Genomic DNA, 72,089 nt, shown 5'->3' with positions numbered 1-72,089 from the left:
CAACATGGATTTTTTTTCCTCATTTGATCTACAGGAGAAAGGAAGGGTTTATCACCTCCCATAAGGAATTTGGAGCTTTTAAAATAAAATACAAGTCTGTTTAAATTTTTTGTGTTAGTGAATTCTTTTCAGTATGACAGAGAGAGAGGACTCATTAGTTAGTATTGTTTTGTACCAAAAAATAATAGCCATTTTTTTAATAAGTAATTTTGGAAATAGCCCCACTTTTGCATAAATCTCTGTCCTGCCTCATCCTGTTTTACAGAATTCCCTTTCTGTGCAGATTCTGGCAGAAGTCAGCTCGCTAATTCCCAAAGACTTCAGTTAGCCACATGATGGTTTTCATAGAGCTTCTAAAATATTTGACTCCATTAATTGACCAATAATATGTTTACATTTACAAATGGCTTGCTTAGAAAATTCCCAAAGAATAAGCAATGCATTGAAATAATTTTTCCAATAGATCCAGGCTCTTTTACTTCAGTTTTGGGAAGGTTCATGTAAAGGCAGTTCCTGCATGCATGTGCCTGCATGCTCAGATGTAGGGGACCACACCAACAGATGCTTTCAGGGAGCAGGAGGCAGAATTGAAATGTCTAAGTCTAAAACTACAATCCACAAAAACTTGCCTAGCCCTGCAGTAGTTAAAAAGACCCACAACAAGTGATCATTTCCCCTGTGAAGTTCACTAGGTACTTCCAGTGCTTGACAGCCTGGTGTGCTATTATCTCTCCAGAGCTGAACATTTTGGTACCTTTCTTATGACTGCAGTCCTTTGAGACTTGCAAACTGGCCAGTCCCACAATCATATGCCCAGAGGTCCAGTCCAGTCAGTGTTTCCTAGAAAAGTTGAATGTGTACTGACAGCACTCACTTCTGCACAAATCGCTGCCAGCCTTGGATGAATCCTGCATCTGGAAGGGAAGCAGAACTGTTACTTTTATCTAAAAATTTAGAGGTTTAAAGCATTTACCCAGGAAGCTGAAGCTCAAGGCTTTACTCCTCCTCAGCCAAAGGCAGTTCCAGCTCATATCTGCAAGGTCCCAGAGGAGCACTGGGAGGGAACATCCTCCTCTAAGTATGTCAGAACTGCTGTGGCTGAAAAACACCGAGTCAAAGGGGCAGGAATAGAGATAGTCACAAATGGATGATGCTGTCCATGTGTCTAGGAAGCACGGGCTTCAGACTGCACAGCACACTAAAGATCACCAAGAATATTAATATTTTTAGGCTATAACCCTGATGAGGAAACCCAACACATAACTACTGTCCTTCTGTTGTCTCAGCTACTGATCAACATTCTGCATTTTAGATGGGAGACTTCAACTAAACACTTCTCAGTTTGCAGGACACTTGCTAGAATTTCAGTTAAAAATTAAAAATTAATTCTTGGAAATAAATTTTCTCATGAACTCTAAGAACAAAAGTGAAATAACAGAGCCATGTAACCCAACATTTTTTCCATATAATCTATATTTTCTTGTTGTTAAACTCAGATAAGTATTAATTCTTTCATTATTTATTAAAAAAATTTATCAAAACAATGGGTACACTGGAACATTTTAAAGAGTGCAGTGACTTAATTCCATTCTTCCATATGAAGGACAGAAATTAATTATTTTTATATACAAGAGAAAGCAAAAATGTATAACCACAAATTGTTTTTCATCATAAGGACTTCACTGATGGCTTCTAAATCACTAATTGTACTTGCAAGTGAATTTCCTTCCACTACAATGGAAAGAGATTAGTTATAAAAATTTGGCATATTAATATAAATTATATCTGTGGTGCTTTCTAAAGTAAATTGAATATACTTTTGATGTTGTATTTAGAGTTGGAAGAGTGTTTCAACTTGCCCATTTCTGTAACAGACTGAGAAAGATATTAAAATATCTGTATAGTCACGAAGCTAAGGGAACAGTGATAGGCACTGTTTAGTTAAAATTAACCAAACTACATTTGTATGAAGACTTTCAAGCATTTTTGTCATCTCAGCTCATTTTGAAAATTAATTTTGTAAAATCATAGAATTGTTTAAATTGGAAAATGTCTTAATATTGTCAAGTCCAACCCTTAACCCAGCATTGACTAATCCAAGCACTAAACCATGTCCCTAAGTGCCACAAATACACATCTTTTAAATACCTCCAAGGATGGTGACTCCACCACTTCCCTGGGCAGTCTGTCCCTGAGTTTGATAACCCTTTCTATTAACAATCTTTTCCTAAGATCCAGTCTAAACCTCCCGTGGTGTAACTTAAGGCTGTTCCTTCCTGTCTTATCGCTGTGACGTGGCAGAAGAGCCAGACCCCCACTCAGCTACAACCTCCTTTCAGGGAGTGTTTGAGAGTGATAAGATGCTCCTGGAGCCTCCTTTTCTCCTGCTGAGCTCCCCCAGCTCCCTCAGCTGCTCTTCACAGGACTTGTGCTCCAGACCCATCACCAGCTCTGTTCCTCTCCTTTGTGGATACATTTGCAATTTCAGAAATCTTTTTCTGTTTTCTACCCATCTGTTTCAGTTAAATAGTTAACTTCCCTGGAAGAAGTATCTTTTCTATGAGATCTCATTCTGTATCCAAAAGCAGTTAGAGCAGTGTTTTTCCTCAGAAAAAAAACTTCACAGGGAAATAAGTTTGTGCTAATGAGCTTTATGAAGTAAAAAATTACTCCGAAATACCTAAGGGCCTTACTGAATGTTGGAATTCTTTGAAGGAGGAAGTTCATAAATCATACTGCCATATTATATGTCTATAATACATCTAATACATGTGGATTTAATTAGCAAGTATGTAAAACTTACATTGAGTACTGTAGTACTTAGTCCTACAACAATCAGTCTGAAAAGCTGTTTTTAAACTCAATACTTAGAAAGTATATAATCTGGATTTTCATCACTAAAATATAATTTCTACATGGACATCATATGTAATCTGTGGAAAAAATAGCAATATTCAGAAACTGAGTAATGTTGTAGCAGATCCAATTTCAAATTAAACTTTTCCTAGAAACTAGAAGATGTTAACTATGCATTTGATAAAAACTTAAATCATATTTTCCAGAGAGGGAAACAGAGGGAAAAGAAGCATATGGAGGTCACTCTGGGTGTGACGTCCATTACCACATAGGTCTAAGTCCCATTAGTCATTTCAGTGTATATATTTTTTTTAACATGTTGATACTTTGAGTGCTTGTGTACATTGTGGGAAAAGAAAGGGAAGAGAAAAAGGAAAAGGATGAAAGAAGGAAAGAGGAAAGGGAAGGAAAAGGAATAGTAAGGGAGGGTCTGCAGGAATGCACACTGGCTCTGGGAAGATGGAAAGATGGATGAACAGGATGTATGCAAATAAACTTCTTACAGTTCATGGGCCCTCAAAGGCACAGTTCTTAATGAGACAGGTGTTCCAACTCCTTGTTAGTTGCTCTTAGCTTATGCAGCATTGTTGGCTACTTTTGAAATGTGATCTTTGTAGTGATAATGTGATAACTAAGTGATGACCATCTCTTATTCCCAGTTTTCCCTATCTTCCCAGTAGAGAGGTGGAGCCCATTCCAAATCTGGGTAGAGAAATGATGCCTTCACTGGAAGATTTTAGAAGTATTCATGAAAAGAAGGTATCTGCTTTGCAGGACAGCTCACGGAGCAAGAAAAATGGCAGAAAGCACAGTGATGCAGCAGTGATGCTGAAATGGATGATATGGGAAAGAGCAGACTCACCAGAACTGGCTGCAGGGGTGCACATACTGTGACAAAAAGAACTGTGGGAGGATTTAAATAACCTTATCAAGGTGCACATGTACACCCCTGCCTTCACCTCTACATCTGTTGAGAAAAAATAAAAATATCTTTAAATTATATTCCACAGAAACATCACAAGTCTATAGCATGCTGTAGACAGACTGAACTTTGTCATCCCAGAGTGAGAGTCCTGGGCCTGGTCAGTAGATCCAGAGATGAGCTGGAAGAGGCCTGGGAAAAAAGTCCTGCAGTTCCTCCTGCTTTGGTCCAATTCATGGGGAGGAGGACACAACCATGAGACTTATACTGGCACAAGCGCCCCCAGGAACATTCTTGTTCCTCATTTTAGTTTCACATGTGGGAGTGCATTTGACACATGGAGATTGATAACAACACTGATCTGAAATAATGCTTTTGACTTTGACCTTCTCTCTCCTAAGTTGCTTTACCCATCTATTGTGCTTTATCATTGATTTACAACAAGAACCTTCTGTAGCAGAACACATTCATCTTCTTCCTGCATCTTTGTGCAGCACTAAGCAACTGTAATATTCATAATATCAGATTTTGGGTGGCCTGGGCACTCTTTTGGTTTCCATAAAAGGACAATTAAGCAACTTTTGTAGAGTCAAAATCTGGACACAACTAAAGTTGCTGCCCAAGGTAAGTGGGCCAATCATCATGAACAGTGTATTATCTGTACTTCCCTACAGGAAAGCAGCAGAGTATGAGTATGGGGTTTCAGGCATCACAGAGACATGAGAAGTAGCTGCAGGAGATAGTCTGGCCAACAGGATAGGCAGAGATTTGCTTCTGCCTGCTCATTGGAAGTAAACTAGATGACAGCAAAGATGATGCCTTGTTCATGATACCAAAGTTTCCTCCTAAAGAGGAAAAAACCCAAAATAGACCTGAAAGTTCCTGAAAGTTCTTGTTACACATTCATGGCACAAGGAATGGAAAGGCTCTGAGAGGGCCTGTAAGATTTAATGGATTAATTTGTAAATGTTTTGAGATCTTACCCTAATGTACAGAGGGAAGCTCAGAACATTTGTTCTGCATGTATTTGCAGCTCCATAAATAAAGACCACTATGCCAGGTCTTGAATTTCACACATTAATCCACAGGGACCTGCAATCCAGACAGATGGCTCTGAGGCAGCAAGGAAAATAATTCTTTGCTGGTTTGCAACTCTATTTGATTAGGTGGATTTCCACAGTATGAGCAACCTTAGAGCAAAAGAACAGGCACTTCTTTAGAAAACACCTACAAGCAAAACATAGATACAATCTCTGAGAAAAAAGGTAGTGTCTATCTGTGACCACCAGGAGGACTAAATCTGGGATGATTTGGATTCTGTTTCCCATAGTGAAAGAGTGGGAAAATGATCTTCCCTTGCTCTTGGGATAGAAATGGTATTAGATGAATCAGCCTGTTACAAGAACCTTTTGGACAGAATACAAGAAAATCTTCATATGATTTGAATTTGGTTAACTCACAAGTATTATTGTTTTATATTGTTGGCAAACATAGTATCATTAATAATAGGATCTGCCAAATGCTACTGCTTTATGGGACCTATGATGGTTGAATCTATGCCTCAGTAGCTTAGAAAATCACACACCTGTTAACAGAACTCATCCTGCCCAGCAGCAGGGAACTTGCCCATGAATGCAGGGCATCTTCAACTTCCACAACATCCAGGCCAGCCAGGGCTCTCAGCATTTTACAGGACTGATTTTTATATTCCTGTACTTTCCAGCAGACCCCTGGGGTATTGAAAAGAGCCAATAAAGAAAGCAAAACAATACAAAAGCCAACAAGCATGAAGGACCAGCATTTGCTGAAAATGCTGACCAACATTTGCAATGATTCTGTTAGTGTGCCCCTAAAATTTCCTGCATGCCCTGCTGTGTAAATGCAAAAAAAAAAAAAAAGAAAAAAAAAGAAAAAAAAAGAAAAAAAAGCTTTATTTCTCCAAATATTACGGAATATTTGCTTTGGCTTTACTCTATACACATCATCATTCTTCACATCCTACATTTCAGAGCAGGGTTTGAAAAGGACTAGCCTGGGGAATATTTCACTGACTTATTCTGAGATTTGAGTTTTTATCAGACAGAATTATTTAGGTTGGAAAAATTCTCTAAGATTATTGAGTCCAACCATCAACATATACTGCCTAGATCCTAAGGATCATGTGATTTTAGCAGGGTGCTTCCATTCTCTCTGTGAACATGGTGTGCAACATAGCTTACTGATCATTACCTGCTGCCAGCATCCTTATTCTTATCTACTGAGCCTGACAAGAGAATCATGTGAATTATTTTTCCCAGTCTGTGGCAGGCTTTGAGGTTATGACAGAGTAGCTTGAATTTCAAACTATGGATTGAAATCACTGCATCAGGCAGGGCTGAGAGCTTCTGGGCTCAGTAAGTTGTGATCCACCCCAACTGCAGGCCCTCTCCACCATCAAGGGGTTGGATGTTCAGATCCCATTTGTGGGCAGTAACTGAAGTCGTTCCAGTGCTTAACTTGGAAAACCAACTCATTACCATGCAGCCTGTGCCATGCATGCTGCTGCTTTCATAAGCTTTATTTTAAATTTGTCATTCTTGGCTATCAGCAAAAGAACAGAAGTGCGGCACGCAGAGCAGAGTAAACTCTGTACTCCAAGTTCTGGGCAAAGCTGCTCCAGTATGTTAAAAAAATCTAAGTACCATAGCCAGTCAAATCAAAAGCTTGTCTAGCCAAGTATCCTGTCTCTGACAGTGATTATTAGCAGATACTGAAACAAAAGTATCAGAATTAGGGTATATAGAGTCATTTTACGGCCTTCCAGCCTCTAAAAATCAACTGTGTAGAGATTTCCTGAGACTGAAATTACATCCAGGGCATAGTATCTAATAGTCAACAAAGCAGTTATCCTCCATCAATGTGTCAATCCCTTTTAGCATTTATTTATTTAATGTATTTTGCCACAGTGTAACTACAGGCCACACAAAAAGTTTTCTTTTTTGCCTATTTTTAGTTGTGCCTGACAATTTTATTGGGTGCCCCCAAAGATTTTATATTCTGAGAGACTGTGATCAGTCCTGGTTTGTTTTCCCTGCACCAGACAGAGTTTATGGAACTGTGCTTTATTCTGCCTCCATTATAATTTTTCCAAACTGAGAAACCCTATGATTTAGCAGAACAGAGATATGCCAAAAAGGAAAAGAGACTTGCAGCAGGAGCAGCTGTGGAGGAGTTTCTGGAGGCAGGACTTGCTCCCAACATCTTTTCAGCCACACTGTAAACCTGTGAAGCTGAAGAATGGATACTGTGTCCAGACAGCATCAGGCTCAAGTGTCAGAGCAAGAAAAGCCAAGGACTATCCCTTCTCTGCAACTCTGACACTTCTCCCCAGGACCACTAAGATAAGAAGGTGGATGGCAATTTTCATCTAAGGGTTGCATGAGAACTCATCTGCCACAAGGCAGTAAGAAAAAAAAAGGAGATGTCACCATCTTCTCTGATGTGACTGCCTGTGTTGGAGGTCTTAAGGAAGCTGGGCAGCTGAGTGGCTGGGGATGGGAGGAAATTTTCTGTGTAATTTCACAGGGAAGTCTTAAAACCCACCTGGGCAGGAATATCAGGTTGATGATACTTTTTATGAGCAAAGAAGACATTAACACTAAACACAGTATTTAGAGTCAGGGTGAGGTGAAGATTTTAATTGCTGGCAGGAAAGGAAGTAGATCTTAGGTTGTATGTGAATTTGGAGAAAGGGCTGCAATGGGAGTAAAAGAGAATGGGAGTACACAATGGGAGTAAAAATTCACCTTGGTCTAATAGAAAGGCTCAGAGAAAATAGAGGATGAGTCTCTGAAAAGAGAGAGTTCACAACTCTTAAAAAAAATGAGGACAAAAATAGAAAATACCAAGTTTCAAAAAGAAAGTCCAGGAAACTCTGAGTCCATGGCTGAAATTTTATGGTGCTACAGCCAGAGCAAAAGACATCAGGGAAAGGAGGGATGTAGAAAGATCCTGCATGCAAGGTGGGAATTGTTCCCAGTAATAATAGTAATAATATGAGCACAACTTGTCCCAAAGCAGAGAAAGGATAGGAAAGCAAGCATGAGATCAGCTTTCCTGACCCTTACCTTTACTGTCCTTGACAGATTGTATTATTGCTACAGATAAAATTCAGTCTTTATAGGAAAACCTCTTCTCCCTTCTCAGTTCAAGTCTGTTTCTGAGTTATAAACTCGTAAACTAACAACTTCAGCTTCAGTCCCTTTCACAAAGATCCATGTTATAATATAAGCCTGGAAGGTCATTAAACCCAGGGGTACATGGAGGAGATAAACAGCAACAAGCGCATTGCCAGAAATTAAAGCCTGTAAAAATACATGTAGTCTTGTTCTGACTGTGCAGAAAAGTAAGGTGCAAAAGGAAAAGATGTCCAAATGAAATTATGTAACACTTTGTATACAAGATGAGAGATGGGTCTTTTTCACCTTGTGGTTAGGACAAGCCAGGAGAGAGGTGATGCCAGAGTTACATATGCAGATGAAAAATCCAAGGAAACAAGTCAGCCAGAGTGTGAGGCAGCCACCCTGGTGCCCCTTCCCGCTGTTGTCAGAGCTGCCTCCAGAATGAGCAGAGCCAGGGCATGACGCCCCGGCTCTGCTGGCTGGGAACAGCCTGTTCTGCAGTGTCACACTAAAAACCCTGCCTGCACAACAATCCATCAGTGAGGTTTTTCTGACTCTTCATGGAAACGTCTCCCTCACTCACAGTTTTCAAACAAAAACCATCATCAATGCAGCCAGAGCACGTTTTCATTAATCAAGATGTTAATCATGGAATCACTAAGAGCTCTGCCAGACAAATAAACGTACTCAAGACATCCAGGACTAGTAAACTTTGCCCTTTTTGTGACTGTTTTTCCCATGATTCTTTGTCTAATTGGGTTCAACAGCAAGCCTCCCTATGATAACTTGCATCACTGTTTTTTATTTTTTACATAGAAAATAGTGCCTAGAGAGATGCTTGCCTTAACTTTAGAATAATGCCTGCTAAGAATTGAGTGCTTAATTTGACAAAAAATAATAAATGATACCCTGGAAATAGCATTGCAAAATGAACTGCAGCATTGTGACCTTTAGCCCTAAATCCTGTAAGTTTGACAAGGATGTCTTGTTAACAGAAGGAGAGTGAAAGCTGCTTTCTCACTCACAAGTTTTCTCACTGCTCCTCTGCCCTGCTCCTAGCCTGTGAACTCATCCCTATGAAAAGAACCTGTCTCCTTCATTCAGTGCCACTCCTTGATCTTTGATTGGAAATGGCTTAAATAAAAGTCCCAATCTGGGTATTCCTCTTGTCAATACTACTGCGGGTTGCCCTGCCCACCTCTACATGAGCAATGAGGATCTGTACAGCAGTACTATCAGCTTTGAGCTATGCTCTGTAAATCAACAAGGTTTGTAGAATATCTATTCTCCTGGTACAAGTAACTTGTGAACTGTATTCTTGATTTTTTGGAATAAGCTTTTTAGCATTTACCTCAAGGTCATGGTGCCTGAGACCACTGGATCCTGCAATGTAGTTAGCCATTGTATTTACAGAGATTATGGTCTCTTTACTTTAGCCATTTCCCCTGCTAAAACCACCCTCTCTACAATTTTTATACCAGAATCTTTGACTGCACTTTGCTATAGCAAGGAGGGGACAGAAGATCTGATCTCTTCTCTTATTGTTGCCCTCTGTTCAATACAGCTACTCAGTAAACATCTCTTGGCCTAGAGAGTCGCAGGTCTGGTTTCCTCACATCTCCCTGACAAGCCCCGGGGAGAGGAGAGCAAGTCTTGGTCAGAGGCTGCCTGAGCCAGCCATAAATACTGTGCTAGCTCCTGATCCCTGCCTTTATTAGAGTGTGTCTAGTGAAGATACAGAAAGTATTTAGAGATTTCATCTGGAAGGACCAGATGAAAACAATAATACTTATTTGATTTAAAAGTATAAAGACTTGGTTTCACTTCATATTGTAAAGGAATTGAGATGTGGAAAGCACAAGAGTTCAGACAGGCCCCAGAATAGATCCCAGCTCTGTCAGAAAAGTCCTCATGTGGATATTGTGATCTAACTCCTGCCTAGAGCAGCAGTGTCCTAAAAGCATTTAAAAAAATGTTGAAAAATTTTCCTGTGTCCCATCTGCTGTTTCCCAACTCAAAAGAGAGACCCTGAAGCTTAGGCCTGTTTTAGAGTTATCCTTCCTTTGTCCCCAGAGCTGCTTGTGAGCTGACTGCTTGTTCTCCCCTTCTCATCCATTTTTGTCCACTGTCTCACCCACAAATGTCAGCAATTCCTGCAGTTTCTAGAAATTCTTATTTCTCAGATAAGAATTATTCCATAGACAAATCCTGGACTGCATTACCCAGGATCAGGTTTTCATGCATATGACCTGCTTCAGGGCTATATGAATGAACACTGAGCAAGTATTTGACTTACGGAAGAAATGCACAAACCTGCTCAGATAAAGCAAGACTCACTCAATGATGTCTGTGCTATTTTAAGTTCAAGATATAAATTAATGGCCAGCTGAATATGACTAGTGTCAGCAGAACTGTCCCTGATGAGCCAGCTTCATTTTCTGCCTGGGATGTGGCCAGTCCTCCCATCCAGGCATTTTCTCACCAATGAGCAGAGCATTTTGTAGCATTCCTCTAAGGTTTTTCACAGATCTTCAAAACAAAATCCAGTCTTAGGAAGTTACTAAGTTGCGTATCACCTATTGGGTCCTAAATCTCCAGTAGTGGAGGGACGCAAAAGTAGAATGTCCAAAACTAATTCTATAGCTTTGAAGAACAGGTGTCCAACTCAGTTTTGTGGCCACCATGTGTTTGTGGGCTGCATGATTCAGATCTGGTTGGCTCTGGAGTCTTTAGGCCACTGAGATGGGTTGGAAAGAGCAGGATGTCAATATTCCTCAAGCAGGGCACAGGGCATCCGTAACAACACATCACTTCACTGGCTTGTCCAAATACCTGCAGACCCAAGAGACAAAAACTGGCCATGCCAATACTGTGCTCATCAGCTTCCAACTTCTAACTTTGTTGGCCCCTGTACTTGGAAACCAGTTGAGCATGAAGTTATGACAAATTCCTGATTTAATCTGTTGAAAATTAAGAAATGACAGAGTGGTTTTCTGGACTAACCACATTTGCCTGCTTTTGGTTTTTTCCTGTACAGTAAAATAAGAACAAATGGTAGGCAATTTTTAATTTGACATGTTCCTCCTATCTTTGCTGTTCACTACTATTATGTAGAACAGCTACAAAACAAGAAATCAAGACATTAACTAGGCAGGAGATGGTTCTTTGCAGTTGGAAATATCTTATCACATTGATTAGGGCAAGCAAGTCTAGTATCCAGCAAATCATGCACATGTTTTTCTTCTGCCTAATTTCTTGTGCCTGTTCAAAAAGTAGTGTGCTGCTAACTGTAGGCAATGCTCCCCACAAGATGTAGAATCAAACAAAAAAATAAACATAACCTCAAGCTGTTACCAGAACAATTTACAATTTACTCATCTTCCTTTCTCAGATATTCTTCTTGTTTATTCCAGAGCTTTCTGGATTAAGAAAAAAATATGTAGAGAGAAATATTGCTCAAAGGTTACTTTAAGCAGGTCAACAAATGAAAAGGATAGAAATGTAGTGTCTGCTTGTGCTTTCTGTTGCTGCATGTAAAACCATTCTGAAATGTTCAATTAACTGTTAAAACCACATTTAGCAGACTTAACTCTCCATCACTGCCCATACTCTTCACCTCTGCCATCCTAATTTAAGGCAGCACAAAAATCCCCCTGCTGAAGAGCCAAGACCTGTGGTTTCAAAAATCCAGGGGAGTCTTCACTTTAAATTGTGGTTTTAGGGGTGGACCTTCAGCTGAGACTGTCTCTATAGAGGTTCCCTCTGGTACCCTGACAAGTCTATCCTCTAAGTTTGCTCACCTCATTTTTCTGCCAGTAATGTGATAAGAACAATAAATAATAAGGCTATTATTACAGTTTGCTGAATTAGCTTTTTATCATTGAAATTAAAAGCTTAACTTATAGTCACAAATGGCTTAAAGATTTAGCCAAAGTAATACCTCAAAATTGCTCCTTCCTTAAACCGATGAGGTAATTCATAAGATATTGTCTTTTGGGAGCTAGAATAAATATTATGAAAGTCAAAAGATGTCAAATCTTCTAGGCAATGGAATAGCCTAAATTAATTCTAGTAATGAATTCTGATACAATGATTTCTAACACGTCTCTTTGGAGTGATAAACAATCTGACTTTCAAAATCCAATATTCAATACATTTATGAGTAACCACATGGTAAAATGACAGCCAGTTTGTTTCAGTCCTGGAGTCTGCCTCAGCATAGCTGCTTGTGGTAAACTTTTCAGTTCTTTTGTAGCAGGCTTGCTGGAAGATTGCCAGTTACAGAAATCTCTGGCAGTTGTGAAGTGCAGCTGTGGTGATCTACTTAATTTTCCGTAAAATTAATTTGCATCAAGCAATCTCTAGAATATACTGAATAAAACACATACAGGTCCATATTTCAAAAGCACTATGGTGATCTCACCTGCACCATATGAATCATTTTCATACATTTTTATTGCCATGACAGATAACGTAACGCCAGTGATTATGGTTTTTAACTGCTTCAGAGTTCACATGAACTTTTTGACCAGGTAGCCAAAAAGAGAAAAAAAGAAAATTAATCCTATGTAATTTTTGTGCAGATTCAAAGCCTATAAGTCAAAATGGGTAACTGGCATGTATCAGCTCTTTTAGTGATACAAATCCATCTCACTCAGTACACACAAATAAACTATAAAAATATTTTAAAATTATTAATTCAGTGAAGTCGTTGAAGTTTGCAAATGTTCAGGGCAAAGGAAAAAATAGAAAAAAAATTCCTTTTTTTGTCACCTTCTATATCTTCTTCCAATCTTGAGTTCATAGTACGAGCATGAAATTAGCTACAGAAGAAACTGGCCACTTCCACCTATTTATTTCCATTTATTTTAAGCATTATTTAAGCATTTAAGCATTTAAATGCTGATTTAAGCATTAATTCATATGTTTCTCTCTTTATTTGATCAAGCATATACTTTGACCAGCATAGAGATTTAATTAAAATTGCAATTTCTTCTGTGATATACATATACCAGCAAAAACCCTAACACAAGCACAAACTGTATCAGTATTAAAGTGTCTTTGCCAATACTGTCAGCTCTCTATTATCCAGACTAATGGGAGGCTGGAAATAGCTCCCCATACAAGGGATCTCTGTCCCTGCTCCCTCCTCTGGCTGGACATACCTTGCATGGCCCCACAGCTGTGCTTCTGGCAAGTTCTACCTACTGGGAGTCAAAGTGCACCTCTCCTGCAGCCAGGGCCAGCTGCTGCCACTCTCTGCTCAGCCCTGTCCTTGTAGTGCTGAAGTTGCACTCAACTCAAGCTCAAGCTGGCCCTGAGCGTGGCTGCTCACATGCTTTTGCATCCATGATGTTAATGAGACCAGTTAATTAAAAATTTTGTTTACGAGAAGTTGGTTTATTTACCTGGGGAACTGTTACAACTTGCATCTACACAAGGAAGGTGTTCTGATGCAGTAGAGCAGTGTGAAGATTGAAGTAAATAATTTGAAGTCCTGAATACCATCCTTGTTTATTTTGTCTGAATATGTTGCATTGATCTGATTCACCTGTGAGTGTTTGGTTCATTCTGTCTTCATCTGTTAAGGCTTTGATCTAGTCTATACTGCTTGTCCTGCCCAGTACATGTATAAAAAGTTTGAAAAAGTTTAAGCTGACCAAAAGTTTACTCAACTATGGCTACTGAGAAAAAGAGGGAATGCCAAAACTTGGTAATTCACTTTGGCTTCCCCTTTTAGTGCTACTCAGCTGATCTTTCTATCCATCTCAGCTATCTCTAGCTACAAATACAGAACAGTTGTTTTATAGTGTATGACTTTTTCGGACTTGGTAGATTATCTGGATTCACAACATCTGGTTTACATGTGATGGTGCTCAAAAAGAAGCAGGATAGTTTGATGGGGTTGTGTTTCTGTCAATATGTTCTTTGCAAAAAGGATGAATATTTTTTGTTCTAAAGAAATATTTTGATGACCTGTGGTATCTCAGAGGGAGTTCAAGGAAACTGTTAATACATATTTTTAATAGACAGCAGCTTTCCAGGACCTGCATCTGTTCAAACATACCATTTAGTCTGTGGAGATAGCTAACACAGACCACTGTGCACCAGCAGGGGCTGGGAGTCCTCAGTGAAATGTGTCTACTGTATTTGTAATCCAGTGTTAAGGATTACAGGTGAGCTATGATATCAGAAGTTCAAGAACTGGACTCATGAAAATTTAAGATAACTAACTCCCTCACATTCTTACTATTTATATTCATGTTATATTAATAGGGGATCAATTTAGTTGCAAAAAGAAAAGTGCCACAGGGTATTTTTCATGGCCTTCTGCTGCTGCACCCAGAATCAAGTGAGTTAAGTAACTGTGAGAGGAGAGACCTTGAGTGATCTCCCAGACCTTGTTTGGAGAGTTGTTATTGCTATGGTTTGTTGTGTTATGAGAGGAAAAAATAAGACAAAGAGTACAAGGACAGGTAATCAGTTAATTCAGATATATACAAAGGGTCCACCCTTTTAAAAATAACATCTTTTAGTTAGATTTCAAGTGCATGTCAATTAATTTTCCATATAATTAGAAGCTCACCAGCACTGAAATTTTAACTGATAATGTGGACAATGAGAAAACAATTATCAGTGACATGAGATACTTTATCATTGACATTAGCCACGAAGGTGCCAGTATATCCATGGTGTCCCAAAAAGCCTTCTTTTACCCCTCTTCTGTAAGTACAGTATGGGTAGAGGTGAAATCTAGCATATTTCCTGTTTTTAGATCAGGATTTGTGAATACAGTAGCTCTGACCAAGCTCAGACACCAGCTGTATCTCCTTTCTGAAAATCTGTGTGAAAACCAGGGACTAAGCAGACCAAAATACTGTTTAACTTAACCACAGGATTAAATTATGTAGAGGAAAAAGGCATGTTAAAACCCCCAGCATGCATTCTACATCCCTTTGTGGCTGTCCCAGCCCTCTCAGACACCCAGTTATATGACCAAAATGAGCATTATTCCCACAACTTTACAGCTGCTCTTGTAGGAGTTCCCTTTTTAAGCTGCTGCACTCCTTTTGATCTGTTAGGCGTAGGCTTTTTCCTGTCTTGCCAATGTTTTTTAAAGTTCCCAGACACATTGCAAAGAAGCAGTCTGGTGTCAGCTTTTCAGTTTTGTCCCCCATATGTCTTTTGTCCCTTTTATAGCTTTTATGAGACTGTGACAAGAAATTTATTGTGAACGTGCTACAGCAACCAGGTAGGCCCTCAGTACTTATCACCTCAAAACCACATCTTCCTTGCCTTCTCAGGGCTAGTAAATGAGAATTTTCCCCACAAAATGCATCTGTTTCAGATATCATTTTGTCACGTGCATTGCTCATTCAAATCTGGGCACATGAAGGCATAAGCTCAACCTTCACAGGCTCTATCCCACTGTCTCCTGAGCAAGAAGGTCATCAGCAGAAGCAAAGCTGGGATCTCTGTCTGTGCACAGCAGACAGAGTAGCACTGCAGACAGCTACACGTCAACAGATGATGAAGTGTTATTATGCAAATTTCTTCATTAAACTAACATTTCCTTTCTGCTCTGGCTCAAGTCTGTGTGTGTTCTACTCAATTATGTCTCAGCTTCCCAACCCATTTCACACATAATTAAGATAAATATTGTTGCACTTAATTAATAAAGCATGGCATTTAATTTAAACAATCTCAAATTCAACTACCATATAAAACTGGCTAAAAGAACTGCTGTAAAGATGGTGACATTCAGACCTGAATATTTCTTAATTATGCACTAGTCAGACATTTAGATGCTTCTTATTATAAAACGGAGAAATTTGATGTGACAGACCTTTCCAAAACATATTCTTATTTTGCAAACTTACTATGATTTTGCTTATCAACAAATACCAGTGGGGAAATTTATACTGCCATCAAGCACGTGTAGTATACAAATTGTTGTTTAACGCCATTCATTTAACCATCAGTGTTTCTCACTTTTTACTAAAGTATGCAAACTGTGTTTTTAATAACAACACTCTGGATGGTGTGTAAAAGGTTAATATAATATGGTTAATACTATATACTTATACTAATTAGAAACTAGTGGCAGGTTGGTGTTATGACCAGCAACTCCTAATCAAATGGAATATATATGCATGCAGTGTTCTCTGCACACAACTCCTGGTTGAGTTTTCTTCATTCAGTGCTAGTTGTACTGTACTGTATTGCTGTCTCAGAGAGCAATCTTTAATTTAACATTTTTATAATTGCTTTTAGGAATTTAAATTTAAAGATGGATTTTTTTTCCAGGGGTCTCTTTACCTCAGTTTCCAGATTGTAATTGGCAAATCCTTATCATAGTTTCTACTGCCTTGATCAGTTTGGTAGTCACACTAATGGTCTGTAGTTGGAGCTATTTGTAGCAGGATGTCATAAAGGAACACAATCTGGATAATTATGCAGTGTGTTTATGGCCTGGGGAGAGTGATGATTATCTGTGTGATCTCCCGAATATGTGTTCCACTTGTAAGCCAATTCAGTCTTATCTTCAACAGGATAGAGGATTAAAGTTTTCTGAACTCTTGTGGACTAAAAAACCCTGACATCTGCATGGGGGAAAGAGACTTATCAATACTGTAGTGGGAGTCTCCTGTTTGATATCAGAGAATTTGCATGATGAATTTTTATGAATACTGCAGACCTTAAGGCATTAGAAAACAGGTAAAAAGTGTAATCATAAGACACAAATTAAGTGGATGTGAAGCTTCATTAGTTTCACTGATCATGGAACAAGTTCTTGCATTGCCAATAAAACACTTGGTTAAAGTCTGTGAATTAATGCCAGATCCCTCTTTACAGGTTGGAATATCCTGATATAAGGAATTTTTCAATTTCTCTGATTTCTCTGATTTTAAGCACTCATGCCAATTCAATTACTTGTGGATCAGTCAGTTACCTCTGGAAAAAGTATCTCTGGTTGGTCAATGTAGCTGTACTTAATAATGTAATTTTGGATTATTGTACAATTCAAGAAAAAAAAATAGAGGGAAAACTACAAACCATTTTGCATACTAAGGTAACATCAAAGCAGGATTTGTCTGCAAATGTCAGACTTCAAAAAGGCTACACCTACAATAGTGAAGGTTTTCCATTTACACAGAATTCCTGTTAGAGATCAATTCCAAGCTACAGAAACCCGATTAAGGCTTCTTGTTTTACAGTTTACTCAGCCCCAGTTCTCATCCAAAGAATACACTTGAATGAGAACTGCAAGACTGAGCTGGACATTCAGATGTTTAGTTTGACTGCATTTGACTTCATTCCAAGTGTTTCCCCATTCCTGGCTCCTACACATACAACTTTTATATTATGTCATAAATACTGTCATCAAACAAAATATGCTATGCTGTATATCAGTCAGCTGGAAAAAGATTATCAGCATAAATGGCAGAACGTTGTATGAAGAACTGGAGCAAGGGAAAATCGGTAGCAAATATGGCTGATCATCTACTTAGTAGAATATTTTTCAGCTTTTTGTTTAGACTCTCATCAGAGGCTACTTCAACCCCAAAGGAAAATAAAGCAATTTCAGTAAGAATTAGGCAACAAATGATTCAGCATAGCTGAAGGCACTCATTCTTTTTTGATAACAAAGAAGGCATGACAAAGAGATGTGAGCATCCCTTGCACGGATTTCTCTCTTTGTGTCTATATATTTTCCCCAAGATAACCTCAATTAGCTTGAGTCCAACTTAATTCCTTTTTTTTTTTTTTGATGAGTGCCCGAGATTGGGCAAAGCTCTCAATAGAAGCAGTTCTGCTCAGCAAAACAAAGGAGTCTGAATTGCTGTAATCTGCCTGCCAGGGAGGACAATGGCCAGGAAAATGCAGCACCTGAATGTTATCATCTGCTAATAAGAGGGTTCACATGCTTTAGAAACACTGGCAATACACTTTACTTAAATGCTTCTTCTAAAGCTTGCATGGTGTCATTTTTACTGCTCTTGCCACCTTGGCTTGCCAGTGCAGGGATGCCAGACCTTGATAAAAATCATAGGGTGATTCTGCTGTGCAGACAAAGCCTTTATAATGCATGGTCTGAGAAGAGCTGAGGGGTGATGCTAACCTCCAAGTGATTGTAATGTACCATTTCAGTCCCATCTAAGCCCAAAAGAGTAGTCTCTTGTCCTAGAAGAAATTTCATACCCTGTGTTGTTTAACCTTGTTCTTCTTCCCATGGAAGGCTGTAAATAGGCTCTTTATTCCACCTACAAGCCTTAGAAAACTTTTTCATAAGGCTATCTCTGCCAAAGACATAGTGATCTCATTGTTGTGGCTAACTGAACAGATCATTCTTGCAATGACACTTCCACTTCAGAGCCCTACAGTAGCCATAGAACAGGCTTTAGCAGAAGACACTTCAGTTTATATATCCATATTTAATTTGTTTATTTTGCCAATATACTGCAAAGACATTTTCTTTGTGACACGGTGATGATTTGTCAGCAGCAGCTTGGTCTGCGTGGTTTTTTTACAATGACAGTCATTGTGTTCATATATTTTGAAGAGAAACTGTGGAACCATCACTGAGATTTGTGTACTATGGGAAAAGAAGTTCCCTGAGCTTGCAAGTTCCTAACCCAGGGTCAGGAAGCCTCGAAGCCACAATGTCCCCAAGCTGAGGGCTGAAATCCCATACAGTAGTACTAGCCCAAGCCTGTATTTGAGGAAGCCAATCTGTGCATAAAGTTGCACTGGAGTCATGCACCTTGACCATGAGCCAAGTGAGTTGTCAAGAAACCAAATAATTTTCTGATGGCATCTGATTTCCTGGCAGGAAGGGTTTCCTCAGAACCCTGCATGGGTCCTGTCTGTTTGCCAAGACCCACCCATGTCACAAAACATTTTGATTTCAACAAATCAGTGGTTTTCAAAAAGCCAGGAAAAAAAAAAAAGAAAGAAAAACATAAAAAAACAGTTGTTTAAAGAAAAAGTTCTCAACCAATTCAAATTATTTCACTTAGTTTTCCCAAAGCTATAAATCAGTGTAATTGCTGTGTTTCAAAACAAGACCCTCCAGTTGCGTTAGGTAGTTTGGAAGAGTTTTACACACCAAGTCCTGAGATGACTGAGAGCTCTGCATTGTACCAATGTCCTGATCAAACCACAGCAGTGTACCTGCATGTAGCCTCCTGTTCCCCTGTGAGGGTCCTCCCACAGTCCCCAGCATAAAGTCTGTGTGCCTGTTCCCCCGGAGGATGAATGGCTACAAATTTTTGCTTACCACAGAGCCCTTCATTCAGAAGAGAAATTTCAGCCTCTGGTACATGGAATATGTTCACTGCCCTGCCACCTTTGAGTGTAATTTAAACAGGACAGGTAGCAAACAGGAAAGGCTTCCTGGTATGTCTGGTGGTCATTAACCAACAGAAGACACACTGTCCAGCCAGGGTCACTGGGTATCTCATCTGTCTCCTTGCCTGAGCTATGTTACTGTCCCAACTACTTAATTAGGTAAAAATAATCCCAATTTAAAGCATTGGTAAAGCCAGCCTAGAGGAGTCTTAACCAGCTTTTGGCCAATTGCCTTTCCCAGTGATTCCTCACATTTATTCTCAAAATGAGCCTCTTGGGATTGATACCCCTGCTGAGTGATTGACCAAAAGGTCTTATGCAGAGTAAATGAGAGACCCTAGCACCTGAAAAGATACATACCACAAATGATCATGCAAACTTCAATCTCCAAAAGCATTTGTGTGTCTTTGAGACAGAGAAAGCAGGGTTGCTGTGCAAGATTTATATCTAAATGACCTTCTGTAGTTGTGATTGCTTTACACTGGCATGCTTTGCCTGTGTCCAGGAGCACAGTTGGCTGCTCATTCAGAGCAAGCCCCTCCTTCCAAGTGGTGTGGATTTCCAACAGCTTCAGGCCCAAGGGCAGTTGATCCTCTCCTCTGCACCATGCATGTTGTCATCCTCCCTGTGCTGTGCTGAAAGATATATAGCAGAAAACAGGTGAAAGTCCCTGCATTTCACTTTATAGTTTAATCAGATTGTCTGTGACAGAATACCAGGAACATACTGTTCTTTTACTCAGGCAATACAAATCCTACAGCCAGTCCTTTCTCACCTGCACTGTCCCACTCTGGAGCCCATGCCAGGATACCTCTCTGATGCTCCTTGTATGCATGTATGCTGGCACCTCAGCAGCAATGAGGAGGGTGAATTACAGGAACTTTGGAGCTCACAGAAGGGCATCAGTATTTCAAGAGGGAGTAATACATTCTTAATCAAAGCAACTGGCTGGGGCAGGGCATAAAGTGAGAGAAAGGCAGGAAGGGGACCACCAAAATACATGGGAATGGAGATGTGACAACATAGGTATTACTGTACTATACTGTATTATAGCTTTCCAACAGTTCACCAGTCATATTTTTATAGCAAAACAACAGTTTGTTGAATTATGAACTACCCCTGCAGACAGGCCTTTAATGCTTCAACGAAAAGCAGGAACTGGAGTTGATCAAACAAAGCCAGGGCCTTGTGTACCTGTATTTTGCTGCTTCTGGAAGTCTCAGCATCATTAAACTGATCCATTTAAATAGGTTTCCTCCATGTAATAGGACTAGACCTGCAGTTTCTGCAAAATTCCTGAGTGCTCAGATTTGAGCTGGAAAGTTTCTCTTCATTCAGTATAATTCAACAGACTGCTCTTAAGAATACCAGGGAGCCTGGCAGCACTACCTTAGCACTAGCAAGTACAGTTATCCTGAGTAACCACCCTGAAAGAAGAAAATACATTTTTTATGATGACTGTTTCTAATAATGTCCAGGTTTCTTTGTTCAGATTTTTTCCATCTTTCACAATCAGTGGGACACTTAGACTGTGCGAGGCACTGGGATTGCAAGCAGACAGGCACTGCACAAACACCAGGTAGCAAAGCCCTGGAGCAGCAGAGGTAATCCATGAGCTGGTTTGAAGACAAACTCCCTGCTGTATCTCTAGCCTACTTTCAACCTCAAAAGAATGTGGGGATGTTTACAGACTCAGCATGCCAAAAGCCAGCGCAGCTGGAATTTCAGTTCAGCTGGCAAAGTGCTCCCACCGAGAGCCAAAGTGGCCAAGGTCCTTCTCCCTGCAGCCACTCTGTCCCTTCACGCCGTTCCTCAGCTCCATGTGTGCAGCAGTTTCGTGGGCACAGCAGAACCAGCACGTCTCAGGGGGAAGCGAAAGATGGAAGACAAAGCTGGGACAACCAAAACCCGGACGTGCAGCTGGAGAGAAAAGCCTGGCTGTGCCTGGATGGCTCCTTTGGGGGTTTCCTGAGGAGGAGGAGGCGAGCCCAAGCCCTGAGCTTCTGTGCCCTCTGCTGGCAAACAAAGGAGTGGAGACAGGAGAGGTGACTCCTGTGCCACCTGCATCAGCACAGGGCTGGCACAGCCACGCCCGTCCTCTCAGAAGAGGCCCCACGGGACTCCCAGTGGGTAGCAAAGATGGCATGGAAGGTGAAATGCCTCCACTCCCTCCTCTGGCAGAGAGTGTGTGACAGTGTCCTCTCCAAGCAACATATGTCCCCAGTGGAACTGATGAGGGAGGAAAAAAATCCACTTGGGAGACTTGGAGGCCCCTTCTCCACAGTCCATTCTCCTGCCAAAAGCATAACACTGAGCTAATGCCTTGTAACTTTGTTTTGATTTCCCGAGCAGTCTTAAGTTACCTAATATCTGGCTGGCTTCCCTTAATGGCTTTCCAGCAAAGTAATTCTTAAACAGTATTCATCAGATACCAGCTATCATGAAGTTAGTTATCATTAAACTCCTGTTCATATTATCAAACACCTTGATGACAATCTTGCCTTTATTTCTTTTTTTTTTTTTTTTTTCTCCTTTTCCCTCCCTGCCTGCACCGATTATTCTCTTTAACTTATATAGACAGGACATACACACACATATAAGCTTTTGTTTACAAATACACATGTACATGTCTAGAGAATCATAGAGTGGTTTAGATTGGAATAGACCTTTAAGACATCAAATCCAACCATTGTGTAGACATAGATGTAGATGTAGATATGTAGATGTCTGTGAAGGAACCAAAGAAGTTCCACAAACCTCTGGGCCAGCCCCTCTTTCTTAGATTGCTTCTCAGCCACTTGTAGAGGTGAAAGATAGGATCTGAGACACTATCCACTTTGCTCCTTTCTGAGAGAGCATAAGACTGTTTTAATGCTTATTCAGCAGTAGTCATGTAGTAATGATGTTGTGGCTAAGACACAGCTGCTCCCAGAACTCTTTGACAAGTGGAAAAATGTGAGTAACCTGTCCTTAAGCTGGTGTCATGCCCACTGCTGTGTGCATTCAGCCAACACAGTGAAAGGACCAGGGTAGGCAGTTCAGCATTGTTTCACTATCCTCCTTGTCCTCTTAATTATTTGAATCTCTAGGGGAACTAAGAAGAATTATGTTTATGCTTAAGCTATGAAAGAGCAAGGGACTGCTTAAAATCTAATATTCCTGTATTTCCTTGTGCTGATTATATAAGTTGTGATGACAAGTCACTAAAGATTTCAGTGCATTTCCACAAGATACCTTTTCAGATGCTAGAATTAAATCAGTGCCCCACTCTCTGAATTTATTTCAGAAGGCATCAGTAATCTCAGTGATTGCTTTTTATCAGAGGATTTTAGAGTAGAGCAACAGTGCTACAGGGCAGCTCTAGCTCTGCATGGGTCACCAAAGTTCCTTGTTCTCCACTCAAATCTGAAACACATATTTAGAGCTCAGACTGGAATGAGATGCTTCCAGCCTACCCAACTGCACATGAGCAGAGACCATGTCAGTCAAAGCTTACCCTGTCCTGGCAGTGTCTTTTCTGTTTAATTAGGAACCACAGTGATAGGACAAGGAGTAAGGGGTACAAACTGAAAGAGACAAAAATTAGGTTAGATATTAGGAACATTTTTTTTACTGTGAGGGTGGTGAGGCACTGGAACAGGTTGCCCAGAGATGCTGTGCATGCCCCAACCCCGTCAATGTTCAAAACTAGGTTGGATGGGGCTCTGAGCCCATGGTAGGGGCTTGGGTCTGGATGACCTGTAAGTTCTATTCCAACCCCTGAACATTCTATCATTCTAAGACAGAACTGTTTGACAAGCATTCTGGCATAAACTCATAAAACCCTGCAATAGATTAGGTGGAGGAAGAAATCTGTCTTAAGGATGCTTTGCTACCTCATTTATAGGTATATATACCCTTTATTTGAGTGGGGCATAAAAAGTAGAAAGAAAACTGTATTTTTTTAAGAGAGTACCAGTTTTCCTGTGACTGTGTGAAATGAGCCATTAATAAAATTTTGCTTAGCACATCTGAATAATTTTATCTCTGCAAACTTTGAATAAACTGGTCACTTGCTATTGATTTTTGTAACAAGGATGTCTTAAGCCTCTTTCAAAGAACTGCTTATGTTCCAAATATGATTAAATCAGGGGACTGTATTTCAAGCAGTGATATCCAGCTTATGGTGCAAATTCTTTTGATCTTGTTATTGTAGTATATTTATGCATTTAAGGCCACAGTAGGTATGTTCGGAGTACCTATCCAAATAGGGAAAGCAGTCTCTCAGTAGATGTGTAAATTATTGTCAGATTGTCATGCAATGAGAAAAGCATCCTAGCTGTTTTGTTATGGTATAAACAAGGCATTAGATTTACCTGCAAGAATGAAACACCACAAGCATGCTTAAGATAAGTTTATAAATCAGATAAATTTTCATCAGTTTTAACATGAGTAAGAACTTGCTCAAACATTAACGTAACTGAGATTTTGGCATCTGTTAACTTTCTTTTGCTGTTTCAAAAACCCTGCAAGAAGTGGAAGCAGAGCTTGCTGTCTGGAAAAGCAATTAGCCTGGCCTGTGAGCGGTATAGCAGAATGAAACTGTAAATGAGATGGCTTTAGGGCCTGAGAAAAAGAGGACATGGACAGTCAATGATCAGCTGCCTATGGAAAAAGAATTTGGTTTAATACCACCTTAATCAGGGCATTTATCTGTCAGGCAGATAATACTGGATAAGCATCTTGTAGTAGGATTCATCCAATCAGTGGTTTGGGAGCTGGGGGAGTAAAAAGTTCTAAATAATCAATTCTCATAAAGAAATCTACTGTTTTACTGATGGAATTCTGTCAGCAGAAGGACCAGACCTGTTCTTAGCTGAAAGACTTCATGCCCAGCTTCTAAAGCAGTTGTGACTCAGGCAGTCCTCAGTCTGTGTCCAGAGCCCCACTCTGCCAACTGCTTACTCAAGCAGGACCCCCTTGAGCTGGGCCTGCCACCACAGCTCAAGGGCATTTAGTTGACTGAAAATGCAGCTGCCTGCTGTCTGGGGCACAACCAGCTAAAAGCTCTCAGAAATCTCTTGGCTTCAGGACCTAGTTTGTTTTGCTATATGGAAAGAATATGGCCAGCAGGACCAGGGCAGTGATTGTCCCCAGTGCTGGTGAGGCTGCACCTTGACCCTTGGGTTCAGTTCAGGGCCCCTACAAAATGTGCATTGAGGGCTGGAGCAGGTCCAGAGAAGGGCAGTGGAGCTGGTGGAGAGTCTGGAGCACAAGTCAGATGAGGAGCAGCTGAGGGAGCTGGGGGTGTTTAGCCTGGAGGAAAGGAAGCTCCCTTCTTGGTCTCTATGACTCCCTGGAAGGAGGCTGTAGCCAGGTGGAGGTCAGCTTCTTCTTCCATGGAAAAAGAAGAAACAGCCTCAGGTTGTGCCAGGAGAGGTTTAGGTTGGATATTAAGAAAAAATTTCATCATGTGAAGGGTTGTCAATCTTTGGAACAGGTTGCATGGGGAAATGGTGAAGTCACTGTTCCAGGAGGTGTTTAAAAGACATACAGATGTGGCACTTGGGGACATGGTTTAGTGATGGACTTGGCAGTGATGGGTTAATGGTGAGATTTGCTGCTCTTGAAGGTGTTTTCCAAAAACAGAAGTGATTTTGTGATCCTATGATTCCAAACGTTTTCTAGATGTATATTTGAATCTTCTCTGGCTTATCTGCCTACTTTTTTCTGCTCTGGATCAGCAGTAGAACTGGTCTGTTTTAATGGAAAAGTGAGAAAAGGCAACAGTCACTGGCTGAAAGTGTTCATGTGTACTTTCATTGTTGAAAGAATGGGTAAAATGAACAATTAATGCAGACAGCCACTCCCTGTCCTTTGCAGACACTATAATTACAGCCTTTTCTCACTGTCAGCTTCAAAAGGATAAGAATGCTCCTGACTACTCCCTACAACTCCTGATGGACCCTAGTGGGATCTCAGTGATACTCATAATCCACAATTAAAAAAAAAATTACTGTCTCACATATAAGTGATATATACAGAGCGATTTAAATATAGAAATGGAGAAGTAGCACAGCAGTCACCCTACACTTCAACATCAGCCAGAAAATATCAGGTTTTTGCATCTTGGGTTTAGTTGTGAATTCAAATATCAAGGCCTAATTTTTCTTTCATGCCTCTGTAATTCAGAAGTAACATGAGAGGAGAATTTTACCACTGAAACTAAGATGAAAGTTGGATGTTAATTGCTACAACTTTCAATTTTAAAAGAAAATATTTTAATTGTGATGCAATGCAGTGAGTATTAAAGAAGCTAACATTACTGTTTATTTTACACGATGCCCAGTCCTTTTCTTTTTCAATTCCAAGGCAAAGCCCCCATCGACTTCATTATGAGCACAGTGTGACATGCCTCAGATAACATGGGAAAGTGTAATGGATCTGTGAGTGCTGGATATCAAATTATAGCACTTGCACAAAGATAAAGCCTACCTCTATGATCACACAGAGGTAAAGGAAGGAAACTTACGGTTAAATCAAGGATACTTCACTGGGAAAATGTCAGTGCAATTCTATGTATTCCTTTAAAAAGGGAGTTATCACCATTATTTTGCACTCACTAATATGTAGCTTATCATAACTTTAGGCTATTAAGCAGATTAATTTGCTGCAAAACACACACCCTCATGACTAATGGCACAGCACAAACCTTCTGGGATCCAAAAGCCATTTACATCCACACCTACACCAACACTACACTACACCTACCCCTACACTAAATCCTGACTCTTGGTGGCCTTGCTGCCAGAGGCCAAGTCCTGGAATAGCAAGGGCATGTGGTTTCAGTGCTCCAAAACTATCCATTATGGTTAGCCTAGAACTTTCCAGGGTCTCATAGTATTCTGATAAGATCAAAGCCCTATTAATCTTCTTGAGTATGCAAATGACATGATGGACTTGTTCATTCTGCATTATAAATTTCATTTTATTTATTATATTTTATTTTTTTTTATTCAGCAAGAAAAGTCTTAGAAATATAAGAAATATTTGGTTATTTTTAACATCTGTAAACCAGGACTTCATGAGTTGGATTCTCCAGCAGATGGGATACAATTTTCAGCAGAGGCTAAATTATTTAAAAGTCAAAGATCCGTTTTCAAAGAGACAGGTGCTTAAATATCACTGAAAGTCAAATGAAAATAATTTTGTGAGTCCAATCCAAAAAATGGCATTTCACTCTGTGTGAACACATTACATACTCATCCTGGAGAATGTATTTTATTGTCAATTTAATGAATCCAGCCTCTGGACTTCGGTCTGGACATGTTCACATATTAAAAAAACAGAGGAGAACAAATTCTTCCTCCCATGGGAACTAGTGGTGACATGGTACACTTCATTGCAGGCATTCAGAACAGATAACAGTGTTTCATCCTAGGCTGAAGCTAGGGCACAGGTCTTTCACTGACATGAATAGGGAGAGTTCCTCTGCAATATGGAGTGGGTGAGGCCTGGCACAATTGCTGTACAAGGTCCATACCTCTGCCATCAGTTTGTGGAGGAAGGTCTGATGACACTCCCCCTGAACATCAGAGCACCCACAGCAGAAAAGCAATCAAACCACAAAAACTTTCTCAAGGAGAGCTGTGCTGAAGGGCTCTGCTGTGCTGAAGGGCTCTCTGAAGGGTGGTTTCTCCTGAATCAGCAGAGCCTTCAGATGGGGCTCTTTGGAAAAAACTATCACACAGAATCACTAGGTTGGAAGAGATCTTTAAGATCATCAAGTCCAACCTATGCCCTAACACCTCAACTGCATGAGAAAGGACATGTAGGAACATCCTGCCACCACCCCACTGGAAGAAATTATATCCCCACTGATTACAGGTTTGCTCACTGCTCTGCCATACCTATGGAAAGCCACCCCCCTCTCAGCCAGTGCTGGCTGTGTGCACCGGGAGGAGCTGGAGGGAGCTGATTACCAGAGCAGCATCAGAGCAGGTGTGCTGGGAAATGAGCCGGGAGGGATTAAACCCAAGCTTAGATCACTGTGACTGCATTTGTTTTAATTTCCTGGAAAGGCAGTGTTCAGCCTTAGGGAGGCACTGGGAAGGATGGACAACTACTGTGCTTGTCAAAGGAACACAAAGAAGAAAAAAAGCAGGAACTTTTTGAGACATAGAACAAATAATGCTTCATTTCATAAAGATTTCTGTCTTGTTGTGGATCTCTATCACTGTGTAACAAAGGGTGACCCATTTTTGGTTGTTCTTCTATTTACACCTAAGCCTCTGAAGGACACAGAAGTTATGAAGGTGCCAATTTCCCTAATTTGGGACTTTCCCTTCCTCTACTAGAAAAGATCAAAGGAGATAATGTGGGCTGTTTATTGTGGTGTCCTGCTTTCACTGTTTGACCTGAAGTGGGGTACAGCCTTTATCCCTCCCAAACTGGAGTTTGTTCTGATTAGATGTCACTACATTTATTTCTTTAACTTGACAACATCAGTATGTGACCGTGGGGAGCTTACTTCCAATGTGTTAACAATCCTGTAATGTTTAGATTAAAGGCTATAAAATACATAAATTACTTCCCCTTTGTTTGAATCCTACATTCATGTGAGCAACTGAAACAATTGCATGAATATTTGCATTTCCCCCTTCTCTCATGGTGGCACCACCCCTTGAATTCTCATCATTTCTTCACAATCTCAAGACAGAAATTCCAATGCTGAAGAACTCCAAAAAGCTGCAGTCCTGCATCCCCCAGCACCATCATGGAGCCTTTTTCAGGAGCGCCAGTGTCACAGGTCTGTTGTAGCTGGTGTCACAGGTCTATCGTGGCCGGTGTCACAGGTCTGTCGTGGTTGGTGTCACAGGTCTGTCAGAGCCAGTGTCACAGTTCTGTCATGGCTGGTGTCACTGGTCTGTCACAGGTCTATCATAGCCAGTGTCACAGGTCTGTCACAGGTCTGTCACAACTGGTGTCACAGTTCTGTCACAGCCGGTGTCACAGTTCTGTTGTGGTTGGTGTCACAGGTCTGTTGGAGCCAGTGTCACAGTTCTGTCATGGCTGGTGTTCCTGGTCTTTCACAGCCAGTGTCACAGGTCTGTTGTGGCTGGTGTCACAGGTCTGTCACAATTCTGTCGTGGTTGGTGTCACAGGTCTGTCGCAGCCAGTGTCACAGGTCTGTCGTGGCCGGTGTCACAGGTCTGTCACAGGTCTGTCGTGGTTGGTGTCACAGTTCTGTCCTGGCCGGTGTCACAGCTCTGTCCTGGCCAGTGTCACAGGTCGGTCTCAGCTCTGTCCTGGCTGGTGTCACAGTTCTGTCCTGGCCGGTGTCACAGCTCTGTCCTGGCCGGGGTCACAGGTTGGTCTCAGCTCTGTCCTGGCTGGTGTCTCAGCTCTGTCCTGGCCGGTGTCACAGCTCTGTCCTGGCCGGTGTCACAGCTCTGTCTCAGCTCTGTCCTGGCCGGTGTCACAGTTCTGTCCTAGCCGGTGTCACAGCTCTGTCTCAGCTCTGTCCTGGCCGGTGTCACAGCTCTGTCCTGGCCGGTGTCACAGCTCTGTCTCAGCTCTGTCCTGGCCGGTGTCACAGTTCTGTCCTAGCCGGTGTCACAGCTCTGTCTCAGCTCTGTCCTGGCCGGTGTCACAGTTCTGTCCTGGCCGGTGTCACAGCTCTGTCCTGGCCGGTGTCTCAGCTCTGTCACAGCTCTGTCCTGGCCGGTGTCACAGCTCTGTCACAGTTCTGTCCTGGCCGGTGTCACAGCTCTGTCTCAGCTCTGTCCTGGCCGGTGTCACAGCTCTGTCCTGGCTGGTGTCTCAGCTCTGTCCTGGCCGGTGTCACAGCTCTGTCCTGGCCGGTGTCACAGCTCTGTCTCAGCTCTGTCCTGGCCGGTGTCACAGCTCTGTCACAGTTCTGTCCTGGCCGGTGTCACAGCTCTGTCTCAGCTCTGTCACAGCCGGCTGCCCGCGCTGTGCCCGACGCCGCGGGAGGGGCCGGGCCGTGCGGGTGGCAGGTGGCCGCCTGCCAGGCGAGGCACAGTGTGGTGGCTACTGCCAAGCCAGCTGGGCTCTCGCTCTTCCAGCTGGTACAAAAGTTGCCAGGCAGCCTCCACTCCAACAATTTAAAAGCATTTGGGACTATAATCTATGCCATGTGTTTCTCTGTTTTTACTACATAGTAGAAAATAATTTATTCAGATATGCTAAATTATACTTTTATGTTCCACAAACACTTCATTGTGAAACTCAGTTTTGGCATTAACTAGAAAATGCGGTACTTTGCTCATTGTGTATATTATTATAATGATTCTCTTTTGTTTAATCTAAATATTGTAGCTCATTTATCTTCTGGGATGTCACAATCGGCTCTAGACTGCATAGTTCTGTTGCTATCACCTAAATAATTAATACTTAAACATTTTATAAATATTTGTTGATAACTAATATTTTTATGTATGACATCTACACTATTTTGTCCAAAAGAATGCCTCATATTCTTTCCTTTTTAGTGCATATTGAGAACCTATAGAATACTGATCATTGCCTTTCTGAACAAGAAATGCTGAAGAAATATTCTTCTGAGTAATTCAGTATCACTCAGTTCTTGAAAGAATTTAAAATGGCTCCTTTTTCATAAATGAGACATTGTCAGCAAATTAAAAATGGGAATAGAACCCAGGATATTCAGTTAGAGATTCAGAGATCTCTACCACTTGAGCTCAATGAGAATTTTCTACTGTTAGAACTGCTTTGGAGCTTCTAAGCTTTTTTTAGTTCAAAATCAGACATGAGATGGTAACTAGATATGTCAATACATGCCTTTATTTCTAAATCTCTACTTGAAGAAAAGAAACTGCTTCAGTCTGCACAATTCAAAAGGTATCATTTTCATTTCCCTCTGCATCTTTAAGTTACACTTTGCTCTATATAGGTTTTTTGATGCAAGTTCAGAAAACAAAAGTGAGTGAGCAAATGAAGTTTTATTCTCTGTTGTGCATTGTTTTCTGGAAATGCCTTTCTTCCATTGGACCTACCACATGACCACCTAAGTATCTTTCTTCTTTCTGGGGAAAAAACCATGCAACCCACCAAAAAAAGAAAAATAAAACCACAACCCCCCCCAAAAAAAAAACCCCAAAAAACACACCCAAAAGCCACAAACACATAACAAAAAAAAAAAACCAAAAAAAACAACCAACAACAAAAAATCTAAAATATTTTATGTTCTTGTCCTTTTCTGTCTTATGTCACGTTCTGCAACCAGTCCACAACATAAATAATTATCACAAAAGTCCACACAGTCACAAATAAATAATCTCAGAAAACCTATTTACAACCCAGTGGAATATGATTTTCAAATTCCTCTCAAGGAAAAAAAAAAATCTGGTTTTATCTTTCCTGTCATTTTATTTTAATTGAAGTTTTTCACATTCTTTATATTGGCTTCCAAATGCCTCACCCTTTTTCCCTTTTTCCATCAGGGGGGTAGTTCCTAGAAATGTGTGAAATCTTTCATTTGAACTACAAAAGCCTGGAAGCAGACTTGCTGTGAATTCATCCTACATTTGCAAATTGTCAGTGAATCGTTAAACTCGTGTCTGCTGGGCTGTCTGCAAGGTTGTGCCTGCTGTCACTGTGCAGGTGCTGCTGGCTCTTGTCCTGGGGGACTTCCTCTTGTTCTGGGGCCTGTCCAGGGAAAATATGGTGCACCTCTTAAGAGGCCATTCACAGTCTTGTGGTTTTCAGACACCTGTGCATTGTGCTGGAAGAGAAATCTCATGCAAACCTTTGTGATTCCCCGGAAACTTTAATGTGTTTCCTTTCCTGGCAGCTTAAGCAATACCCAGGTGTGGGTTATCTCCCAGCCTCCTGGGGTCTGTGTACACAAGTGTCTGATTGAAAAGCTACTTCAAAACAAAAGCAATTTTGGAACTGTGTTAGAGCTGACTTGACATACCAAAGTCTGACCTGAAGGAGTGAGAGCCAAGCATAGATTCTCTTCTGCAGGTACAGGGATATCCACCCAGCAGACATCCCAGACTGGAGACAATAACATCTGAAACCACCACAGTGGGATTTGGCCACCAACACTGCAGAAGACACCTTGCCCCTGCAGTGAAGCTGTGAAGTTGTGTGGAAGTGGAACGCAACAGGAAAAACTAATTGTGTTTGTGGATAACATGGGAAATACTCTATGTAGAAGATCTTCATCTTATAAAGGCTTGTGAGCCTCCAGACCTGATCACAGCCGTAGTCACCATCCCATAGCAATAAGCTGAGGCAGCAGTGGCTACTCCATTGCCTGCATTATTCATGTGACCTATCTGGACAACCTCAACAATCCTTGGAATTCAATACTTATTAAATACTTGAAATAATAAAAATTCTCTAATATTAATAAATCATAGAATAATATTATTCCTGTAATTCTTACCATAGTCTGTGTTTAAAACTTCTAATCATCTGTTGAGACATCTGAGAGATTTGACATTAGCTCCAACAGATCTTGCTGAGGCTGTTGGAAGGAATATCTCTGTCAGAGTAAGGATCAGAACATCTGGATATCAGCCAGGGATCAGAACATCTGGATATCTAAATCAAAGCACCTACACTCCTGTTGTCATCAACAGACATGGAGGGCTTAATTCAGTTGCTTAGGCACAATCACCAGATGCCATTTGAGAAGTCCCCAGTGTACCCACCTCCCCTCTGGCTGCCCCCTGAGCAGTGTGAGGGTTGTAGGCCCTGGGTTACATCTGCTGGTCTCCAAGTTGTGTCTGTGGTTTTTTCTGGGAACTTGGCATCGCAAATGTTTGATAATTGTGTGTGGGTGGCTGGATGAATCCCAGCCAATACACCAGAGAGCCTGGAGAGCAGATGGGAAGAATGAAGTAGATTTATTGACAAAGCTATGACACAAGGAGGAGATGGGACACACCTCAGTGACAGCAGCTCCACTGACTGGAGTAAGGAAGCCTCATCTCCTCTGCCCACCTCTACCCCTAGTAATCCCAGAGTGTTATTTTTGAGTTTAATTCTTCTTGAATTAGTTTAACTAGGGTTAAAGGAAGCCATGGCTGTGAAGAGACACCATAAATTATGAATGGATTAGTAGCATCCCTGCTTGAGCTGTTGCCTATGCCTCCCAATGGGCCAGTAAACTTGTGTGTAAGAATATTACCACATAAAATGGAAGGGCTTAGTTGGTAGATGGAATTCAAATTAAGGGCAATACGTTGGTTATTTTTGCAGCAAAGACAAGTTCTAAATATATAAAGGCTGATTTAATTTTAAACTAGATTTGAAAATGCTTAAATGAAAGGAGTTAATTTTCTCTTTAGGTAAAATTCACATAAGCTTTTAATTCTTATCTCTAAACTTCCATAGTTTTGTTATTATTCACTATTCACTTACTCTTCTCAATAGCAGCTTCATTGCTGGTAAGTTCAAGCAGATGTTTCTGTTTCATTCTGAAAATGGCTACAGATCAGAGAGCTTCTTTAGAACATGCATTTGTTTTAAAATTATTGTGCTTTTACAGTGACTTACATTTGGGTTCTTGTCCTGAAAATGTTTTATTTCAGATTTTGTGCCAATCTACCACAGGTAATCAAATAGCTTTTAAACACACAGATGACAATTCAGTTGTCCCTCACAGCTCTGCAGAATTTCTGTCTTTGAAAGTAAGTAATGTCCTCAGGTATGAGGTGAAACAGTCTCTGAACAGAGGAACTCATGTGCTTTACAGTGAAATCACAGTCCTGATATAACATACATGCAGTAAACTGCATCCTAACAGTCCAGTTATTTTGATTAATACCCGATCTTGCAAAACTTATGGACAGGATTTTTTCCTAAGTCCATTTCCCATAACTACTTCAAAGCTTTGTTTCAGAAATACCTGTGGGTTCCTGCTACATCAAGGCTGCAGTGATAAAGTGGCCATGCTGTGGTTTTTATTAAATGCTAGGATGTGACATTTTATTTACAGCTCTCTGACCCAGTAAAATATCCATGCAAACACTGGGCTGCTTGATACAGAGACAACTTGCAGTACATTTGAGCTGTACCATTATTAAAAGCATTTCTCTAGACATTCCCTTTCTTTCTTGAATAGTTCTTGGCATTTCTGGAATATTTATGTATATCCATGAAGGCAGTTACTTGTCTACTAAGTGGAGTCTGTAAGTAAGTCACGAATTTCTCTAGAAATATTTGCCTTTTGTGAAAACTTGTTAGCTCTTCCACACAAGTGCCCCTGAGGGACTAGAAAGTTTGAGCACAGCATTGTAAAGCACATCCTATAGAATGTATGTAAGCACAACTGCAGTGCAGCAGATTGAATAACCATCTAAAGAAACTCAGGGAGCACTGTGCTTTAGTCAAGGAATGCTAGTCAGGAGGCTGCTTTGCAAGATCTTTGCAGATGTGTTCTCAGCTACCAAACCTGTGCTAAATCAGCTGCTGAACAGACTTATATTAGTTAATAGATAAGTCTTTTTTTGATTAAGTAAATGATCTTAATAAATTCAAGGCTACATGGAGAAAATACACTGATTTATTGGTCCAATACAGCTTACTCTGAAAGCAAAAGGAGTTTCACATTTGACTTCAAAGGAAGAAAATCTGTACTCTAAAACTTTAAACAGTGTAATAAGCACTAGTAAAACATAATACTTACTAAAGCAGCTTGAATTGTGCTCCCAAAAGGTACACATTTACTTTCTTTTATACTATTTGTTCAACTTAATACTAATGAAAATGAAATATGATTGGTCACTGAGGTCACACCTGAGTACTGAGAGTTAAACAATCTACCAGAAATAATACTATGAAATATATTTGCAATAAATAAATGCTAATAGAACTAACCTGATTACCCAGCTACAAATCGGTGAAAACCAAATACACAAACATGCTTCCCAATAAAATTAAAGAATGCATACTGAGTTCTAAGTTTTAATATTCGTGTACACTACAGAGCCATACATGCATTTACAGATTCTGTAAAATTTACATTAATATCAATTGAACTGGAAATAGGTCAAGATTGCTTTGTTGGACTGAATGCTTCACAAATTGCCTATTTACAATAGCTCACTTAGCTCTGCTAAGTGGTTTCACAACAGAAGACCATTTTTTCTTTCTCTTGCCTTTGTGTTCTTAGTTATTCATGGTTGTTGCAGCACAGAACAATGGAAGTCTATCACAGCAAAGACTAAATGAAGCCTAAGGTGAAGGTGTCCTGATTTATCTCTGTAGGAGTCAAATCACATTCCTCTTTTTAAGACTACTAGAGACAGATCTTGCATGTTCACAATGCACTTTCCCATTGAAGTCTGGCATATCAACACCATTCTTTTGCTGTTTACAAGGAAATTGAGCAAAGGAAAATGATTTTCATTTCAGCCTCCAGCCAGCTGTGCTGCCAGACAATGAAGCATGATGCTGAGTGCAGAACAGCAGCTTGTCCGATAGACAGTAAGTAATTAAGTGTTTTCAGTCTGGAAAAGGTTTTATGTTGTCCTTGGCCTTTAGACAATTATATTTCTTTCCCTAAGTTGCATTCGTGTGAGAAAAAACTAAACCAAATCAAAACCCAGTATTCACCCTATTCGTATTTACTTTGAAAAGATTATGCTCTCCCAGCTCTGTAGAGCAGTGACCCTCCAGGTGTAGACCAGATAATGGATGTTTCATTTCATTTCTTTCTCATCTGCCTTTGTGAGAGAAAATCCAGATATCGCCTTTAGCAATGCTGCTGGATATTGACCCTGAAAGCATATCCCAAATTACACAAGTATATTATTCCTGCATATTTCTTGAATACAAACAGGAAGAATAGACTTTGCCTTTCATTTCTTATTAATAAGATAGAAATATCACACATTTGCAGAGCCTTAGGAAAGACCTTAAAATACATAAAGATACAACTGTAAAAAGTTGTTGAAGAGGTATTATTTCCTTTTATTTCCAGTTTTAGCTAACAAAAAGTATAAAGCAAATAATACAATTAGAAGTGAGCACAGTACTTACAGAAGGCTATATATAAAAGATTCTCAATTTACATGAAGCAATTTTCTATATATTTATGAAGTAAAAACTCCTTAGGAAAGAGAAATTCCTGATACTGAAATCTAAGTACACTGACTTGAAATGTCTTTATTAAATCCTAATACACTGTCAGATGAGATACTTTCACAGTTCTGTCACCAAGGAATCCCTTGATTTTGGATTTACTACCCCTTCTAAATGGGGCATCACTCATTTCCTCATTTTGCAGATTCAGAAATGAAGGGCTGATGTGACCTTTGCAGTTCATTGAAAGTCTGGGACAGTGGAGAAAACAGAACTCTTATTTGGACTAGACTCAAAATAAGCATCCTTTATGAAGTCTTCCTTTTTTTTGAAAAAAAAACCAAACCAAACCAAAACAAAACAAAACCAAACCAAAACTATGAAGAAAATGTTTAGAAATTATCACTCATGAGAGTATACTAACATGGAACCAAAAGAAACCTTGAGAGTTCTCTTGAAGCTGGAGTCCTTGTTGAGAGAATATGGGAAGTACTAGTGAAGGAAAAAAACTGATGGAATGCTAAATTACTGTGGAGGCTTTCATGTGGGATGATTGTGCCTCTGCACGTGTGGATGAAAACAAATTCAAGTTACGGTTTTAGAAAAAAAGATCAAATGTTTATTCTATTGCAATTTGTCCAAGAGGTATAATTAAAACAGCTGTATCATTGGATTTATTGCAACAAAAATGTAGGAAAACTCAGATTATAAATTGTCTTGGTTTGTGTCTTACATTGCTTTTATGCTATGAACATCCTGTTCTCTGCTTAATCCTACAATCCTGCTTACCAGAAATGCCATTATTTGAGTCAGGGTCATGTTCAACTCTAAGTGATGTTTATATAACAGATCCATCTGGCTTCCCCAAGGCCACACAGCTCAGCAGGACTAAGGTGATTGGGACATATTCACTAGGAGTGATTTGTTCTGTTTTGTCCAACTGAACTCTGTGGCCTTACACAATCTCCAGAAATTTGGGTCCTGTACAACTCAGTGGCCGTATCACACTTTCAGTAATTCGTGTTTCAGAACAAATGTACTATTATTCTTCCTATTCATATATGGTGACAAATATTTGTTTCCATGCCACCTTATGTTCAAAATTGAATCTTCAATGTATGTGGCACTGCATATGTATAGGCTGCACTTTATAAGCTGAGTTGTCCTAAGATTACTTGCTCTGGCCATATTATCTTGAGCAACATCAAACCTGAAAGAAATTGTGAACAAATTAACTTTTCTCAGGTGAGGTAGACTGGATGGAAAACCCTAACTGAGGCCAAAGGAAAGAAGTGGTACAACAGATTTAAAGGCCTGACAGCAGGGCAACAGGAAAATTTGCTACTAAATAATGATGATAAAGAAAGAAGATAGAACTGAACACTCAGTGAAGAGTAATCTACAGGATGAAAAACAGAGAACATGAACATTTTAATCCTCAAAATATGATATTTTCAGCCAGTTTTTATCCAGAGGTCACACATCCTTAGCCCTGGGAGAAAACTAAGACATCTTGGAGATAATCAAGGAGGAAAGTGAAAGGAAGGAAGTGTTGAAAGTAGAGGAAAATAATGTATTCATAAGTGGCAAGAGTAATAAAAAATACAGTCTGGTTAGAAACAGCTGATGGGATACCTGAACAGCAAGAAGTAAGAGGGTTCCATGAGAAACGTAAAAGAAATAGCTGAGACAGATCAATATTGCTACCAGGTCCCAGATGTAATGCTGAGGAAAAGAAGTTAAAGAATAAGGAAAATTTGAAGTCAAGGACATGCAGTTGAATTACATTTTGCTTTGGTCAGCATTCCCTTATTCATTTGGGGAATAAACCATCTGAAGGAGAACTACAGACAACCTAGTGTCTGTGAGTTTTACTATCCAAGCATTTAAATACAAGGGACAAATACCAGTGAAAAATACAGATGAATCAAAAAATAAATGCAAATGCTGCCAAGGTCAGAGAGTTAGTCATAGCTAGGTGGGAGTTCCATAGATGAACCAGAGAGAAAAGGGATGATGGTATGGATGGGTGGGAAGCTGCCAGAAGAAAGTCTGGAAGGGAGTGTGTGAAAGAGTGAGTACAGACAGACAAGGGAAAGAGGCACTGCTGTGGGCAGTGCCCAGATAGATGGGTCCAGCTTCAGAGCCATAAACACTGCTCTGTAAAGGCAAGGGCAAGAGCAAGAATTGGAGCATCATGGTTAAAGCAGATTGGAAAGGACATCAAAGGAGGTAAGTGATGCTTAAAGAACTGGATTATTCAGTGAGTATAGGGGATGAGATGAGGGAAATAAAGGTAAATCAGCATCCAGAATTAACTAAGCTGACACAATGGAACAGTGGAAAGGAAGAAGTGAGGCCAGAAGTATGGTAGAATGACAGAGGGACACCACTCCATGGTAAATGAAGGAAAGAAGGTGATTCAGACAGCAGATACAGGAAGTTAAATGTTTTACTGCAGTTTGATCTTGGACATGTCTATGAGAACAGCAATAGTTACTAGCTGGACTTTGAGGAGTGGAAGCTGTTACATACATAAAGGAGGGGAAGCAAATGAGAAGTTCATAATCAGGGTAAAATAAATGCCTCAAAGACAGATTAAAACAAGTTGTGTAGAGCTGTAGTTGAGAAAAAAAGGGAACATATGAGCTAAGGCAAACCACAGGTCAGGAATAAAACTCATCCATCTGAAGACTATAAAAGCAGTCAGAAGAAACTACCATAGACTTTCAAGTCTGCAAAACCATTCTTCCGTTCTGTTTGTTGTCTGAATTGCCAGGGTCTGGAATGATCAAGATCATTTTTTATTGTTGTAGTGAATCTTGCAAAATGAAATTTGAATGTATAAATTATTGAAATACTGCTTGCTCAGAATGGCTCATTAACATCACAAAACAAATAAGTAGATAACATTGTTAATTTGATTCAAAGCCTTTGAATATACATCATCCATAAACTCTGACTTCAGTGACTATAAACAACTCTGTGAGTGTCCCCATAATTCACAACAAAAAAGCTTTTATGACTCCTACACTTGGGAACTATGCATTTTTACTTCTTCATCATGACTGCTCATGAACTGAAATTCAAATGTTAACCCATGAATTATTTATTGAAAAATATTCTAAAGTACTCATTAAAATCTTAGGTGGCATTAAAGCTAACTCCACACTTCTTTCTGTTTGCTTCATATTGCTAACCTAACAGATTTACTGAAGAGAAGCATCAAGAAATTCAGTGAATGTTACATGAATAACAAAAGAAATCACAAAAAGCAAATTCTGAAACTGGAATTTCAAATTTCAACCAGTATCCTTCCAGGTAACCTCTGAGTCCATCCCAAATGACTTAGAGCTTTAAAAGACATCCATAGTATCAGGCAATAAGTTCTAAAACTTCGTTGAGTCAGGGTCTTAAATCATTCCTGATGATGAACTGCACTGGCACTTCTCCAAGAAAAAAACAAAACATGGTTTTAGTCCTCATTTCTTTATTCTGTTCATCTCTTTTGAACTTGGGTGGAGGGTACAATCTGTGTATTGGGAGGAAAGGTGTCAAAGCAATAGCATGATAGCAGGGAATTTCTTGGAAGATATGGGAATAAATAAAACATAAGGACAAAGAAGGGGAATTTACATTTTTTTCACAACAAAGTCAACAGCTGTTATGTCATGAGTCTATACTTGTCCACACTTTGTGTTCTTTTTGCTCCACCTCGCATTTGTCTTTCTCAGTGCATGCTGTACATTTTCTGGGCAAATCACTGCCTTTCCCTTTGTTTGGAGAGAAACACATCCTTTTTTGGCACTGGGGCAAGCTCAATAATGAAGAACGTGATTCTAACTGATGAAGGATATGGATTTATCTCTCAATGTCACAAATTATTTACTACGATTCAGAGTCACAAATTCCTTTCATCCAAGACTTTTTGTCTGAAGGTGCTGCAACAGTTACCATATATTGTCGATATGACTGAAATTTAGGGTTGAGACGTAACTGGGGCCAAGATTTTGAAGCACTAAGCAACTTTCCTAAAGCCAATCCTTTAAAATATCACATGTTGGATATCTAAAACTGGGTATTTGTCAATTTTTAATATTATTTAAGTTTTAATTATAATAATGATAAATGTTGCAATAGTATCTAATACTTATATATTATCTATAAACCTAAAGTTTTTCCCAAATTATGTTTCCCAAATGGGCCATCAGAGTTGGAATTAGTTAGATTCTGATATTCTGTAGTCAGTTCTGATGTTGTTGAATAAGGAGCTTTTCAAAAACAGTTACAGTTTTTGTTACACTTGAAATGTTTGGATGTTCAAGCAGCTACAGCTGTCTGATGTTTGTTAGACATAAAGGCAGAAGGGAATGTTGCTTCAATATTTAACTCAAAAAGCTACAGTGAGTTTGAGATTATGATAGGGTTGTGATAGTGAGTGTTCAAACCCCCAGCAGCAGGGACCCATGGCAGCCAGCAAATACCTGGTCCACAGCTTCCTGAGGACTGCCAGCTGCAAGCCCAAAGACAGCAGTCATGTCTCAGAAATGTGCAGTACAATGATGCCCATGAAGGAGTGGCAGTTCTACCAGCTCTCTCTCAATACTGCATGCTGCACTGCAAGTTTCCTGAAAATATTACTGATCCAAAGCACTTGATGCCTTTGACCTTTTTCATATATTTGACTGAAGACAGGGATAAATAATTCAGTATGCTCTATTCAATTTCCTGGGGAAATTTGTTCCACACCCAAAACCATTCTTCAATTTGAGGTTCTTTCTATATGTTCAAATCAGCATAGAAGTACTGGTCGGATCAGGTCCACCATTTAGAGTAAAAGGAAATACCTGAATAACCTATAAAACTCACTCTTCCTCAGGATGTGCAGAACTGAAAGCAATTTCCTTCATTAAGGAAAAGAAGGGGATTATCAAGAGGCTCCATAGCACAGAAAACATTTATTTTCAGGGTCTTTCTTGCAGTATTTGGAGAAATATTTAAAGGAAACATTTAAAATATATCTGACGACTGTCATCAGGAAATTTGTCTTTATTCCATATTCTTAAATTGCTGAAAAGACTTGATCCTCAATAAAATTGGAAGATATTTTCCTTTATGCTGTCACATTTCCAAATGTCTGGAATCTACACTGACTTCTGCCTGAATGTATCAGCCAAGGGTTTACAGAAGACCAAGTAAAGTACTGTTCTGATCCCAAGCATGCCAAGTCCACAATAATGGAAGCAATGGATTTTTTCTGGGATAGCTTTGCCAGCATATAGAAAAATCTTTCTGGCTCTCACTCACTCTTTTGGTGTTTAGTAGTTGCAGGCTCCCAGTCAATGCCTTCTTGCAGTTGTCTGTCAGGAGCTCTAAGAGCTGTAATGACTTATATCCAAAAGAGTATCAACATTACCAGATCTTCTGTCCTGTCTGGAAACTGAAGTTGTCACTATAAGCTGCACATGTCAATGGCATCCATCTTAAAGATTTTCACACAAATTGGACATACATGCTAACATTAAATGCCAGATCTATGAAGAATCAAAAGAAACTTCTCAAAACCTAAATAATTTGTTGTTATGTATCAACCAAAATGGCAGCGAGTTACATCGAGGGGACCAAGATCAATCACACAACTGGCAAAAAATAGTTATTCTACCCTCATACCAGCTACTACACACTTATCAGGTAAAAAAAGTATTGTTATATAATATTGCCTCCCTCACTTAAACATTTACAAAATATTTATAATATAAACTGTTATTTTCAAACATGCTGGAGAGGCAGAGGTCCTCTTTTCTTGTGTGAACAGTGTTTCATTCATATTTTCCTTCAGAAGGAAACAAGTGTGGAAAGCAGTGAAAGCTATGATGGAATTTGTTCATCATAGCTTTCTACAGCATTGTCCCTACAGTAGGTTTAAATCAAGTGTTGATTGATTTATCTGCTTTTCACCTTGCAAGCTAGGAGATGTCAACACCAGTGGAAAGTATCATACTATGATGATGTTTGTATATCATTTGTCTGTGCCATGACATTTATTTCTCCTGGTGACTGAAACTGAAATTCAAACATTACAAATTAATTTAAGTGAAACCATGTATATCTCCTCTGTATATTCCAGAACTTATTAGGTACAAGACTGAAACATTAACATTCCCTACTAGTGAAATATTAGAAGCATTAAAGAACCAACAAATGGGGGAGTTTCAGTTTCATGGTAGTGGCAGACACTGATTCAGGGGAACAAAATCACAGTGCACTGGAGAGATGTGGGGTGCAGAAACAAGACTCTTCTTCCTTCTCTCAGACCCCGTCCCAGCTTCTGACTGAACTTTAATTTCAGAGACAGGCAGACCTGTCTATAGCTGGACAACTGTGCTTCAGCTCTCCATCTCTCCTCTGTTCCAAGCCTAGTGAGTCAATGGAAGAGGTTCCAGGAGGGGAACTGCAAACTGAGGACAAGGGAGATCTTTCCTACAGTGCTCCCACAGCCTGAAAGGGACAGAGATGCCTAATCCTGGAGCACTATGCAGAAAGGAGGGCTCATTTCTTCTTCTGCAGAAGACTCCACCAACAAAAGAGTATTTGTGAAGCTTCCCCAATAGTCAGGTAAATAAGGTACCAAAAACAAGACAAAAGAAACTAACAATTTCTTTGTTTTATTCAGTGGCAGCAAGGCTGCTCTTTTTGAATCCATGAGCTAGAGTGACTCAAAGTTCATTTGTGACTGAGTGTACCAAGCAGTGTGATGTGGGGGCTTTTCCACAGAGCCTGTAGATCTGGGAGCTGGAAGGGGTGTGCAGAGTGGATGTGAGTGAGCCTTGGCAGCGTCTGTCAGCCCCACAGGAACCCCCGTGAACTCCCACCCCTGGCCTTCACAGAGCTTTTATTGCTCACCAAGGGCCAAACCTCACCTTCCTTACAGTCATTGGGAGCTTTGCCATCACCTTTCTTGAAATAAGCCTTGAACTGAGCAGAGCAAACAATGGAAAACCAGAAGCCAAGCCCCAGGCTGCAGAGCCCATGGCAAGTTTCCATATCTTTAACTGGCACCCAGTGCTGGTCTCCTGAAAGAAAGTCACTGTACCTGCTCTTCGTAGGCAAAGCACAGCTTTTACACTCATAAACAGATATAGAAAGAAATATATTTATGCATATTATGGTTTCTCTTTGTAGTGAGGATAAAAATCTGTGCATGATGACAGTGTCTACACATTTCCGAAATCTAATGCCTATCCTAAACGTCAAGTCTTTATTATCATTGCCGGTTTTAAATGAGCATAAAATTTCTTGACTGGTCTGTCACCTTCAAAGAGCCCATGTTGAAAAAAAAAAAAAATTAAAAAAAAAAAAAGAAAGAAAGAAAAATGTAAAAAAATCCAAAATCAAAAAACCTCCAACAAAAGCCACAAACAAACAAAAAAACCCAGAAAGGAAGCAAGCTAAAAGAAAAAAAAGTACAGAAATACTGATTCAGTCTACAAGTTATCCAAAGCTCAGATGTCAGAATTTTTTAAGGTGTTAGGATATCTGTGAATATCAAGATTTATATAAAACAAACTAAACATATTACCTAAAATATTAAGAGCAAGAAAACTGTTCTACAAGTTCCATTCCAACCACTAATCTTCTATTTTCTAAAATGTTTCATGTTCTCAGTGCATACGGTATACAAATATAGCACACAAATATATGTCAATGCTTTATCAAAGAGTAAAGCTAAATTCTAGTGTATTTAGGACCTCATGATTCAGTTCTAGACTAACATGAGAGATTGAGTCAGTCAGATCAATGTGAAAAATGAACTCAGTATTATCACACTTAATCAAGTGGTAGAAGATATAACTTTATGGAGAGGAAAAAATTGTTGGACAGTTACCCTTTATAATGGCTTTCTTATATTTTAATAGACACTAATTGTTAAATCTAAAGGAAACCAATTTACATTTTGATCAGGAATTCAAATTGAGGTAGGGAAAATTGCACATACATCCAGCGGTTTGTTGCCATGTTTTGAGCAGCATTCTAGTCCAACCTGCCTGCAGCTCCAGGTCTTTGCCTATGGCTCACTACAAACCAGTGTTACCCTCTGGAGTGTGTGCAGCCCCTCGTGCTGGGTACATGGGGGGCTCCCCTGAGTGCCAGGTGCTGCTGGGTGGGGGCTGCACCATCCCAGGGCAGCGCTGAGGACACACAGTGGGTGCCACTCGTCTCCAGCTGGCTGCCACCACTGCCAAGGCTGGCTAACTCAGGCCCCTCACAGAGCACAGAAGGATTACTCACTGCCTTAGGCAAATCTTGTAAACTCTTTCCACCTCAGCTCTTTCTGCAAGCATGACTTTGTGGTTTATAAATGTTATGATGGCCTCCATCCACATGCTTTCTTTACATGATTCTTACAACATGTTGGCATTACTTCACAGCTTACCTTTTTGCGTGCAGTTTTTAAGAAAGCCAGAGCACCTCTTTGTTTATTAGAGCATTTATTGTAATGTGGTCAGGTCAGAAAGCCTGCCATTCCTCTCTGCAGCAGAGCTGCATGCTTTAGACCTGAGGTTATGGAGCTATTTGCACTTCCAACAATTGGTTGCTTCAAACTGTGTTGCAATACATGAAACATGCCACATCAGGGATTTTTCTTTTTTCATTTTGTCCTCAATTTCTCTCTTCAGTCCTTCCCTACCTCTCCCAGAAAGCAACAAGTCATTTGGCAAGATGAGAAGTTAGTTTTCAGTCTTTGGCTTTCATGGTTTATGAAGAAATTCTCTGCCTAGATTCATTCACAGAAAGAGCGTATTTACTGCGAATTTGAAATTTCCCTCATCAGTGGATAATCAGCTGTGATAACTCTTTTGACCTTGCACATACAACTTTACCTCAGGTAACAAAACATTTGACCCATTTTTCTGGACAGCACAACAGCAGATGTGCCTTTGGGTACTGTATTCCATGTCTAACTCAGGTTACGGCCTCCTAATAATTTAGTTATTCTATTGAAGCTCTAGGAATACAGCTAATTAAAGGAAGGGAAGGTGACAATGAAATTCCCCATGCTGACAATACCACTTTGAACTGTGAGTTCTTGTTTGCTTTGCTTCATGGTTTCCAGCAGTAGTGTTTAAGCAGACTACTTACTGGGCATGGCATTTCAAATTATGGAAAAGAGAAAGCAAATTCTCTAGGGCTGAATCATCGTATCTGGAAATTAAGCAATGTCCAATTTACACAAACAGCATTCATAAATTTGAATTACACACTGTGTAAAGAGACACTCACCCAGTATATACTGGTAGAAGCAGATGAATGGAGTAAGGCGGGGTTCCAAATGGAAAGCTGGAACCTACAGGAAAAGAAGTGGTGCATTTGTTGTTTCTGTTTTGTTTCTTTTCTTTTTGTAACAGAAATGAACACAAGACCTTTATGTGCAATAATTATTTTAGCGAGTGAATTGCCAGAGGGACAGATCACACAGACTTTGCCCACACAAGAATTCCCACTAAAGAGAAATGTTGAATCAGACAAAAATCATGTCTTGGTTGCACAAGGCACGGTACCTGTCAGGTGATTTAAAATACATAGCAACCACAGGGGTTTTTTGTGGAGCACCAAATCCTAACCAGAAGTCAGCTGCTGGGAATGATAGGTGTCCTCTGCTGCTCCTTTCCTCTTACAGGGAAATGTACTCACTAAGCCTGGCTTCTTCCAAGAAAATGTAATAATGAACCCAGCCCTTTTTCTTTTTGTTTGCATAAAGACATAAATCCCATGTATTCCATATTTCTATACTTCAGAGTACCATGCTGGATAACACAATAGAGTATTTGTACAGATTGCCTAAAATTCCCACAGAATCCATTCTCCTGGTAACATCTCTGTGCCTAGGAAAGTAACAATTTAAACAATTTACTACAGAAAGAGCAAAGCCATCCTGAATGAATATCCAAGTCTATCATCCAGGACAGTGTTTCCCATAATCCCTGATAGTCTCAGTTTACCAAGGGCGTCTCTTCCATAACACCTCTGAAAAGCTGATGCCTTGATCAGACAAGCTCAAACCCCATCAGCACACACCCAAGGTTTAGTTCTGTTGAAGTTCATATGGTAACCACATCTAACCAAGAATTTAACTTTCCATTAAATCTGGTGTTAGAAGCCCAAACAGGAGTTGGAAACCTGAATGCTTGTCTGGATCTGAGCCAAGAACCTTCCAGAATTACATTTAGTAACACGATTAACATCTGTCCTCCACAGAAGGTAACAGCACACAGCACTTTCCTGAATGTTGGCCTAAAATAGTAACTGCAGAGATTTCTCTTCACCAGGTTTCCATTGGTGGTAGCCAGTATGTTTTTAAGGTGAAAGGATATAAACCCATTTCTTCTATGTAACCATATGGAAAAATCAGAATGATAGAGAAGGCAGCAAAAACTTTTTTATGATCATAAAGATTTTATGATCTTTAGGGTATTTTCAGACCTAAATGATACTGTTCTAAAAAAAAGGATAAAAAACACCAAACCTTTTTTCATAGAATGAGCAGCTGTAGATATAAGGAATCCTCAGTATTGGAAAGCTTGTTAAAAAGTGTTGTGACAGAAGACTGAAAAATCAATTATAAGTAGAATGGAAAAGGTGAATAGGAAATAAGGAATTACATATCACTGTTCCTCCCAGTAGAAGATTGAGGAGGGCATTAGCTGCTTATAATAGGTCATAAATTCAAAACAAACACGAGCAGATACTACTTATTTTGATGGGGTTTTTTGTTGGTTTTTTGTTTGTTTGTTTGTTTGTTTTTGTTTTTTTTTTTTTTTTCCACAGCTAGCTGTTAAACTGTGAAACCTCCTGCCACAGGAGAGAGACTGTGGTATATGCAAGGTCAAAACACAGCTGGACATATGCCTGGAAGAATTGAAAAGAAGCTGGTGGCCCAGGCAGTCTTGCTGTTGCCATCCATTGGAAATGGGACCCCATACCAGGGAGGTATCACTGAACTCCTGCTCTATTTCAATGCTCTTCCAAAATGAGCACTACTGGCAGTGTTGGAGGCAGAATATTTAGGTACATGGACAATTTTGCTGTTTGATGTGGTACAGCTATTCTTTCACATAATATGTATGTATGAAAATTACCAGAAAAATTGATGGAAACTTCCCAATCTCATCAAAAGATTATATCTGGCATATTTGTAGCCCTTTTTTCTCTTTCCCTAAGTGTGTGCTCAAAGACATCATTTATTCCTCCAACAGACTTTACAAGTGTCTCAATGTTTTAATATCTCTTTGTGCAAAACTTTTGCCCTTTTCTTTATGAATAGGTCATTAATGTTTACAAAAAGCTGGAAAAGGCTTCTTTTCAAGGGCCAGATCTGCCCACTTTTTCATTTCTGAGGTGCAAAGCTGTGACTGGCCTATTGTGGAAAACAGCTTGCAAAGGCTTTGAAAATGCAAATGAAATAAAGTATATCTGTCCCTTTTTTGTTGATAGGGGTAGAGGAACAATACAAATTTGCAATTTCAAAAATTAAAAGGGTTATTTGATAATTTTTATGGCCAGGGCAGCTTCCAGAGGGAAATGGAGCCAAAGGAGAAATTTTAAAACATAATATAACTAAATCAAGGAAACAAAAAAGTTCCTTTTCAGTTACACAGAAGCCTTGTTGAAAGAGAAATACTTGTGGGACATGAGGAATGAAAAAAGTCAGCATGCAACTGCCCAGGCTTGCCCAATTTGTAGCTCCCACCTCATGGCAATTGCTAAGAGTGTTGTAAAAGAGCTTCTTTGTCTCTGGAGAAAGTATTGCTTTCAAAGACAAGAAAAATCCACAAGCAACCTCTCACTTTGACACACAGGTCATGACATTAAAAGAATAATGTGAAGAATCACAAACCACCGGTTTCAGTTAGGAAAGCAGTGGCTTGGTAGGAGGGAGGGAGAGATATTTATGTTACAAACTGCTAACTTTCTGTTTATATGTAACTAGCTCCTTCCTAAAAAAAAAAAAAAAAAAACAAACCCAAAACAGGCACCTAGAAAAGTCCTTCAGAATGACCCAAAAGAGGTAAAATTCTTTAACTTTGTGAAGTGTGTCTTCAGTTTGCAAAGGGAGAGGCTGGAACAATGAAACTCCTGAAAAGATGTGGGGTTATTTTGCCATCTCTTTGCAACATTTTGGTGTGGAGGGGAGATGCCAGCAGGACGAGTCAGTGCTGCAGCAGCCCAGATGTGGAATTAGCACATTTCCTGGGGAAGTTGGAGATGATGCAGAGGCTGCCAGGGGAAGGGGGCAGAGGCAGGAGGGCACCGTGCCAGCAGGGCTGGCACACGGTCCCACCTCTGACATGGGGAGAGCTGACAGCTTTATGGATTTCATCCCTTTGCCAGAATCAACTTTAGCAACCAGTTTTGCTTGAGACTCTGAGAAAATTGTGGTTCTGGCAAGAAAAAAGAGTGCAGTATTTCCTTGTAGCAGAGCAAAGAGGTGGCAAACTTACCATGATGGGCATGTCCTTTAAGAAAACTTTCTGAGCTACATCCCTCCCCTCTGCTGACCCCAGAGATGGCAGCAATAATACCAGGCTTGTTTCCTCTAGGCTCAGTTTACTACACTGCAATTAGGGAACACTGCTGAAAAGTGATGATCAGCACCAACTTCACTCTGAAAGAAAGGAAGCAAAAGTGAAGCCTTTAATCCAAGAACGCCCTCTGTGCAAACCACAAGTGATTTTTTTTTTTTTTTTTTTTTGAGGAAAGGGGGAACCTGGCTTTTTCAAAGTCCTTGAATATGTGAATTTCTCAGTTCAGCTTGTGAACAGTGTCTGAGACTCACACTCATAAGTAAATGCACAGGTGTGGATCTAAAGTTATGGCTAAAATACACCCTCAGAGGTACTTCCCTCTGGAACTCCCCTGTTACATGGCAACTCTGGTTCCAAGTGATTGCAGCATAAAAAAGACATGAAGATACCTTAGGAGTGATGAGCAACTGGGTATTTCCATAGCAGAAACCCCAAATGCAGACAGCTGGCAAAACTTTGGTAAACTCTCAGGTTCTGTCAGGAAAAGCAGAAGGGGTGATGTTGACTAAAGAGGACTAGAGGAAACAGTTGAAAAGCAGCTGTTCTGAGATATTTTGGGAACAGCAGTAGCATATGACATTGACATAATACAAATATTTTCTTATTGTTGTTGTTGCTGTTACCATTATGATTTATAGGAATTAAATTCACCTCCTGGCAGGTAGCCTGTAAAAAAAGGCTATGAAACCACTTTGTCTTAGTCCTGACCCCTTTGAAAGACACAATCAGAGAGCCTCATCCTTCAGACCAAACTCACCATATGCAGTTCAAGCTTCAGCCAACAGACATTTCCCAGTCAGAGCTGAATTTCCCAGCTGTGAATCTGAAGCATGAGAAGAAGTGCCATAGTTCTTGGTACCCACTGTAAAATTAATTAAAAATGCCAACTAGGACTGTCACCTTCTCCAGGCAATCAGCAGAAGACCTCTGGACATTTCAAATTTAATCAGGGGAAATTATTTGATTGATCACCTATTAAATGACTACATAATTTGTATGGCTGCTTGGAATGGAAATTAGGTTCTCTGTTTCAGAAAATGATGCAATAAAAAGTTTGATAAGTAGATATATTTGAAGATTATGGATTCTTCAGATCAATCTGAAATCCAGATTTGATGCCAAACCAGATGCCTGTGCATTCCTGGAAGTATTTTAGGAAAGGAAGTAAGGAGTCAGGGAGCCACAGATTACTGAATATGATCTTTGCAGCAGGAAAGATCTTTCTGAAATTAACAGGAAATGATATCACAAAAGATCTGGAGAAATTTTTTTGTTGCTGTTGGTTTGGGGGGATCTTGTTTTAAAGAAGAAAAAGAGTAAATGAGAAAGAAAAAAAGGAACTTGGTTGCCATGGCTTCAGAAAAGGGAATGGCTGAGAAATTTGGTGTGAATTTTTGAGTGACAAGAAAGGATTCAAAAGGGAAATTTTAAAATATTCTACTCGGCATACTAAAAATAATTCAAACCTCCCAGTAGAGTTACCTGGGAGTTTCAGCAGAAAAGAAAGTATGTAGTAAGCACAGCGTTATCTAAGTATACTATAAGATCCAGAACATTTTTGAGAGCAGAGAGAGATTTCCAGCCTTCAATCAAGGAGCCCAAACCTTGCTCGCTGAAGCTGCAGTCTGTGAATATCTTAGCAGTACACAGGGTCTCTCATGCACAGCTTAGATGCTGTGACAAGCAGGCAAAAATAAAATATAAAATAATGCTATAAATTTCCATTGAATAAAAAAAGAAGAAGTCCCAGATTTCTTGCTAACCCATAGTAAAGGCCATCTCCTTTTCATAGTGACATTCTTCTAAGGAAAGCCAGATGGTATCATTCAGCTGTTTCTCACTTCTTCCTTATAGTAAATTAATAAATAGAAATACAAGAATTATTTTAAAGAATAAAAGAGACTTCCAGTTGGAAACTCTAAACACATCCATCTAAAAGCTGATTTGTTTGTTAGTTTTATAAGTACATCAGTATGGACTGGCCATAGCATCAAGGTGTCTTGGTTAGACAAGACAGGAGTCTGTGAAAGAGGGCAAAGCCTCCTGTGCAATGGAGAACGGCAAACCCCCCTCCCTCTGAATTACGAGGATCTTTAAATTAAAAGGCTCTCAGGCAAAGATATGGGAGTGGGAGTAACAATTCTTTATTAGGAGAAAACTAGACAACAATTTAAAAAGGCAAATGCAATCGGTACAAACAAAACTAGTGAAAGAAAAAAGTTTAGAACCTGAGGAATGCCAGTATCAGGTTTTGCTGGGACAATTGCTTTCCCTTGCAATAGTTGGTGAGTTGCAGCTGAAGTGGTGATCTTTAGAAGGGTATAATTTTCCTCTGAAGATCTGGTGGCAGTGGGGGCCGGTCTTCTTCTGCGCCGGGATTGCCTCTGAGCTCCGCTGCCGTCGCCTCTGCGCGCCGGCTGCTTCGCTGCGAGTGCCGCTGAAGAGAGAGCGAGAGAGAGCTGCTTTCCCCGGGAATCCCGCGAAGAGAGAGAGAGAGCTGCTTCTCTCGGAGTCCCGCGAAGAAGAGGGAGAGCTGCTTCCCCCCTCTGGGTGGGACCCCTCACTGGTGTTACATTTTTTCAGCCTTTCATTGAATCAGTCAAAGGTGTATACACAAACTATTGTCTCTGAGAGAGATAACAAAAACCTGTCCAACCGGTTCGCCTTCGACAGATGGCAAATGGAATACAAGCTTATCTTACAACCCAGGACATTATCCACCCCTTATTCTATTTTCATCTGCACACCATGAAATCTTACACCCAGTTCTCTCTTAAGACTAAGTTTCCCTGTGGTACACAGCGGGTCTCCCCATCTTCCTGCATTACCTACCAAGTGTAACCAGGTCCTTGAGCAAAGACAATCCCACGAATGGGTTGGTCTTTGCCTGAGGTGGGATTAATCCAAACAGTTTTCCCTAAAATACCTTTCATATGTACTACAGGGACCTTATCTCCATCTACTGCGTGTAAGGGTTCTGACTGAGCAGGGCCAGCTCGATTGACAGACCTCCGGGTGTTGACCATCCAGGTTGCTTTTGCCAGGTTAATTTCTCAGTTTCTAAATGTTCCCCCACCGAGTGCCTTCAGGGTAGTCTTAAGGAGTCCATTGCACCATTCAACTTTGCCGGCAGCTGGAGCATGATAGGGAATATGATATATCCATTCGATACCATGTTCTCTGGCCCAGGTGTTGATAAGGCTGTTCTTGAAATGGGTGCCGTTGTCAGACTCAATTATTTCAGGGGTGCCGTGTCTCTACAGGACTTGTTTTTCCAAGCCTAAGATGGTGTTCCGGGCAGTGGCATGAGGTACAGGGAAAGTCTCTAGCCATCCAGTGGTGGCTTCTACCATGGTCAGCACGTAGCGCTTGCCTTGGCGTGTTTGGGGCAGTGTGATGTAGTCAATCTGCCAGGCCTCCCCATACTTGTACTTGGACCACCGCCCACCATACCATAGGGGCTTCACCCTCTTGGCCTGTTTGATGGCAGCACACGTCTCACAGTCATGGATAACCTGGGAAACACTGTCCATGGTTAGATCCACCCCTCGGTCTCGTGCTCACTTGTAGGTGGCATCTCTGCCCTGATGACCTGAGGCATCATGAGCCCATCGAGCCAGGAACAACTCCCCCTTATGGTGCCAATCTAAGTCTATCTTTGACACCTCTATTTTTGCTGCCTGATCTACCTGCTCGTTGTTCCGGTGCTCTTCATTAGCCCGACTTTTGGGGACATGGGCATCTACATGACGGACTTTCACCGTCAGCTTTTCCACCCGAGAGGCAATGTCTTTCCATATATCAGCAGCCCAGATTGGCTTTCCTCTACGTTGCCAGTTGGCCTTTCTCCACTTTCCCAGCCAGCCCTACAGAGCATTGGCTACCATCTATGAATCAGTATAAAGGTAGAGCTTTGGCCACTTTTCTCTTTCAGCAATGTCCAGAGCCAGCTGAACGGCCTTGAGTTCAGCGAGTTGGCTCGATCCACCTTCTCTTTCGGTAGCTTGTGCAACTTGGCGTGTGGGGCTCCATACGGCTGCTTTCTACTTCCGGTTCATCCCTACGATGCGACAGGAACCGTCAGTGAAAAGAGCGTAGCAGGTCTCCTCTGCTGGTAGTTGGTTGTATGGTGGAGCTTCTTCAGCCCTTGCCACTTGTACCTGCTCCTCATCATCAGTGAGACCAAAGTTTTCACCTTCTGGCCAGTTCGTAATTATCTCCAAAATCTTAGGGCGATTTAGGTTTCCAATACGGGCACGTTGAGTGATGAGGGCAATCCATTTGCTCCATGTGGCGTCAGTGGCATGGTGGGTAGTAGGAACCTTTCCTTTAAACATCCACCCCAGCACCGGTAGTCGGGGTGCCAGGAGGAGTTGTGTTTCTGTGCCAATTACTTCCGAGGCTGCTTGAACTCCTTCAAAGGCAGCCAAGATTTCCTTCTCTGTGGGAGTGTAGTTGGCTTCAGACCCTCTGTAACTTCGGCTCCAGAATCCCAGTGGTCGGTCTCGAGTCTCTCCAGGCACTTTCTGCCAAAGGCTCCAAGACAACCCATGGTTCCCGGCTGCAGAGTAGAGCACATTCTTGACCTCTGGTCCCGTTCTGACTGGGCCAAGGGCTACAGCATGAGCGATCTCCTGCTTGATCTGGGTGAAGGCTTGTTGCTGCTCAGGGCCCCAGTGGAAATCATTCTTCTTTCGGGTAACCAGATAAAGAGGGCTCACAATCTGGCTATACTCAGGAATGTGCATTCTCCAGAAACTTATGGCACCCAGGAAAGCTTGTGTTTCCTTTTTGCTGGTTGGTGGGGACATAGCTGTGATCTTGTTGATGACCTCAGTGGGAATTTGGCGCCGTCCATCTTGCCATTTCACTCTCAGGAACTGGATCTCTCGGGCAGGTCCCTTGACTTTGCTCTTCTTGATGGCAAAGCCAGCTTCTAGTAGTATCTGGATGATCCTCTCACCTTTCTCAAACACTTCTGCCGCTGTGCTCCCCCACACAATGATGTCATCAATGTATTGCAGGTGTTCTGGAGCTTCACTCTTTTCTAGTGCAGCCTGGATCAGTTTATGGCAGATGGTGGGGCTGTGTTTCCACCCCTGGGGCAGTCGGTTCCAGGTGTACTGCACGCCCTTCCAGGTGAAAGCAAACTGAGGCCTGCATTCTGCTGCCAGAGGAATGGAGAAAAACGCATTAGCAATATCAATGGTGGCATACCACTTTGCTGCCTTGGACTCCAGCTCGTACTGGAGTTCCAGCATGTCCGGCACAGCAGCGCTCAGCGGTGGAGTCACTTCATTTAAGCCACGATAGTCTACAGTCAATCTCCATTCTTTGTCAGATTTGCGCACAGGCCAGATGGGGCTGTTGAAGGGTGAGTGGGTTTTGCTGACTACCCCTTGGCTCTCCAGCTTCTGAATCATTTTGTGGATGGGGATCACGGCATCTCGATCCGTCCGATATTGCCGGCGGTGCACTGTCGAGGTCGCAATTGGCACGCGTTGTTCTTCCACCCTTAGGAGTCCTACTGCAGAGGGGTTTTCTGACAGTTCAGGCAAGGTGTTCAATTGCTTAATGTCTTCTGCCTCTACAGCGGCTATTTCAAAAGCCCACTTGAGTCCCTTTGGGTCTTTGTAATATCCGTTCCGGAGGAAGTCTATGCTTAGGATACACGGAGCATCTGGGCCAGTCACTATAGGGTGTTTCTTCCACTCCTTCCTAGTCAGGCTCACCTCAGCTTCCACCAGAGTCAATTGTTGTGATCCCCCTGTCACACCAGCAATGGAAACAGGCTCTGCCCCCACATGTCCCGATGGTATCAGAGTACACTGTGCACCAGTATCAACTAAAGCATCATATTTTTGTGGCTCTGATGTGCCAGGCCATCGGATCCACACTGTCCAGAAGATCCGGTTTTCCCGTGCCTTTCCCTGGCTAGAGACAGGGCCCCTCTAACACTGGTTATCATTCTTTCCCTGGGCATACATACTAGAGGTCCCTTCAAGGGGGTCTGACAGATCGTACCCACAAGCTTGGTCACGGGAGGTTGAGGCTACCTTCACTTTGGTGGAACTCCCCCGGTTAGAGTTTCCCTCCTTGAGTTGACGGACCCGTGCTGCCAGGACAGAGGTGGGTTTCCCATCCCACCTCCCCATGTCTTCCCCATGGTCACGCAGGAAGAATCACAGATTAGCCCTTGGGGTGTACCCTCTCTCTCTAGCTGGGGATTGTTGGGTGCTGATTCTGGGGCCTGTGACTCTCACGGGTGCTGTATTAACCTTCCTTATCTCCTCCCTCATCTCCTCTTTAAACTCCTTAATCACAGCTGAGATATGAGCCTGCATTGGGCCATTAATCATACTCTCATAATTCTTAAGTTTGTTGGCAACAGAACCTATTGTCTCCCGGTGGGTGTCAGCATTGATCGTTGCAATGAAGGTGGCGTATTGAGATGGCCCAAGATTTGCCAGACTCCACAGCATTTGTCCCGTACACCTGACCTTGTCAGGGTCATTATTGTGTCGTCCATCCCTCCCAAAGAGTACTTCCAATACTGCCACTTCCCTCAGCTGTTGGATCCCTTCCTCGAGGGTCTTCCAGCGCATTCTATGATGGTGTTCTTGCATTCTCTCTCTGTGGATAAACCTCTCCCTGACACTCATTAAGAGCCGCTCCCAGAGAGAAAGGGACCCTGGTTCCCTTACAAAAACCTGATTTATACCCGAGTCCTGGGTCAAGGGTCCCAAGTTCCTTGCCTCACCACCGTCCAGCTGCACGCCTGTACCCATAAGATCCCAAACCCGGAGTAGCCAGGTAGCATAAGCCTCACGCCCTCGTCGCACAATGTCTTTATGCAGATTGCGAAGACTTTCGTACGTCAGGGACTCGGTGATGATAGCAATCTCTGGCTCCCCTGTGGGTTGTGAGGTTCCTCCATTCCTGTCCCTATCTGCAGGGTGCTCTGCTTTCACCTTAGACTTCCTTGTTTCTACCGGGGCTACTGCTGCTGACCGTGACTGCCTTTGTGGTTCAGCTGGATCCTGGACAGTTGTAACATCTGTGGGTTCCACAGCTGTACTATTAGACTGTCCCTCCTCAAGGCAAAGGGCCGGTTTCTCACCAGCTGGGGAAATGCACTCCTTCAGCATCTCTCGTATCTCCTTAACCAGAACCCTCACCCAATCTGGGCGGTTCATTTCTGAGGTGGGCTGTGGGGCAGGGTCAGGCTCTGGAGCAGCAGCATCTCGAGTCTGTGGTGTAGGTGTGAGGGTAGTTATCCAGGTTAATCTTCCCTTATCTCTGAATGCTAAATATAACAGGACTATCAGCAACACCACCCATTGTATGGTATCATTAGCACTTATAAAGGATCTTAACCCTTTGAGAACTGGTGGAACAGACCCAAAAAGATGGTTAAAAGGTTGAGAGAAAGTTTGCCCAGGTGCTATTTCCTCGCAGTAGGTACCGTTATTAAAGTAACCCCAAAAACATACAGTTAACGTGTGATAGCTATGAATCCATGTACCTGCCTTCCAGAGGAAATTAAAGATCCATGAATTCCTCACCCAATTAACCCAGAAGCCAAACTTGATAACAGACACCGTAGCCTTAGTCATAGGACCCATTTTTAGATAAGGGTCTGCAAATGGGAAAAGTATAGCTACGATCACATGCCACCCAAACCAAGGTAAACTAGACCACATGGTGATGCTGAAGATGTTTTTACACACAACAAAACCAAATTACTTAAGAACTGTTAATCCTTTTTCCCTCTCAATGCCCTCGGGCCTCACGTTGATGCGCCAAATTCTGTCTTGGTTAGACAAGACAGGAGTCTGTGAAAGAGGGCAAAGCCTCCTGTGCAATGGAGAACGGCAAACCCCCCTCCCTCTGAATTACGAGGATCTTTAAATTAAAAGGCTCTCAGGCAAAGATATGGGAGTGGGAGTAACAATTCTTTACTAGGAGAAAACTAGACAACAATTTAAAAAGGCAAATGCAATCGGTACAAACAAAACTAGTGAAAGAAAAAAGTCTAGAACCTGAGGAATGCCAGTATCAGGTTTTGCTGGGACAATTGCTTTCCCTTGCAATAGTTGGTGAGTTGCAGCTGAAGTGGTGATCTTTAGAAGGGTATAATTTTCCTCTGAAGATCTGGTGGCAGTGGGGGCCGGTCTTCCTCTGTGCCGGGGTTGCCTCTGAGCTCCGCTGCCGTCGCCTCTGCGCGCGCCGGCTGCTTCGCTGCGAGTGCCGCCGAAGAGAGAGAGAGCGAGAGCTGCTTTCCCCGGGAATCCCGCAAAGAGAGAGAGAGAACTGCTTCTCTCGGAGTCCCGCAAAGAAGAGGGAGAGCTGCTTCTCTCGGAATCCCGCGAAGAGAGAGAGAGAGAGCTGCTTCTCTCGGAGTCCCGCGAAGAAGAGGGAGAGCTGCTTCCCCCCTCTGGGTGGGACCCCTCACTGGTGTTACATTTTTTCAGCCTTTCATTGAATCAGTCAAAGGTGTATACACAAACTATTGTCTCTGAGAGAGATAACAAAAACCTGTCCAACCGGTTCGCCTTCGACAGATGGCAAATGGAATACAAGCTTATCTTACAACCCAGGACACAAGGCCTGACTTCTCTCCATGCTCATCTTTGTGCTTGCTAATCACTGCCATTTTTCAGCATTTCTGGTTTCACATATGTATTGCAGTGTTGGATGCTACTCCCCAAATCAATCTGAAAACTACAGGTGACAAACAGCATTCAGCTTCCCCGGGGATGTGGTGAAGTGCTCACCCCTTGAGTTTTTCAAGTTATGGGTGTGCAGGCTGCTACATAATCTCCTCTAGGCTCCCTTTCCCTCAACAGCTTGGACCAGATGACTCTTCACAGTCCCTTCCAACCCGGGCTGTGATTCCAGTCCATAATTCTATGATAACAACCACTGGAAACTGAAAGTAGCATCTTGCAAAAAAGGTCTGAAAGGAGAACTAAAAAAAAATGTTTATTCCTTCTGTCATGTAAGGAAAAATATCCAGTTTTGTTATGTTATCTCTGGTAGCTCGTGTATTTCATCCATTTGTCTTCAATGTTGCTGTGTATTATTTATTGCTGCCTGCTGGGAGTGTGTCTCCATCACAGCTGCAGTCAGGGCTAGAGGTGCCCTCAAAGCAAATTACCCAATAGTTCCCTTTTTCAGTGCTTTGGTTCACAGTGGAGCAGCAGTCTGGATGACCTGAATCCCTTCTGGATGAAACTGAATCCTGTTCATCCTGTAAATGGGGTACAACTGAATCATATAAATCAGTGAAAAAGAAGGAAATCAAAGGGAGGTTACCACACCAGGCTGTGCAGCACAGCAGTGCAGCTGAGGCACAGAGTTAACTGCTGCTGCTCAGCCAAAGGGGCCGGTAACATCTGGCAGAGTGATGGGGCAGTAACCCTGACTCATAACATCCAAAATCACTCCAGCACAATTCCCACAGTTTTCTTGTCAGCACCCATAATTCCCTTGTTCTTTGTAAATCAAAATAAATGATCGATGTCAAACATAAACAGAATATTGGAGTCTTTCAGCTGGCTGAAGTGATGTTTGCTGGGGGGAGAGAGTCAGCATGATTTATCCTGCTCTTCGTATGTTCTCTTTAAAGTTGCACCACTGTATTAAATCCTGTTTTCTGAAAACGGAAAACAATGAGAAGAGACTTGCAAGAACACCACCAGCTTCCATCTGTGAACAATTTGATACTTGCTTTCGGCAAATTTCTAAGCATTCCAGTTTTAAATAGACTTTGCACCAGTATTCCCTTTTGCCTCCTTGTCACTGCAATGCTGCAGTGTTGAAATATTCACAGAACTGAGTACAAAATATCACAAATACACTTGGACTGAGAAGTGGGGTTTTATGTGTGATTTTTATATGTGGTTATGCCCACTGTTCTATTGCTTGTAAGAAGACTGTTGGAAATACAAACCTCTAACAAACAAATCTGGCAAAACCAGGTGGTTTATTCTTTGAGTTGGTCAGTAGTCAGAAGAAGCTTTCTTGATCTAAGTTACTCAAGGAAACATCAGTTGCTCTCAGCTGCAGTGGGGCTGACTCAAATAGGTCTGGATTCAGTCTATCCTGACAGAAATAACATTAAAAACACTGTCTTCACCTGCTTCTTACTTTCTAATATATAAAGTTTATTATAATTTTATATATGATGTAAAGGTCCTTCTAATAGGCCAGTGAGTCCAGGATGGATTTTGATATCAAAGCTTTTGATATCTTCCTTTGCAACAATAAAAGAAGGCACGAATTTCATACAGTTTTAAACAAAAATCAAAGGTGAGCAGTAACTCAGCAGGAGCTAGAAGTTATTGAATATTCTTAAATAAAGCATGTCTTTCAATCCTCTGCAACATATTTTCCTAGCTTGGACATGTCAAGCTCTTTCTGTCTTGTTTCATGAAAGACAAAAAGAAGTTAAATGTATTACAACAGCCAAGTAATCAACTATTTCCAGTGCAACTACGGATTTTATCCAAAGGGAATACATTTCAGAAGCAAGGCTACACCAGCTGATGATATTCAAACAACAATGAAGCAGCTAAGTCTGCCTCCAACTTGCTAACAAGGCTGTTCTTAGTTATGCTCTGTGCCTTAGCAACTGACAGATAAATAATCTTGCTCCTTTGTAAGAAAATGAACAGGCTGATTAACTTTAATCCCCTGCCATCCAAATATATTTAAACAGTAAAATGATTAGGATAAGAATATACTACAATATGAGTTGGAAAAGTCCTAAGGCTCCGGAAGCATGCTCTATAAATCAAGCATTTAATTATTTAAATCAAAAACTTCATGCAGCTGTCCCTGGGAAACATCAGGAGAACAGACTGTGCAATGAAGCCTGATGAAAATTAATTTAGTAGGGAAACATGGACTTTATGGAAATTATAAAAATAAGGTGCTGAATTTCATAATGTATTTTCATGTTCTTATCCTAAGGATGCTTTTTACAAGTCCTACTTTTATTCAACAAGTAGAGTACAAACCCTATTATTTTAGGCAAAAGTTAATTTGGGATTTTTTTTTTCTAAGTTGGGTGTTTAGTTATACCTTTCTGTCATTGCCATAGATCTGTGGAAAAGTTTGTGACACCTGCAGGAGCCATGAGCCTATGCAACACCCAGGGCTGTTCTGCAGAAAAATCAGCCTGTTTTAGGAAAGGAAGCAGCACTCCACTCCAGCTGAGGAATTGTTCCCCTAAAATTCTTCTAGAGCACCACAGGATCACAAGCAGTGTAAAGCCATGGAGGCAGACTGTGCCACCCAGATTCTCTCTCCTGCCATCCTGCAGCTCCCTGTGCTGCTCCCTCCTTGTCCCAGCACAAATACTGAGTTAGCTGCATGAGGAAGATCAGAGGAATAATCCCCATTAAAAACTCATTATTTATTTGCCAGTTTATTGTTAACCTGGGACAGCTTCCTACAGGGTTGGGGCAGGAATAGGATGAGGCAATTGGGGCTGGTAGAAAAGCATGGCTGAGTCATAGTGAGTTAAAATGCTCATGATGCTATAGCCTTAGTCTGGAAAGTAGAATGACTTAACAAAACATTTAAAACTGATTTCTAGGTCTCTGCATACATAGTGGTATTATGCACATATTACCCAAAAAAAAAACAAAAAACAAAAAAAAAAAAAAAAAAAAAAAAACAAAAAACAAAAAACAAAAAACCAAAAAACACCAGAAAAAAGCAGCAAACAGTGAGTAAGCATATACTTTCCCACCAGATCTTGGAAGGCTGGTGGTGGAAAGAGGAATCTCCTGCCAACCTGAGTTCATACAGGGCAGTGATCTGTCCTACATGAAATGGTTTTCAGACCACAGTGTGGCCTGGGGAGGGCAGGGGGGTGCAGCACCCAAATCCATCCTGAGACCAAAGTTAGCTTCTCTGGGCCTCTTCACTAGGATTGATAAACCAGCTAAATCGTCCTTAAAACTGTCTTGAAACATACCACTTTGAGGAAAACAAAACCCCAAAAACAAAACCCCACACGTTAGAAGGCAGGTACATTACGTGTTTCTGCATTTACGACACATCAGCCATTGTCAAACGCACAACAGTTCCACCAGACAAGGATTATCTGATAATGCATTTTATTTTACTTGGAGAATTGGGATTTAGGATTTAGAATTTAATCACTAAAAAATATATGATGATAAAGTTCTCAGTACTTTGTGGTTTAACAGCAAATAAGTTTACTTTCCTGTAATTTTTCTTATAATGGCAGCTATTCTGCAGGTTACATTTGTATTTTATGCTCAGGATAAGTGTTCTCTTGCTTCCATTAAAAAAAGAGGAAAGAAAATGGGAGTGATTGGTTGAAAAGGACCTGGTTATGCCCAACTGTAACAGCCTGTATGGAATCTGGAAGGAAGGAAAAGACTTTAAAGAAAAGTTAAATAGCCCAGTCTGCACATGGGTAGGATAGTAGTATAGCTATTTTTACTCTGCCTTAACAAAGAGCTTCCTACATAACGAAATGTTGTTGTATTTCAAACATGTAGAGGTGTTCTTCTATTTACCTCTGTGCATACTCAGAATGGGAGAATTAAGACCTGGACTCATCTACCTGCAACCCTCAATGACTCCTGGAGCTCAGAGATGTAGGCAGATGCTGGCTTCCACACTGAGAAAATAAGTGCTGTAGGCAGTGATTAAGACTGTAGCTAGAAAGCTCCTGTCTTAAGTGAAAATAGTCCTGCATCACTTAAAAAAAATTCTTAAGCACTGTATGTAAATTCATCCTTGGGCAATTGTATCCTCTTATAGACATATATATATATATATATATATATATATATATATATATATAAAATAAATTAATTTCCTTTTTATTAGTACATTTTAAGTGTTCCACTCAAATGTATTTGCTGTGAATGCTAAAAGCTTTGTAGTTGTGCAAATAAGAGTCATTCAGAATGATAGAAAAGTGATAAAAGATATAGAAAAAGCCAAGAGAACACAAAACCTACAGCTTAGGAACTTTTGTTCTAAATGAGCCTTTTTGTTTTTCCTCCAAAGCTATAGAGAAGCAAAAAGAATATACCTTTCATAATTTATATAATACAACTGTTATATTCTAAAAGTTATAGAACAATAGCAGAATCTAATTATATTTAAAAGAATTTAGAGGTTAAATTACAGCCAGTAAAGCTCCTAAGATGCCTTTAACACCAACAGAAAATATTTTACTGACTCATTATTCACAAAAGCATGTATTCTGCATTTATGTGACTCATAGTCATGCTATCAGAGGTTCAAGGCCAAAGTTCTAAAACAAAAGTGCATTTTGCTGTTTTGTTTATCTGATATGAACATTTCAAGAATATTTAAAGAAAAAGCAGAAGATGAAGGGAATTACTGAAGTTCAGGGACTATTATCCCTGCATTCGCCTGGGTACACATTGTCAAAGAGCAACATAAATCGAGCAGAAGTAATGGCAGCTTTGTTAACATTGCCTTACAAGATTCTACATTTTGATTACCACACTGTCAAGCTTAAACTCTTAGTTAATTTAAATTTTCTATGACATTAATCCAGTGAAGCCCAGGTTGAGCAGTTTTAGGAAAATTACAGCCAAGAAAAGTGGGGTTTTTTCTGAGCTGGGGGCTGAGGATGCAGATACACAATCTGTTGGCTTTAGACAACTTTCTGTGCATCAGCTGCAGCTTCATGGCTGAGTGAAGCCAAAGCATTTCGCTTCTCTTTTTGGGGAGTTAAGCACTCCAGCATGCTTAAACACCACTTCTCTGTAAACACATGATAGCACACAGCAAATTGTGGTAACTCAGGCAGGACCTCTTCCATTAATGAGAAATTTGTGTTATCTGTGATATTTTGCAACATAGAAGATGTCTGTGAAAAGAGAGGAATTTTCCTCCATGCCTGCAGGGGACAGATTAAAAGTTGTGGACTAAAATAATGCAATGGAAGTTTAGGTTAGATGCTAGAAAAAATATTTTCAATAGTAGTAATAGTGAGGCCTGGAGCAGGTTCTTCTGGAAGCCATGGAATCTCATTTACTGGAGGATTGTAGGAAGGGATTACACAAACATTCCCCATGAGTGATTCAGGACTGGCTGCATCTGCCTGGAGGAAGGTTATGAACTACAAGATCTGTTCCAGTCCTACTTTCCAATTCCATATCAAGTTTCTGCTGAGTTTGGTAAAAGTACTTCTATCTATCTCCTGAGACTGAAATTGACTTTGTGATAGAACCTTGTGCTTCTTGACACCATTGAAATAACTATTGGGCACCTTTCTCCCCTCTTGGTAATATTTGAATTACAGAGGTTTCTTAAACCTTGAGCAGAGAACTCCTGACAGAGCATAAGGTGATAAAAAAAGCTCTCACAAAAATCTCATTAGAAAAGTCATACAAGCCAAGGACATGTGTTGCCGTCGGCCTGAAAAGTGGTTCACCTGAAAGAATACTCTGTTCTTTAAAGATTTAATAGTTTTGATTTTTTTTTAATATAATTTTAATTGCTCAGATTCTCAATGTGTTAGTTGGAATGACTTGGTTGCATATACTAGGTAGATGGGCACCTTCTAAAGCACTCTGCCTTACACGCTGGTGTGATGCAGACTCATCCAAAGATACTATTTCAAAATTTTTTTTCTCAATTAAATCAGAAGTGCAAAGACACAGAAAAACCTGCTCTGCCTTGGAACTTGTTTGGTAAGAATTTGTGGTTCAGAGCATGGAACAATAAGCACCACGCTCCTCCTGGATATTCTGCTGCAAATATTGAGGTGATTGCTGCTTACAGGAGCAAGTGAGGTCTCATAAGGGTGACAAGAGTGCCAGAGTTGCCAGCCAGTCTAAAAGAAGAATCCACTGTACTAGGAACCCACTCAGGAAAAAAAATCTATAAGGGAAACTAATGTTTCAGATCTTAAGGACTAAGTATTGTTCACATTATAGACAGCTCACATCAAACCTTTTTAAAAATATGGTAATTCTAAGAAATGCACAGATATTTAGGGCAAATGCTCAGAATTTAGGACATTTATAGAATTGCACAGTTTCATACAAGTGAAGTTATCATCTGATTCCTTAGTCTCCACTGTATGAACAGGTCAGGGATTTGTCTTCCTTTCATCTCCCAGGATATACAAGAGCACTCTTAGTTCCCCTCTAAGTATCAATAATCCTATTTTAATGGTGGAAGTCTAGGGGATAGGAAGAGGAAGAGATTATAGCCATATTTCATGTGTTAAATCTCTGGCACACTACGGAACAGATGTAGTGTAGAGGTGAAGTGACAAGATTTCTCAAGAATAAAATCACTTTCTGAATTATTTTCTCTGCTTTTTTTTTTTTTTTTCCTTTAAATGCTCAGTTCTTTCAAACCTGCTATGCTTCATTTCCATTACACATATTGACTAAAACCATCAGCAATTAGCAACAACATTCTTTGTCTGGATTTTATTTAACCTGAAGGGACAGTTATGTGAGATGCAGTACATACACCTACAGGGAGAGCTAATTCCTGAGAGCTCTCCCATGAGAATTTGAATATCTAATTACACAGAAATGATGAAAGATTAATCATCTTGAACAGGATCCCACAGGTAACCTACAGCAGAGTGAGGAATCCATTAAAGACCCACTGGATCCTCCCCCAGTGCTCTCATCACCAACCCACTTCTCCCTCCCTCCTTCTGCTAAGCAAAGGATCTTCTGCTAAGGATCACGTGGACTGCTAAGAAAGTTTTGGCTGCTTCAGATGTTGCAACACAATTCAAATATATGCTATGCAATCTTACCTGGATGCATTGAGAGTCAGTCTTCAGCAATCTGCACAGGAGGCTTGAAGAAAGAGCCAAGTCTCTGTGTGATCTGTGCAGGTACAAAACAGCCGGGCACAATTTAGACTTTAAAGAACATTTGCCTTTATGGAAAAAACAAGAAAAAAAAAAGAGAGGGCAATAAGTTTACTGAACAGTTATTTACCTACTATTAGAAGGTATGCTCAATCAGCTGTCTACAAAATCTGCCTGGCTACCCAAATTTGGTGGCTTCAAGGGCTCAGAGGCAGATCTACAGCTGTCATCTAAGCAGAAGGAAGAGCACAGTGATATAGTGTAAATTAAACTGGAGGGAAGAACTGCATTGCACCCACTTTTAAAGCTCCTCTAAGAGCTGTGCAAAGTGGTGTGAGGAATAAAGCTAAACTGTCACAGGAAGACAAGCCAAGGGAATTTAGGTGGAGTGGTGATGATTCACATTGTTACAAAAGCTGTCAGTGGGAAACAGATTTTTCTTATTCTGCAGATTGTCTGTAAGATTTTGAGACAGAGGATGTTAAAGACTTAACAGCTTCTAGATCTCAATATCTGCGGTGTAAGGTTATTTATTATGAAACCTGAAATTGAGGGAAATTTGTGAAACTGCCTTTCTGCAACAGTTAAGGTAAGACTGGGCCTGTTTCTGTTTTTAGTGTTCCCATGAAATCTCATTGAAGGGAGAACGGAAAAAATACCTCAAGAATGAGTTCCAACACTCTGGCCAGTTCTGATTCAGTCCTTTCCGTTCATTTTTTTGGCCTGGATACAGCCCCAAGCACAAGTGTTATGATATGAAAAATATGCTACAGTTCTTGTACATGGCACTTTTCAATAGCATTAAAAAAAAAAAAAAAAACAAAAACAAACTAATAAAAAGCCAAACCAAATAATCTTTCATTTAACTGAAGAGTCAAGTTATCCTTAATAGTCTATATAGAAAATAAAATTGAAATTTAGCTCTGTGAAACTGATAATACTACTTTTGCTCCATCACCGTCAGGAATGCCATGCTCAGAAATTAAACTCTGCCTGTCCCAGCCCACAGCTCAGGGCAGGGCACAGCTGTGCTCCACTTGCCCTGTGGTGGCAACAACAGGGTGCTGCTGCTGAGGGGTGCAGGAAGGGCAGGGCTCCTCACCTGGGCTACTCCTCCCAGTCCTCTCTGTGCACCCATTAAAATAACACTGGGACACATACAGCTTTATGCACTCTTCATTGACATTGAATCATCCACGCAGAAAAGATTCAGTTCCTGACTCACACCAGCTCTCCATCAATATTTTTGGCCTCACATGAATTTATCTCAGTGACAAAAATGCCTTAGTCAGCTCTGTTTCTTCCTTCTCCTTCATCCCATTGCCAAAGCCTCAGTGCTCATCCTTCTTCCCATCACTCCCTTAGCAGAGCCCATTCAGTCATTTGTTTGGCCACTCAGAGAACAAGATCAGGGAACTGATCATGGTTAAAAACCAAAAAATACAAAACTTGCTGTCTTGTTTCTTATCCAGATCAATTGCCCAGTGAATTCACAGTGCAGCACACAATACCAGAACATCTGTGCTGGATCAGAGCACCAGTCCATTTGGTCTGGTGTCCTGCCCCAGCAGCAGAGCAGACACAGCAGATGTTATCAGGGCTACCATCCAGGAATGTTCTCCCAGCCTCTTGTGACTTGTGATTCAGGGATGTCTTGAGTGAAAATTAATGTTTTTGTATATAATATTCATTGATAGATTTTTCTTTCATTTATGTTTCTGATTGTTTTAGATTTTTTTTTAATCAAAGGAAATGTTTGCAACCCATATTGACTGTGGAACATAGTAGAACTGTATTCCTTGCAGTCAATGAAGTGCCTCTTCTTGTTTGCCCCGGGAGTAGTACCCAGTAGTTTAATTTCGTGGTCTTTGGTTTTTATACTGGAAGAAGCAAAGAGCAGCTGTATACCTTATTCACCTTTCTTGTTCCACCACCTATTTTATAAATCAATGTTGTAGATATCTCATTCAGCTCTTTTTCAGCCTCCAGAGGTCTTAAAATACACTCTTAAGGGTGTTGCTTCATATGAATAGACAGCAGAGATAGTAATGCAATGCAGATATAGACGTACCTGGCCAGGGATACTGGTAACTTAAATTGGGGACAGAAATGGTCATGAAATGAGCCTTTAATTAATAAGAAATGTGCATCTGGATACACAGTCCTGCCTGATGAACATTATTTCTGCTTCCTCTACCACTCCTTGACAATAACAACCAATGCCTTCAGCAGCTTTCCAGTTTTGTAAGTAAATAAAGAATTCAAATGAATGATTTAGTACATTTCCTTTAATTCTCCCATTGCTCAGTTCTCAACTGCCTTCTCTTTAATCTTCCCTCATTTGCAAAATGCAAATGTTTTTTGAAGACTCTATTGTGGCTGGTTGAAATGTTTCCTAAAATTCAATGTCCAGTGTTGCTTTTCATTGCTCTGAATATAAAATCTCCTCCACCTTCCTTTGTCTTGTTTTCTGTAGATCTCCCAGGACTTCTTGCTTCCCATTTGTTTATATTTCTTAAAAGCCTAAAAGCTACTCTTTATGATCTAATCTGCCCTTTGTCACTCTTTGCCTCTGCTTACAATAGGATTTAGCCTGTAGGCTCTTGCCAAATGTGTTTCTTAGATATATTTTCCCATGTCAGGGAGTCAGAGTTGTGCTACTCGTTACTTGCTATCTTAAATACATGTCTTCCAATACTGAAGTACTTGTGTTTTCTTGAGTCCTTCACCTGACAAATTCCAAAAGCCGTGAGAAAGCCAACATTTCTTGCTGCCCTGCTGAGCTGAGCCCTGCACGCCTCCAGCCCCAGCTGCTGCCCAGGCCAGGGCGCCGCGCTGCCCGGAGGGGCAGGAGCAGCTCCTGGTGCTCCGTGTTCTGCAGCCTCTTCACACACCAGCCTCATGGTGTGCTGTTCTTTTAGGCTGAACCATTTCCAGAGATCCAAGCAGGATTCAGGCATTCAAGGATTGTCTCATTTTGTGTCTCACCAGGCTGGTATTTACCTGAGCATCAGCCTGGGAGACACAAAATACGGGGTTGTGTGTTTGGAACAAGCACAGTTATAGAAGATTCTGCAGCTTCTCAGATCACTTTTGAGGCAGGGAAAGCAATGCTGTCCCCCACGGAAAATGTTTCTAGTCAGGCTTTTCTGGTGCACAACATCACCAAAGGGTCAGGACTGACATGGATTGATTTGAAATACATTTCTCTTCCCTGAGTGGAAGAAGAAACATATGTTTCTTAAAATGGCCTTTCCTGCACTCTTTAGGGGATCCTTTCCTTATTCAAACTGTTAGTGGAAGAAAGAAGGATGAGAATCTTTCTAAACAATTCTCTGAACAAGCTGATTTCTATTTTGTGCCATTGTGTCAGATGCAAGCAGTATGCAAGCATGGATCACTCATGGAGTATGACACAGAAATAGTTTCCAGCTTCATGCAGCTGTCCCTGTTCTTAACAGAGTACACCAGATGGTAGAGGAATACACAGAGAGAAATTTTCAATGTGGAAAAAAAAGGAAAAGTTTTTATTTAATTACTATTTTTGATGTCAATTACTCTTTTTTTTTTTTTTTTTTTTTGCAAGCTCCATTTTGGAATGGCTTGTGGCAATAATCACACGTTGGTGTGCAAATTAAGGTTTTATCACAGTGCATTGGGACAGAGAGCATACAAGCCGAGCATGCAGCCTAGCCTCTCAGCTTTGGAAAGCTGATGAGTGCAGCTTGCCTTTGAGATGTTTTCTTCTGCAGGATTGCTTTTTTCATCTTCCTTGGATTATGTACTGTGATCATATCACATCATCTGTTTAACTATGATACACTGTGACACCAAATCAGGGCCAGAAGAGCCCTGAACCAGGTCTCACTGGAAGAGAAGCTTCAGTTGCATCTCACTCCATCCCCTTCCCCCCACCACCTTTCCTGACAGCGCCCATCTTCTTTCTTTATTTATTGTGAAAAGGGGGAAGAGTGCTCTTTTTCTGCATGAAAATAGGGGATCAAAATGCATTTTTCCACACACGCATGGCTACTTCCAATAGGTAGGACAAATACATCCTGTCTTGCTTTCTCCAAGAGTCTATGCAAACATCTCAAAGTCACCTGAGCCACCCACATTCCTTTTGTTGCCCTTAGCTTCTATTAAATGGCCTTTACTGTAGAAGGCAAAATATTTACACTATTTCTTTCTGCCGACTCAATTGCTGCCTTTCTCCTGGTCTGTCCCCAGGACCCGGAGCCTTGCATGACAGTGCAGCCTTCTGCTTCTCTTACTTTGAGCACTACCAGCTGAGCTTTAAAAGTGGGCAATTGAAATTATCAGTCAGACAAAACAGGCTCCTTTTACTTCTTTTAAAAGCTTTTTAGCCCTTGTCTCAGAGCTTTTCTTGCTTTTCCTTCACATTGCCTTTAAAAGCAAGACTGACAGAAAAGATTAAGTTGCTTCTGGCTGCACAGGATAGAAGCAGATTAACGCAGCTGGATCCAACCCTGGGAAGCCCAGGCTGGATATGTATGTTAGCACAACCCCAGCAATGTATAAGCAAGAGTCGTTTGTGTTGATCTTTTTCAGGATGATGAGTTTGTGATTAACTCTTTTGTGTGGAGCTTGCCTGTGTAGGAAGCCGGCCCGCAGCAGGATGCTGATGGAAAATCTCCCGAGGTGTCAGCCCTCCCTCTCGCCACACAGAGCCCTGCAGCCACTCTGCTGCCTACAGCAGGGATTTTGTTTGCCCTCTATCACCTTTGAGGTTTTTTTTTTTTTTTTTCTGGGGACAGGAAGGCTGGGGAAGAAAGGAAATCTTCTATCTGAGCAAAATTTAGTACAGCCTTCTCGGCCGATGCCAAGGAGTAGGTCCAATCCTGCGTGGTGGACGTGCTCATCAAAGTTGCAGGAAAGTAATTAAACTCCACAACAAATGCAAAAGAGATGTTTTAGTGGGCAAATGGTGGGTTGTTTTCTTGTTCATTTATTTGTCTTTAGGGCTGAAGATTTGGGTTTTCAGCTTATTAAACTAAAATGACTGAATAAATAGCTAAATATCAAATAAAAATGTATATGTTTTGTGGTGCAGCTACGATCTATAATGTTCAAGAGACTGCAAATTCAGCAAACTATCTTAGTCAAGCTGCTAGCATCTTTCATGTTTTAATAAAGAAAAGCACAGTGGATGCTGCACTATGCCCATTCTCCCTTGCAAGGGGCTGGCCGCAGGAACTGCAGCAAAGGGCAGGAGAGGGCAGCAAATGCATCATTTCCACGTGTGCTACGTGTGGTTCCTGCTTGTGTTCCTGTTCAAGATTCCCGAGGGTGGGAGGATTGACCCTCCAACCCTTCCATGCCCCCAGTCTGCCTTAGCTGACTTGAGATAACATTATTTGCCAACCTCAAAGGGTGGTGAGGATAAAAGGGGCTCGACACAGCACTGCTGAGAGAGTGAGAGGTTTCCTTCCTGGTTAGAATGGGGCATTCAGAGCAAATCTTTGCTAACGAGGTGTATCTGCTGGATGAGCTCCAAGGCAGAGAGAAATAACATCAATATAGCTATTCCAGGGTTCACATCTGAATCCCAACCAATATATTGAGATGCCTTTTTTTTTTTTCCTTTTACATGGCATTAATCCAGGACATATTTACACATAACAGTTTTGAAATCTCACACACCCCTAGGCTGCATGAAATATTTCTATACAGCATAATTTTTCAGAGACAGTAAATCAGACCATCTCAGATATATACCTATACATTTTAATGAATGCACAATATCCCTGTCACTTCTGCCTCCCTTGTCTGATGACACATTTTCTCTATTTCCATCACATCTCCTTCCATATCAAGGTGAAGGAATGAAACTAAACACTGCTGACTTAACAGTAAATTGAGCAGGAAAGAGTCTACACTGGACTGGGGAAAACAATCATTCATTTTGCAGGCTTAGTGCCAACAGAACTACCTTGCAGCTCCAATTATCTGATATTTTAGTGATTACACTCAGTTAAGCAGGGATAATTGAAGCAATTTTCAGCATCTTCACCAGACAAGCCAGAGGCATGACCTTATCTTAGATAACAGAAAATGAGATTCAAATGTTTTTTGTTTTTTTTTTTCTCCCCAACAGTGAGCCGGCTTAATTACAGGAGAAAATTAGCAAAGGCAGTGGTCTATCTTCCAACTTTAAGCCTTCAGATTGTGTCTGCTGACTGACTGGGGGACATCACTAAGCACAAATTTAGGGACTTCATACAATTGTCTGGGAGCTCTGTGGTTGTATAATGGATTTTGAATGAGGGTAGTCTGAAACTTAAGGAAAACTATAAATATCTGATTGTAATTGTTATTTTTTGCACTTTTGCTGACTAGAGAATGTTCTACTTGGTATCAGCATCATGAAATAAATGTCCATACAAATGCTAAGGCTGATTTCATCAGACCACCTGCAGGGGAATGGGGGAATCCATGGGGTTTATCTGCCTGAACCCGAGATGCCCCAGGGTGAACTGCACCATCAGCTGTTCCAGGGCAACTGAATGTGCTGTAGCTGCTGCTCTCCAGCTCTGAAAAACAGTGTTTAATATGACTCCAGAAATCTATAGTCTGTCAACTAAATCGGGGGTCTTAATGGTGCTCAGAGAAACTTATGCCTTCCTGGCTCAAAAGACTGGCAGGAAAACATCAGTGGTGCTCCTTATTTACCATGGATACTGTTTTCTTTCAGCTCAGCACAGGAGCTGTGAAGAGATCACTCCAGGACTGCTCAAGATTTTGGCTGTTGCCACAATAATCACACTTAGGAAATAAGCTACACTGAATTTACCCCCTGCCTCTGGCAAGCCAGCAACTTACGCTGTTAGTTATATTTTGTATTGCTTTGACCATTTGGCTATAGCTCACACACAGCAGTTATTTGGTCTGGGATTTTCCCATTAAGTCCATAATATCACAAAGAAAGCCACTAGGATACAAATATTTTCTTTTGTTTTGTTTTAGCGGGGTTTAGTTGGTTTTTTGTGGTGTTAGGCTCAAGGTGTTCAAACCAGTGGGTGGGACTTGGAGGACAGAGGTCTTGAAGGCATCTCCGTCTCTGACCACCAGACATGAAACCTCCATGGCCATGTATCTCCACAGAAGCAAATCAATTTTTTCTAGGAAAAAGCTTAAGGGACTGAATGTAAAACATCTTAGGTCATGTAGAGAAACTGGGAGAGCCCAGCACATGCAAGGAGAGCATGTAAAGGCAGGGTGCCTCCAGGCCTTGCTGTAATGCCTGTAGCCTGGTTCCAGCTCTGATATATTGCATCACTGTCCAGCACCATGGCCTGCCTGGCTTTCTCTTAGATCCAGATTCACACGTGTCTCCTTGTGTAAACAAGGGCTGATCTGGGACTTACTCCTCATATTGTTTGGTATGGGCAACATGACAATCTGGTCCTTAAGACTCCTCATCATGCAGAGTTAAGGAAAATACATGTGTCTCACAGCTTTTAAATGCCAGCCATTTTAAATGTGGCAACCTTTTAGTTTCTGCTCATTTCTGGTTATCAACATGTTTCCCACCTCTTCCTGTTGTATTGAACTGGAGGAGACAAAACATCCTTCTGGACCCATCCCAACTACAGACCTCATTTAGAGTTCATCAAGTCCTGACACAGCTGAAGGTGTTTCAGGAAGATAGCACAGGCCACTATTCTTAGTCTGTAAGCCTCTCCATATTTTCTTTCTCTGAAATCACAAGAGGATTCCCAATTTACCTAAATTAACCTCCCCTATAAATTTCCCAAAATAGAACATCTCACTCTTTATCACTTGTTTCTACATAGAGATAGAACTGTAAACCAGCAGAGACTGGGACAAAGATATTTTTCATGGTCAGCATACAGTAAGACTCTCACAGAAAAAGATATTTGCTCATTTCTGAGACTGTCTTTTCATGGCATTTATTTAGAAGCCCTTATTTACTGAGAAGCTTTGAGACTTATTTAATTTATAGATCTTGCTTAGGACAATAGCAGTGGCTCCGGCTGTGAAATGCCACTTTGTTGCTTTTTGCCACTGCTGCCCAGAGCACGAATGCTCCTGATGGTGCCTATTTGGCTTCAGCATGTCAGACGCAGACCAGACAGGATGCTGAAGAAAGAAACTGGTGTCCTTCATTTTCAAGGCCTGGCTCATTACACAGGGTGATGAATTTGCCCTGTTTATAAATTCTGCAGCTACCACTTATAGCCATACCTGACATGAGCTTAAGGAGATGTGAGCAGAGCTAAAGTGATCTTCCAGGCAGTTGA

The 72,089-nt window shown here is 40.9% G+C and overlaps 1 long non-coding RNA gene across 1 annotated transcript; it reads right to left on the bottom strand.

Moving 5' to 3' along the window:
- Positions 1-24,280: 24,280 nt before the first annotated feature.
- On the bottom strand, positions 24,281-66,702 carry LOC146768459 (uncharacterized). The gene is made up of 3 exons (XR_014953039.1): positions 63,935-66,702; positions 63,748-63,820; positions 24,281-44,698 (listed from the first exon to the last, which is right to left on the bottom strand). It is a non-coding gene; the product is annotated as an uncharacterized LOC146768459 (long non-coding RNA).
- Positions 66,703-72,089: the final 5,387 nt, after the last annotated feature.

This window comes from Lonchura striata, chromosome 2 (assembly GCF_050655825.1).
Source record: "Lonchura striata isolate lonStrDom1 chromosome 2, ASM5065582v1, whole genome shotgun sequence".
NCBI lineage: Eukaryota > Metazoa > Chordata > Aves > Passeriformes > Estrildidae > Lonchura > Lonchura striata.
This window is presented reverse-complemented; position numbering and strand designations above follow the sequence as displayed.